This window comes from Ptychodera flava, chromosome 3, assembly GCF_041260155.1.
Source record: "Ptychodera flava strain L36383 chromosome 3, AS_Pfla_20210202, whole genome shotgun sequence".
Taxonomy (NCBI): Eukaryota; Metazoa; Hemichordata; class Enteropneusta; family Ptychoderidae; genus Ptychodera; species Ptychodera flava.
This window is the reverse complement of record NC_091930.1, coordinates 49,091,350-49,163,438: the sequence shown is the minus strand read 5'-3', so window position 1 is coordinate 49,163,438 and position 72,089 is coordinate 49,091,350. Positions and strand designations below refer to the sequence as shown.

Sequence of the window (72,089 nt, the reverse complement as noted above, 5' to 3'; positions counted from 1 at the left end):
GCACTACAAAGAACCATCACTCAATTTTTCATTTTTCATGATTGAATATTTTAACTTCTCAATTTGTCCCGCTTTTTATACTTCTCCGCGACCTTTCTTTTGTTAAAACACTAAATATCAAAGTTGCGGACACAATGCGTGGTACGCATGCTCAATGTTGTTATTGTTTATGTCTGTATTCTTGTCCGAACTGAAATTCAGTTTTCAACAAAACGTAAGACAAATACAACCTCGCTGCTCTATTTTCAAGATAAATACGATGTATTTCGGCATAATTTATTTTCTCATAACAAGAAGCTGTATTGACAGTCTTGGTAGATATTCTAAATACGTAACCGTTTACAGAGTGCAGAAATGAAGGCGTCATCTTTATGGTTTACAACCAAACGGGTTGGTAGGTTATTAGTATTATTGTTACATAAACATGCGTCACCTTTATATCTATTATACAGACTTTTGACTCCAGTAAGGGTCATGCTATTTCTTACTAATCATTGGCCAATAATAAGTGCAAGCCCTATCTTTAGTTTGATAATAGTTGAAATTGGATTTGGCGTCAGTCTTATTTTGCGATTTCTGAATGCTAAGTGTAACGTTCGGTAGAGATGCACAGAGACACGGCAGCTTGAGTCATCAATACCTGGTTCTTTTATATCCAATTCCACATTAATTCAAGACAAATCAGTAGTACATTCCTGCCAGTACATTCAGCACAGAATAGTGAACTCTTTATGCCAAGGTAAAGGAATGACACGGAGAAGAAGAAGACCTGTGTACAAGAAGTACAGAGAATACCCATGTAAATAATTACACTGCTGTTTCAAGTTTCCACTGAGAAATCAAATTCACATACCTCTACATGCAGTACAGTAACAAATTCAATATATTGTTGCATCAGAGAGATTACATGCTGAGCAATGGATAGACGGGGTGGCTATGTCATCACAGCATTACAATAATAAAGACTTGTTGAATACAGTACTACAATTTGGACTGCATATGAATAATACACAAAACTCACCCTGACAGGATGCAACCTGTGTCTGTAGCCTCATACAACCTCTGCAGATATCACACTAAAACACCTGTTTAAGTAATAGGACAGCGGTGTAAGTGTCTTGCAAATTGTACAGAACATTCCATCAGTGTACGCTACGTGTAAACATTACATTACATTACAATATGGCCGCTCTATACCACAAAAGTGTCCTGTATTCAGAATGGCTATGAGTAGGAGTCACATCATAAAGTACTAGACTCGGTTTTGTGTCAACAGTAATGTGAAATATCAAAGCAGAAAAATTACTGTGGCCATGAACGGTAAACACTGGCCGCTGAACACTTGTCTGTGTGTCTGCACATGTGTACGTACGTTCGCATCCAACCAGATACGAACTGAAAACGTGAGGGCGTCCCAGATGTAACCTGTAGTATGTAAACCACCTTAATATGGTGGCAGAGCAAAATATTCATCACTAATCATGTGACAAGCTTTATCAATGTCGCCTATGGTTTGCATTTTTATGCACAAAAATATTGTAGTTCCAATATTTTAGACGAAATGTCTGAAAACAGTTTACGCAATAGTCACTACAACACATGTAGATACAACATTGTTTAGCCTCGTAAAATATTTGAAACATCCCAAAAGTCTTACATAACTGATAGATTTGCGTCATTGCGATCATGCAGAAAATTTTTTGAGCCTGTCACAATAAGCTTCAACCGACCTTTGCAATTCCTGTTTCAAAAGCCAAAATATTGAAAGCAAAATGACATCAAATGTTTTTACAATAAGTGTTACGGTTCTGATGAGAATGCTGACTTCCAATACAACGATCGTTAACAATAAAATCATCGGAGACAGGCCACGACGCGCAAGGGTAAAATCAATGACTCAAAAACTTATATTGGGACAAGATGTTGGTGAGATGATAGTAATTGATTTGTTCCTAAGATTGAGCCCACGATTACATTTACAATGGGGCTGTTGCTGAATTTTATTGCCATGTTAAGAGGCTTACAATGAAAAATATAATAAAATATACATATTGTTCCCTACTTGTAAATTGGTGGTGTATAACAGGACCACTTCCTTATAACATGAAACATTTGAACAAGACTTTCTCAGCATAAATTATTGTTAGCATGAAAAGTATCTTGCTACTGCTTTGGCAGGAAGTTGGCTTTCGCTCGACTTCTGCAGTCATGAAATCAATATTTTCTATCGCACCATGGGACTTTTTAACCTTTTGTACACTTCCATTGGGCACAACTTTTATCAAACACTACTGAGTATCGCCTGAGGGTATAAATAAGGATGGAACGCATACTCGGGATTCCATAGTAGTCTCATTGACAGCGACTGTATACTTAAGGCACGTTACAAATCATTCTTATTTCACAGCTGCTAACTGACGCAACTATGCTTACAGATAATCGTAATTTGTGCAAGCGTTTAGTGTTAGGGTAAGGTTAGTTTAGGTTAGGGTTTCAGTTAATTTCGAAATTACGTACTCGGTCAGAATGTTTATATATGAAAAATAAGACCTTGAATTTTCCAAATGCGCATGAATAATGTTCACAGTGATTAATGACATACTATCGAACAATCGATCTCGCCTACAAGATATACTTGTATGTAGCGCCATCTGATTAATTAAACAGTGCTCACTCACAGTGGTGATTTAACTTTCGAACGAAATGATGATGTCGTCTTAAGATGTGTTGCTTATTTTTTAACTACATAATATGGGACAGGTTTTTATTATCTCCAAGAGCAGAGTGCAACAAAGTATTAAAGCTCTTTAAAAGATGGACCTACGAGAAGCCAGAGTCCGTTGTAGTGTTTGGATCGGGTAGACATCAAAGTGGAATCTCAATAAATTTGTAAATTGAATTAAAAAACGTTGTCCTCTTTTGGGCGATTAAGTATACTTTTGGTGTAGCACGAAACAACCTGTAGTTTACATTTATTTTGTCTCGTGATTTTCTTTCTTTAATTTCGAAGGAATCTGCAGATGTGAAAGATTTGACAAAATGGTTACTTTACAGTAATGTTGAACCACTACCCATCAGATGGAACAATCTAACAACTCGCTCGATTATTGAGATTGGGCTGAAACAAACATCACCTTTTTGGTAGGTGTGTGGTTACTGTTTTTCCGAAAGCGGGGTTTATACGTTGATTGCCTCCGCATCCCGAACTAGATTGTGTTTGATACACATTGGGAATACCTTAAGTGACGAGCGCGGAGGCATGAATCCAAAATTGTCGAAAGTCTTGAGTTCGCCTGACCGTGGGGGCAGACATCCTACTTGATCCACTAACAGTAGCCATGGCAATCAGCCTAAAGTGGACTTGGACCTCAGAGCAATGGCGATTGTGTAACAATACCTAGCTTGCAAAACTAAAAAGGACTCTCGTCCTAAGTATTCTCTTGTAATTGCCAGTTTTGGTTATCGAGAATATTTGACTTTTCTTTGCATTAGTTAATCTTGTCCTCTTCAAGTATTGATTCTTCTGACAAAGGAGAGATGGAATGAGGGAGGGGATGTGGAGATGGAGATGGCGAAAGAAAATGAAAAAGGGATTGAGGGGAGAGGGTAAGAGATAGACACAAAAGTCATGGCATCCCCCTTGAACGTTAACAAAGCATAACTTCTAATGGACTAGCCTATCTCTTTGAAAATGAAACTTTTCTTCCCAAATTTTTCTGCGCCCCTACTAATGTCCAGAGAAACCTGTGATCAATGAAGAAACAAATGGCTGTAACTTCTGGGCGTAACAGATTTTGTGAGGGAGTTGGTTTGTTGGTGTTTTTTGTTTGTTTGTTTTTCGCAACAAATGAAATCAAGATTCTGTAACATAATCTGTTAGCCATATCCCGACATAATAGCATGCAAGAGACTTTAGACTTTATTCGTTCTTAGCTGCCGGGGATCTCCAGTAAGCATAATTACATCATATTTGAAACATAGCTTCGCTTATTTAAATTTTCACACAACGAAATATTATGATGGCCAACGTTTGATTAACCTTCCTACTAGAAACGATCCTTTAATTTGTTTATGTTTTCGGGTGCCTTGCCCATTTACACAGTGATAACGGCAGTCATGTCGATTCTCTTCAAAGGCCGCAATCTTCACGTGTCTAGCAACATAATACTATGCTTTAGTTTCGATAAGACCAAAGGGCAATAGGGCATAGTGAGTAACAACACTAGGCTACCAGAACCATCCGCTATATGTGATTGTAGGTGATTCAGTTTCAACGATGAACACATTTTGATTCTGCTGACCACAAAAACTGCATGATACTGACTGACACAAAGTGAGATACACAGAAACATCAAGAATGTTCAAAGAGCGATTCACGGCGAAGGTCCCTACGTAAGACCTGTCAGCCGTGTTTAAAGGCTTAACAAATCCACACCTCACATAAATCACTTAAAGGCGTTTTGTAGGGCATGCTGCAGATGACCTCTGATCATTGAATATACACAAATTTCCCTACGCGCATGCGTGAGCAGTTGTTGTTGCATACTCTTGGGCTGAATAGTCATTCAGGTGAATGAACTTTGAAGCTGCAGTTGCCAAGGCCATCAATAAAGGCTTCTGCAAAGGGTGGCAAATTTAGTCAATATAAAGTAACAATTATCTCAATTAAAAAGTATACGCAAATTATTATTTGGGCACATCCCCTGGTCTAAGAAAATGTATGTTGTGTTGCCGATTTTTTTTTTTTGTACTTTTTTCAAGGAGCATTCAATATGATCCTAATGATGTAGCTTAAAAGCTAATTAAAGTGAGAGGAACGCTAAATTTCGAATCCAATATTGTTTTGGGTAAAAGCTTTACTTAAAATAACGAAAACACTTAAACGGGGGCTTTTGTTTCTATCATGCAGCCAATTCAAACTGCGGTAAGAGTAAACGAAAGCATAGTTAAAGATGTAAAGCTTGTGGTCCGCTTAAGGAACGAATTCGTTCTTGTTTGACCTGAGTCATGAACTTAGTTTGATATGAAAAATAGGCAAAGGCCATCCCTAGAATAACCATTTTAGCAATACAACAAAACAACCCTATACGGTATCTCCCTTGTCACCACTTTTAATCTCCTTCATTCTGGCTTGAAAAAAAAAGGTTATTTCCTCGCGCTTCAAGACTCTACACAAATCACAGAGATGTAAACAAACGATACAAATATATCTATAATATCATACCACAGTTTCTTGTATACTCTGACGTCGCTAAGTCCACCCCACCCAAACCTGGTTTCGTAAAATGTGAATCAACGAGGGCATGCAGTGGAGGCACATGTTCATCAAATATTACGATTTCGCTAGCACTGCCAATAATACCACCAATGAAATCAGAAACAACATAAGCTGTTATAGTAAGAACCTAATATACGTTGTCTCATGCAAAAGTTGCTCAAAACAATATGTGGGGGAGACTAAGAAATCACTCAGACTTCGTTTCAATAAGCATAGCCACTCATTTCAATACTGCCTGCAACGGCATCAATGATATTACAATTTCTGCAAATTTAAAAATCAATGAGCTAGATGATCAGTTCCGGCAACAAAAATAACCTAAATGGATCCAGAAACTTAATAAAATTCCACCAGTTGGCTTGAACATCTGCATAACATTCAAATAAATTCCTATAGCGTCCCCTTTGTGAGACAGGATAAATAGCGACTCACAGGGTACTGTAAATGAACTTTTATATGCAAAACAGTTGATGGTTACTTTAAAGGACAAAGTGACAAGGAGCAATAAAACAGTACGGTGGACATTGGTACTTTAAGCATTAGCATATCACAATGTAGTTCAACACGAGTCAAGTACCATCACGATGCTAGCGGCTGTTTCGACGTAAAGTTGTTTGAGAAGAAGTAGACTTTGACCATTCTTCCTGAATTCTTCGTTTGCATGTTTGCCTGTTTGTTTTTTTATTTGGTTTCCTTTGGTAAACGTCGTATTGAATGTCGTTTATGTCGACATTCTCTTCAGTGTAGCACTTTAATTCACGTCCATTTTGTATCATAGACGTAGAGTCATTGACCAATCGGAAAGATTGTTTCATGGTTATGTTTTAGCGCCTGTGAAATCATGACATACTCATCGAATTCGTATTGTGGTCAACAAACTCCAAACTAATCCTTTTATTTTGAAGAGTGCTCTGTGTAGGGATCTATTTTCGATTGGCAATAACAAGCTCGACGACAATAACTACAGGTGCCTACACGCGTACCGGTAAGCATAGCTCTTATATTTACGCGTGGGCTGGAGTTTGCAATAAATCAAAGTGGCATTCCATTGTAATGAGCTGAACACCTCACATTATTTGTCTGCAGACGTGAAGGACGTGTGTGGTGCGGAGCAAAAATCTGGAAAACTGACAGGTACGTTTTATTCCTTTTCAAGTCCTGTATCCAAATAGTGGTTCATCACGTGTTAGTCAATTAAACCCTGCCGCTGTACACGTGTAAACGTCAAGCCATGGAACTCAAAGCCGAAGCAAGATAATCGTACAAGATAACAAAGTAACGCCATGTTGTTTTCAATTTGTCAATTATAATACAGTATAATAGCAAACGATCTCTGTTCAAATGCTTTAAAGCTCCTTTTGCATTAAATACTCTCTTCAGTTAAAAATTTATTGTGTATCATAAGATAATCGTTTGTAAAATTAGTAGATACGTAGAAATACTTTACAGAGCACAATCTTCTAAACGCCTACTGCGGTCAAAGTTTTCAACTTTAATGTATGTTGCTATCTGACTTACCTAGCTGAATATAGTTGTTCATCCTGTTTTCTTTATGACTATGAAATTCAAGAAATGGATATCTGACATTATTTTTGATTTAAAACCAAATTTTATGGAACCTCTCTTAATGCTCTTGCATTTTAACAGTATGTATTATGAATGATAAGCTGTGCTTACATGCCAAGTTATTTTCTTGACTAGTTCAATAATTACCGAATTAACTACACATTTTCTAGGGGATTTATTACAATTTTCTTTCTTGTATTATAGACAGGCTCCTTTTTATCACTTGACATCGGCAATGTCGTTTACATATAGTGAGTCATAATTATAGCAAGGTTAATGCAGTAATTATTAACGCCATTGTTCGGCGAAGCTGTCGAAGTAAGCACGGTCCCTGTGGAGGGACCGTGAAGTAACATATGAAACTGAAGCTTCAGGTATCGAAACTAAATTCAAGTCTTGCTGTTTCAATATTTACTCTGCTCAATTTTTAATATGGACGTACATGTCAACAAAGCTGGTGTATATCTACATATTTACGACCATCAAGAAATGTCCATACAATGCATTGTATTGAAGTTGAGTTATAATCACATGAACTGCCGTGAATGGCCACCTGTTTGACGTAGAACAGAACGGGTAAAAAATGGGAATTACCCCTGTCCTACGACATCAACCGAAACTTTTTTTCATGCACTAAATACCGTTCATACATTTCGCCGCGCCGCTTCCGTGGACAGGCGGATCTGTCGTGATCCATAGCGTGCTCTCGTGATATTTTAACGAAATGGTGATGTGAAAAATTCAGAAATGGAAAAAATGAAACGCACGTTCAACAAAATTTTGGGTAGCTGAAGCTTTATTCAAAAAATAGAACGGGACTGCCGTCGATCGATTTAATTGCTTAATAACGTCGCGGCTCCAGTCGTATGGCTCAATGTTGACGTCGTACCTCGGTGAAAAACCGAAAACTACATCTCACCGTAAGTTCAACTGAATAAATAAGAACAGTATGACATTCTAGAGAGTGAAATAGAAGAAACAAAACAAAAAAGTTCATTTGAGGAATAACGATAAATCTCATTCATCAAATATAAGTACAGTAAATTTTCGATCGGAATCGGACCTGCAGCAGATGCGTTTGGCTGTGACGTAGCCTGATTTCTGCACTACTGCGGTTCAGTGTTGTGGATGGATTAAGGAAAGTCGACTCGGACAACAGAAAAGAATTTCCGTCAAGACACAAAATGTAGAGGTGTCTACTGGTTAGATGTGTGTGTCATTGCTAACATCAAAGTCACTGAGTAAGAAGTGAACATTGACGACGGGGATTGAGATGACGAAATGACACCGATGGGGACCGGTAAAGGCCCGTTGTGGTCGGATACGTAGTCTTGATCACAGAGCTTGCCATCGAACGGAACTTTTCGGCCTAGCCAAGATCGTAAGCTTGTGATATTATGAAATCCATAACATCCCTCGAATAATAACTATTATTTCAATCTTTTTGTTACCTTTTCTTTAATATATCTGAATATATTCGTGATGCGCATGCATCCTATTACAATGACCGCATCGTTGGATCTGATACAAAAGGCTTTTTCGGATCATTGATAACATCACAGGCACGAAAGGCGCACTTGCTTCAGTCATACCGGACTTGGACCCCACTACTTTACCAGATATCTTTGCAGATTTCTTTCGCAGTAAGATTGCTAAGATACGTGAGAACTTTTCCTTTGTTCAACCATCTGACCCTGTTTCCATGTCAAGTTTCAGTCTGAGTTCTTTTGATTTGATTTCGGTCGACACTGTCAAAGGTCTTATTAGTAATTTACCTGCAAAATCATCTAAGCAGGGTCCCATACCTACAGTGTTGTTGAAACAGTGTTTGTATCAAGTAGCTCCTGTTATTACACATATAATTAACTGTTCTTTTGTCACAGGTGATTTTCCTCAGTCATGTAAATCTGCAATTGTTCGACCACTGTTAAAAAAACCAGGTCTTGATAAGAATACCTTGAACAAGGTTGTCCTTGGTCCTGTTCTTTTCAGTCTATACACGACACCCCTTCAGGACATTATTACAAGACATGGTTTAGAAACAATGTTCTACGCTGACGACTCCAAGCTTTATATTACTTGTTCTCATGCTTCTGTCCCTATTTCACAAATTGAAAATTGCATCGAGGAGATACGTCAGGGCTCTGTCCTTGGATGTGTAACAACATGTTGGCTCTGAATGACAGTAAGACAGAGGTTATTAGATTTTCCTCAAAGTTCAGCAATCTGGGACGATCACGAACTTGGAGGTTGGTGAAATCAGCATCAATTCCTCTCCTGTAGTTCGTAACCTTGGTGTAATTCTAGATGCATCAGCATCCATGTCAGCCCATGTTAACAATATTTGTAAATCTGCTGCATTTGCTCTATGGAAAATTGGTAAAATACGCAAACTTCTAGATAGTAATTCCACTGAAAAATTAGTTCATGCATTCATAACACCCAGGCTTGATTATTGTAACAGTTTGCTTTTTGGCTTACCACATTATCAACTCAAGAAATTACAATTGGTTCAAAATTCTGCTGCACGTTTGGTCACACTGACTAAGAAAGCAGATCATATTCTGTATAGTTTACACTGGCTTCCGGTTCATAAGCGTATCGAGTTTAAACTTTTTGTTTAACTTACAAAGTTTTACATGACATTGCTCCTCTGTATTTGAAAGAACTTTTAAATATCCGTGTTCCTGGTCGCACTCTTCGGTCGACTGCTGAGGGTGCACTAAGTTTGCATCAGCCAATTGGTAAAACCACTTTTTATGGTTATAGGTCATTTGCTATTTCAGCTCCACAGCTGTGGAATAAGCTTCCATCTGAGTTCCGCTGTTTTAACGACTATGATGTTTTTAAATCTCATGTCAAAACTTACCTTTTTAAAGATTGTTTTTATTAGTATTTTAAATCTGTAATTTTTTTAAACTTTAGCTTGGTATGTTCTGCGCCTTGAGGTGTTGTTTTTACACGGAAGGCGTTTTTAAAGAAATAAATATTATTATTAAAATATTATTATTATATTTAAATAACTCTAGTCATAACAATGTGGATGAAAGCCGCTGGTGCGGTGATGCCCCCTGCCAGCCGATGGCTGACTTCTTTTGGCGCAATTATAGACAAGTTCACGTGACCGAATCCGTATGTTTGATTGGTAAAGATGGCATTCGGTGTATCACAATTTCAACTAGATCGGATTTTAGCTGAGCTGAACAGAGTCGCCCGTCGTGCGCCGGATTCGCACCCACACTTGTCATTGCGCTAGTCCTACCTGGTGATGACGGTAGAAACCTTATGTTCAACGGGATAAATAGTGTCTATATCTGAATTGCACCGTCTGTAGTGAAGTGACATGAAAGCACAAAATACCAGGATATTTGACGAAGGATGATACATATCCTCAATTACATAAAGGTAGTTCGTTCCTCGACAGTGGAAAAACTTCTACTTTTGCTCAATCCTTTTCTTTTCAATTAGGAATAAAACACAGAGGTCACCATGCTCATGTTGATCAAAGAGAAACATATCAAATATTTACTTAGAGTGTAAATTTAAAATGAACCCATCCACGTGTTTTTCTCTTTGGAAAAATAGCATTCCCGACTTTCACAAACCTAAGTCTGTCTAGAGAAACTTAATTTACTCCATAAGCTTGAAATTAGCCCCTAAGAGCGGTAGAAAAGAGTATTGTGAAAGTTCGAGATTATAAATATCTGTGCCGAGGTGCATTCTGCCTTGACAGTAAGTGACGGGGTCGATGTACACGTTTCTATCGGTACAGGTGTTAAATGAACGCTGTGGACAATCGACGACAGAGTTTCCGTCAAGAATTGCTTTGAAATTGAAAGCATTGGTCAATGTGTTGCTCAGTTTGACATTACAAATTAATGGACCCCGATAAGTAAAATACGACGAAATGAGAGTCGTGACGAGGACAGTACTGAACGGCAACAGCGATAGCTGTGGCTAAGGTCAAGGTCAGCAAAATACTTCTCTATTATCGGACATGCTCTGCGTGGCAGGGCTGTTTATTGTTACGGCCTGACCCTGCATCAGTTTTCGGGAGATTTTCCCGAAAAAGAACTGCCGATTTTGAATCCATGACTTGAGTTGTTCTTTGTTTCGAGAACAATGACTCATCTTGGCACACCTCGTGCTGTTAAAAACTCACTAGTAATCTTGTGTCTCAGTGCGAGGGAATCAATCTATGAACCACGTTTCCAATTCAGAAAGGTCCTAAGTGCAGTAACGGAAAAAACAATTGCCAACATCACAGCATATGATTTTGTAATAGACGCATTTCTCGTCGATTTTTTTTTCTAAAAGTCACTTTTCTACACTAAGAATAAATTCCAGGTAATAAAGGTCAACGGTGATTGCTATTGGTATGTTTGACTGTCTAACATGTGAAATTTTAGGAAGATTGCTGATTCTTGCCTGTAATGCAAAAAGGTCAAAAGACATTCTCTCCTAATATGTATCATGACATTAAAGATCATCGTTTGCTTAATTTTAATAGTTTTGCTTCCTCATGGCTACGGTACAATTATCAAGTATATTATCACTTATGTTAGTTGTACTTGTCTGTACCACTAAACCAGGTACGTAGTATTCAAATTTCTTCATTTCAAATACATTATTTCGTCACTAAAACGATACAGGGAAGTGTGTTCAGTGACTAGATACTTAGAAATGCATATCGGACTACAAGACTCCTGAAATAAACACCTAACCATCAGGCTAAAGACGAAATTATCTGCAGGGTTGCCTAAAGCTCTTGATATTCTAAACAATGTTTAGTGCAAGTAGTATTTGATTACTTTCATTTAATGAGCAAAACGCCCATCACCTAGGAGATATGCAAATAATTACGGGTACATTCACTCATAAATCCGATCAAGTTGGAATTTTGATACACAGGAAGTAATCTCAACCGAGGAGACATACGGATTGGGTCACGTGAGCTTGTCAATCATTGCCTCGCGCTGTCCCAATGCTAAAGAAAGCCGGCCAGAGGTAGTCGGTTAAAGGCACATAGCAGCAGTATACAGAGTTTTCTGTAATATTTTCGATATTTATGAAGTAAATAAACTGATACGGTAGAAACAATTCATATTCTAGGAGATGTCGCGGCTTAAAAATATATCATAAGTGTATGATCTTTACGAGCCCGAAAGGTTCCATTCGACGAAATCCGACCCAGATTACTTTATTGCATGCCTGAGGGCACAACGCTGCCGTCACATGTCTTCGCAAGTGTCAACTCATCAATCCCGATCCCGGTCATCAATGTTTTACATTGCTGTTTGCAGCGACACATATCGCTCAAGTACATACCTTCAAACTTTTATCACTTGATGGAAACTCTCTTTTGTTGTCGACTGACGATAACACATCCACAGCGCTGCAGAGTTCAGACTACAGGCTGCTTCGATAGCTCAACACCGCGCTGTAGGTTCCGATTCTGATTGAGATTTTACATATTTTATGTGATAGGAAATTTAATTCTCGTCATTCATCGAATGGCTTAATATTTTAAGCCTTCTCTATCACTTTTCCGTAGATATTATGGTACAAATTTATTCAGTTTAACTTTCGTTAATAAGGTTTAGCTTTCGAGTTTATTGCCCAGTACGGCGTCCACAGTGAGCGGTACAAAATGAGCTGAGCGTTACTAAGCTATACGGCAGCCCTATTCTGCTAAACTTTAGCTACATAACATTTCGTTTGGCATGCCTTCCGTGTTTCCATGTCTGAATTTATCGGATCAACTTTCCGTAAAAAAAATCACGAGAGTATGGCATCGTTAAGCACGCAAGAGTCGGGCGTGCAGGTACCGTAGAGGAAAAATGTCCCGGTCGATTGCGTACAACGGGGTAATATTGATTTATGATCTTTTCTGGTATATATCACACAGGTGGCGATCAAGTTTTTTTAAAAAATGTCCACAAAATGATTTGCATATTTCCGTACAATCTACATTGGATTGGTACCTGGCACACAACCATGGCTTCATCAAAACATAACCCGATTGGTTATGGCTATATATTTTAAAAAATGCGTACATATTTTTTTTTTCAGTGACGAGTTCGATTTCCTGGGCAGTTACACCAAAAGATGCATACGTCAGAGAAGGAGATACATTGACACTGAATTGTTCAGTGAATTACTCTGAGCACACATCAAACTATCTACTTCCTGTATGGTCAAAACGTCCACTGAACGGTAAAGCCTTTGACAATACATGGATAGCCATCAATGGTACTTCAGTCAATGATTGCTGTGACGTAACTGGTGATAAATCAAAGGGAGAAAGTAATCTGGTCATCAAGAGAGTGACTAAAGAGAGTAGTGGACAATGGATTTGTTTTCATCATACACTGATATCTGCTTATGCAACCGTTACCGTGATTGGTAAGTTCATTCTCTACGTCTGATTGACATTACTGGCAATATGGTTAATTTTACACAAGACATGAAAGACTTCAATCATATCTGTCAACAATTTATTTTTAAAAACAAGTCGTGAAATATTATCAATTCAAACCTCCAATTGTTCCTGATGCGGGCAATCTCAATCAATGTAATTCATCAACAATGCCAATTTTTGTTGTAACTCTTTAATGTCACTTAATCTTCCAAAAATTACTTAACAAAATATAGTGATCTACATTTAATGAAAAACTATAAATTCATTCCAGTATTTATGGAGAGTGTCATTTCGACTATGGCGAAATTCTAATACCGGCGATTTTGACGTTGCATAATTTATTTCTGGCAGCGTAAAACATTGTAGCAAGGTAGCTTGACTTGGATTTGACAACATACTCGGGTAAACCTTGACTGGAACGCGGTAGTTGGTGACAATTATCAATATTGTCAAAGAGATACCAGCTCCTTGGCTAATTTTACAAATCCCTCCACTAATTTTGTCGAAAGTCTTCATTATTTTCAGTGTTCAATCCTTGAATTTTCAAAGAGTATCGTCATGATATTGTACAAAATATCTCTGTCTGTCTTTAAGTTGTTGATTTGTTTTCTTTATCTTTGCTCACATCATTTTCTATCGCTCGCATCGTGTCCGGTAGCAGTCTGGTTCAAATACAACAAAGCTCTTTTCAAATCCCGTATTTCGGTACTAAGTTCTCCAGAAACTGTGTCCAGTTTGTCCATTGGTCTGGTAAATACTTCTTCTAGAGATAGTTCCATATTTTCTAAACAAGGAGACTGCTTTAGGCTCTAGGATGTTGAGTTGTCATATTGAATTCACGATAAGATGTTGAGTTGTGTAATTGAAAAACTTGAATTTTAAAGTATTAAAAGAGAAAGTAATAATTTTGGCATGAATTCGACACAATAACGCAACCATTGACACTGAAACGGCTCACGGTTTTGGGAGATTTTCTTTTTCTATGATGATTCGGCAACAGAAACACATGCAGTCAGTGGACTATTTCTAAATCATCTCTGTCTGACTGCATTACGAGTCTCTTGTCAGCAAATATCCCTAGTCGCTATGTCAGAAACCAGACGCCATGCAAATACAAAGATTCCAATTCATACCGCACTTCAGTTGGGTTTTAGACATCATCAATGACGAGTCAAATACTTCTACTAACAGATCCCGACGATCCTGTCTGTACTGCAGTCAATGGTATAGGCCAATATAATGAAGTCATCGAGAACACTGAGGTAACATTACGGTGTAGCCTGAAGACTGAAAATATCACGCCACCAGGCAGACTAGTGTGGTATAGAAACGGAGCTGAAATCCACAGTGGCAACAGTCCCCTCGATATCAGGACAACAATAACAAGAGATGATCATGGTGTTCCTTTCAGCTGCAGATTAGAACACAGTAGCAGTTCCTCGTCCATTTCTTGTTTAAATAGTATTACACCAGATGTTCAGTGTAAGTTCATAATTGTAATCATTTGAAATTATTCGGAAACTAGGAGTAACGTTCCCGAAACACTTTAATGTCGAGACCAAGGTTGGAATTTATACAGCTCCTTGATGGACCTGTTGAAGAGATGACTCACACCGTTTGTGCTATTTTTCTGACCGTACGATTTCTTCCAAGAGTGCGTTTTGCTCATTTCACCCATGTTTACAATGACGGCATCATCATTTTTCAAAGACCACAACATATCTGATACTTTTCCCGTATCACAGCTCTTACCATCATAAGCTGTGGTCTTTCCAAGACAAGAACGCGATACGCTCATCTTTGTTTGTACCGCTAATTTAATTGTTAAGTACACTCAAATATCACTAAGGTGAATCAAACGTCAAATTTTCCTAGTGAGAATTTAAAGCTGATATATTTGTGTATATAATAATTCTATGAATTTGTTCTCTGTTTGACGTCATTGTGTACGAGTGTTTTTCGCCGAGCCGTATAATTTCGAGCCGAAGGGTCGAAATTGTATTGTACGGCTCAGCAGTGATGACGAATGTGACAATGAATACGACTATGGTGATGATGATTGTGACGTAGTGTCATGAGATTATTATTCATGAGCTGTCATTACTATTCATGAGGGCATGTATATCTCTCTTAGCCCACGTGTACTCAAGTCAGTCTCCAGCTTACCATCACACTATGTACGTAGCTTAGAGCTTAGTGTAATAAAGTAGCATCTTATAGTAGCATCTTATACAGTACTCGCTGTTTCCAGTCGTCTTTACATTCCTTCATCATTGGAATACCAGCCTTGCAGGCCCCGACACGCTACCGCATAACCGTCAATACCAACGTAACCTCGTTTATATCACAATGATGATGATGATGATGATGATTGTTGTTGTTGTTGCTGTTTGCTTCAGTTTATGTTGATGATGCTGTTGTCGTCGTTATTATTTGTTTTTTCATTCAAACAGATCCTCCTCTAGCGACAACTCCATCAAATGTATGTGTAAAGGAGGGAACAACAGTGAGGATCAATTGTGAATACGTACCGGGTAACCCGACACTGACAACTATTCAATGGAAAATTCCAGGCAGAGAATCGTTTTCAAGGCACAATCCTCTGATAATCGACAAAGTCAATCCATTGAAACATAGCGGAGTCTATACATGTAAAGTGTACAACACATATTTCAATGGAGAGCAAGGGGAGAGTTTAAGTCACACTGCAGTACGTGTTGAGTGTAAGTACATTTATTGAAACCATTATCCTGTTTGCTAAAATTCGGTTACTGGTTAAGTTGATTGATGTGTTTAATCTAATATTTTCGATGAAATGTGAGAGATAAGGATGGACTAAGTGTTAGGTTTATAATCCTCGCTGAACGAGGCGGGTGCGGAAGGGAGTTGTACCTTTTGTAACTGCATCTTTCCATCAAATTTCGCACATGTATATGAGTACTTCATCCTGTAATTGGATTCGCCTATTGGGCGAAAAATTAAATATAAAAGCAACCAACCTTAGCATACGACCTATTTTACTGAAATTCCTTGTAAACCTTGACCTTTGACATTAAAGTTCTAAATGACCAGTTAATCGAGATATTTGATATGACTTACGCATAGACTTCAAGTCAAAAGTGTAATTTATCTATCTATAGAGTACGTGTCATGCTAAAAGATATATATTTATACGTGAGTTGAGTATTTGTTTAATATGTACCTTGATATCAAATCATTTGTTGGTTTTCACTTCTAGTACCAGTTATCTTAATTTATATAATATGAATAGTCTTTATATTGGTGTCTGTAATGTCTTACAAACTTCGGCAAAATATTTTAGGAACAAAATTTGATACAAACACATGCATGGCATAAACAACTCTGTACTGCAAGCTGGCTTACTCATAATTGAACGGCATGCCTCCATGGAACAGTGCAAAACTATTGAACATATGCTTAGGTTTTGGTAAAAAAGGTATCGAGTGATAAAGTCATTACACGTAGACAACGTAAAGACTATTATCCATGCTTGCATGTAACTGATATCAAATGTCATTCAAAATATTACAGACTCTTATTCTTCGCAGCATACATGAATCTCGGTTTGGTTACATGGTAGCAATTTTTGTCATTGGCAATATTTAACGATGTCAAAAATGCATATGAGAAAAGATGAATTGCAAGCTGTTCTCATACAACACAGCAATCGTCGTTTTCTACTAGTTCTCTATTGCCACCTTTAGTCCAATCAAGGAACACTAAAGGCAACAGGGACTATGTCGTATTTTGATGACTTACTGTTGTTTTATTGCATTTTTTTTTATCACTTCAGATGACCCTAAGGTAGAAACACTTCCAGTTCAACGAGTCAGACAGGGAGATGACACGTCATTGAAGTGCACTGCACGAAGCGTTTCTGGTGTTGACAAGTTTCAGTGGATTACGCCAAGTGGTTCTGTGGTCAATGGACGTACGCTTACACTGCGAAATGTACAAATATCAGATAAGGGGATTTACAATTGCACAGCGAGAAACACATTTTGTGATGAGATCGGTGGTTACGGACACGGGTCGAATTACACATACATTGATGTACTATGTGAGTATATGAGAGAGAGAGAGAGAGAGAGAGAGAGAGAGAGAGAGAGAGAGAGAGAGAGAGAGAGAAAGAGAGGGAGAGAGGGGAGGCTGACAGACAAACACAAACATGCAGGCCGCTGATATATCGAAAAGATATCCATTGAGTACGAAACAGGTAAGACGACATGGCATAGGTGACTAACAACAAATAGACATGTAAGTGACAAATTCAAAAGCGTATTTATAATGATCGCATGGAAATTAAAACTTTTGATGACCACATTTCTATGTACCTTTTATACAAAGTAAATTATCCGCGAGGAAACGTTTCCTACCGACAACATTCAATAATTTAACCCATACGCGCCAACAATATCCGTATTTATAATTATAATATGCTTATTGAGCCGTCTTTATTTACGGCCTGGAGGGGTCGGAGGAATTTCATCGGAACTTCCAAAATTTCGAGTAACCACCCATTGCCAACCATGATTAATTTGAGTAACCCGCTCTCTAACTCAGAAATTTTGACAGACCCCCACAAACAAAGAAGTTTAATACAAATACATGTTTTTGTAACATTCACATAAATGCATCACAAAGTGACAACAAAATACAACCATATAGTATTGTGTAATTTGGATGTGTATCGTGACAGGGTTTTCTGACTGGGCAGAGTTTGCAGGTACAGGGAGGGAGAACACGAGAGGCTAAGGGGGAAGTGTCAGAGGGGACTGTCCCTATCCTAAATGGAATATTTTGAGAAACTGATGTGTGATACGCTGCAGTCTGATGCAATCTGAGATGTGTTTTTATTTTTTTTCTAAGTAAAACTGCTAAAATACTCCAAGGGTGGGGGAGAGCACGAGAGGGGGATCCACTCTTGTGTTGATACTTTAGAAAAATCGATGCGTGTAATGGTTCAATCTGAGAGGAGTTTCAATTTATTGTTTGAAAATTACATCGAACACTGTTATTTTTAAGTATTACATTTTCAGCATGATCAGTGTTTGAGTCATAATATTCAACAATCAAACAATGACAATACATTTTGTGAAAAGCACTTCTTAGTTTGCCAGTGATTGAGGACCAAAGAATATGCTGGGATAGAAAATATATGACCTACTTCAGATATTTCTGCAGCTGCCAGCTTCTAGATAAAAGACTGAATGCGGTACGGTTAGTTTTCAATGTTTGTGTTATAAGAAAGGATGTGTTCAAAACAGTTAAGTTTTGTCCTAGATCCTGTGAAAAATTGAGAAATTGATGTATGTGCAAAAAAATGGCGCAATCTTGTGCAATCTGAGAGGTGTTTTTGTCTTTTACAAGTAAAACTGTTAGAACAGCCCAAAGGGGAGAGCATGAGAGGGGGTGTACCCCCTCTCGTAAGGAATATTTTGAGAAATTGATGTGTGCAACGGTGCAATCTGAGAGGGGTTACATTTCGCACAATTGAGTGACCCCCCTCTTCCTCTCTGTATTTTGAGTAACCCCCCTTGAAGTTGTCAATATTTTTAGTGAGCCCCCTGACATTTCTCCAACCCCCAGCCGTAAATAATGACGGCTCCCTAAGCTGGGATCCGGCAAACTGATTTGCTGGAACAGAAATTTACATTCTCAACAAGAAGACCTGCGCGCTGCGTAACATTTTTGAACGTGCGCAAATTTCGAACTCCAGCTTGAGAGCTCAACACACCGTAATGTCCGAACGAGTGCACGGCTTGAGATTGATTTTGGTTGTTCAATTTTAGTCTAGTGCAGCTCAATTAACCCACAAATGAAGAATTTGTAGAAGCAGAGACGTCGATGTAACAACAACATAATTTTTCAGAATTCTTTCATATACAATTCTTCAACTTCGGTGTGTAATCACGATATCGATGCGTTGCGGTATCGTATTGTATTGTATGGAATTGACTGTGCACACTTTGAAACGTTCTTCTTAGCGTTTGTGTAAAGGCTGGGCGCTCCTGAACCCTCATTCCAATTTCGGTCCTAAATAATGACATTGTCCACTTGTATCTAATTTAGAATATTGTAATGAGGTTATAAACGTCAAGCGAGGGTATTTAGTTGCTGATATAAGACCTCTGGGGTGAAAATTAGCTTCGCTCGGTGATTATTTCCTGCCAAATATGATAATTTTCACCACAGAGGTCTTATATCCGCAACAAATACGCTCGCTTGACTTTTATAACCTCTATTCATTTATTTCATTAAATTACTTAAATTTAATATATTGATCGATAGTATGATATGTTTTCAAGGTATGTTGAGAATGGTTTTCTCGTTGTATTTATAATATCATCATTGTTTTGACGGAATTTAGATTTATAGTATAACTACACCAAAATCGATCTTCTATTTCTTTGATTAAATATGCATATCGCAGTTCTACAACTTTCTATAACCTACTGATTATGATTACTGACTGTATCCTATGGTTTTACAGATCGGCCAAAAGACGTGTCTCTAACAGGAAACACTGCCATGAAGACAGAAGAGTCTTTGACGCTTACATGCACAACAAGCCGAAGTAATCCAGCTTCAACCATCACGTGGTATAAGAACGGTTCACCTTTACAAGGACATCCTGGTGTTATCAACATTACGACAATTACCGAAGAAAGTAGCGGTCACAGTGGATTTATAACGAAAGAACAATTACATATGAAACTCCAACCTTTCGATAATGCAGCAAATATACAATGTTCAGCAAAGAATCCTGACTTCCACGATGCCAATGATGTCTTCTCAAGGGAAGTTACTCTGTCAGTTTTATGTAAGGATACGATTTATTGAGAATGCAGAATGGAACTCTTTGTAAATGTTGATGACGTTTCTTCTTTGTCAGTTTTTAAGCTTTGTATTTAATGCTGGTCACCCATTCGAACGATGATCGAACATTACCAAGTAAAAATGTTTTCGGAAAAATGGTAGACAATTCTTCTCAAAACACATAAAAAATTTTAATTTTATCATCTATCATTAGTTCCGCCAAACCAACCTGAAGACTGTCGTACACAGCTCACGAAAACGACCCCTGGAAATGAATTGGTAGTCAATTCATGGTTAATACTTCAGTGTACTTCCTGTAGTAGTAATCCTCCCGCCGATATATCGTGGTACATGGATGGGTTCGAAGTGAAGTCATCGAATCAAACAGAACACCAACCAGGTCAATTCAATGGGATAATTTCACATAAAGAACTTCAGATAGAATTAACCTATGAACACCACGGCCTTTCGATATACTGTGTAGCCACCAACCGGGATTTTTCAGGACAAACATACCAGTCAAAGAAAATAGACTTGGATGTACAATGTGAGTATAGCAGCGAATAATCTTTGTTGAAATATGCTTTGTCCGTTTTTCTTGACTGGGCAATTAAATACTGCGTATCATCGTTTATTATTTGTTAATTTTTTGAAGACGCGCCTTTTTCCGCTGATGACGTGAATCATAAGAGAGTAGCAGTGGCCGTTGGTGAAAATGCAGCTTTACAATGCCAGGTGAGAGGCAATCCAACCCCATATATACAATGGTATGACCAACATTGGAATCCATTACCGTCCGGTGATAACAGACTGTATGTCAAAGATGACCTTTGGAAAACGATTCATGAAAGTACGGTGTACATTGAAGATGTCAGCAATAGTGATTACGGGAGATATTATTGCAATGGCAACAATAAACATGGCAACGTCGAGATTGTCATAGTCCTCACAAGAAAATGTAAGTTCTCTGAGAATAATTTCCATATAGTTAGTCATGCTTACCTTGTGCAAAGTTCCTTTGTATAGTTGCACTATTGTGCTGGACTCGAAGTAGGTACAGCAATTAATGTATTAATTGTATCAGAATATGGCATGTATGTCAGTCTTTTACTTATTCATTCTAATTTCTCTTTTTAAAACATCGCAGCTGCTCCGGATGCTGTCTTAGATATCGACATCAGTATGGTAAAAAATATCATTACCATGTGTTGGACAGCGGGTTATAACGGTGGCGATGATCAGACATTCTACGTCGAGTATGTGAAACTCCCTGAAGGTATCAAGAAAACGACTGGAGAAATATATGATAGTGGGTTCGGAGACTTCTCTGTCAATATAAGTGGTTTGGCTGAGGGAACTCGTTACAACATAACAGTTGTAAGCAAGAATGATTACGGAGAAAAAAGAAGTCGAACGTTTACACTTAGGACAGAAGGTAAATGCAATAGGCGCACTATAATGACTTACCTAAAACGGTGGCATGACCGTTACATCAAAATTTGTCACCCCCATACACCTATTACACCATAACAGAGGACATGCATTGTGAAAATCCGAACCCATTCCCATTGCAGCGATTTTTGGCATGGCAAAACATCAGGATTTCTACACTGCAAAGTTAACTTTTATTCAGATATTAGATCGTGGTTTTGCCTCTGTCCCCCCAAAATTGAAATTAGTTGTTGGGGAAAACCCTCGGCAGCGGCAGCCGAGGGTTTTCCCCAGTGGCCTCCGACGCTTTGACTTCAAATTCACAGTGACCACAGGAGGGCGCTAGACTTATGAAAAAGGTCTATAGGAGAAAATGTATTTCAAATTTATTTAAATCGAAAAGTATGACGATTGTTACATCGCAAATATTTGTACGCATTCATTGTCTTGTTTCTATGTGATCATTTGCAATTCAAGATGACTAATTGTTTATGTAGGTTATCTTGTAATGATGTCTTCAGGCACTCCATCGATTTTTTTGGTTTTGTATTGCTGTCCATGTTTTTAACGGTGGGTAATATGACAGAACCCCATGGCCGGTGAGTGCAAGCGCGCCGTACTAGCGGTATCTGCACGCTTACTTTGCAAAGATTTTACGGGAAATTTAAAGTAAGATACGGCAAACGTAACTTGTCGAACGATCAAATTTCAGTGTTCACCGTGGCACACAAGCGCTCACTGTTATCAATAGCGTGTCGGACACACAAGCACAGAATAAACTTCATGCAATGGTGACTTTCTATGGTAAACAGGGAATGTCCGGTGAGAAAACTACAGGCAAACACGTCTCTGTGAAAATTTTAACTGTTTTATTGGCTCTGCTGCGACCGCAATTACGTGTGTTTCGATGCATGATGGCCGCCGTGGTACGGCGGCCACCGTGTAGCCATGGCGCTAGAAACGGACGTTGCCCGTTGTCAATGTTTTTGCTTCGCTGACAAACAAACTGCTCTTTCCGATAATAAAAATCATCCTCACACTCTAATAAGTACATCCAATTTTCTTTATCGTAGATTTTATCGGTAATGTCATGCATTTTACTGTAAGTAGCAGCGAACCAAAGTGAAATGAAGTCTTGTAGACGACATTTTTTTTGTGTTTACAAACAAAAATAGTTCCGGGTCAAAATTGGTAAATATTCATTAACATAAAGGAATGGCATAATGTTTTTAGTATTGCACTGCAGTGCAAATACCGGTAGTACGCGCGCGCTTCGATCCGAGTAAACTGTGGTACATATGTAATAATACCCTTAATTATGAAATGATGCGTTATTTTGACAGCTAACATACCTTTGACTGAGAGAATGTGATAACATGCACTGGTGACGTGCATTTGTTAATGATTAGCACGTCGCAAGCAGATCACAATGAACGAGCTGTCCATAGCTTTCACATAAGACTTTTCAAGTTATTCTACCTCATTCCGTATTTCTTTCTAGAACGTATCTACGCATCTTCACCAAAACACAGTGTAACATTGCCAATCATCATAACCTCCAGTGCCATAGCTTTGGCTGGGGTCATCGTTGGACTGGTTTTTGTAATCCGCCGTTGGTCTAAAGCGAATTTTCGTAAGTCAACAACAATTTATCAAATTATGTGTCAAACCACTTTCAATAAGTAAAAAAATATTTATTATCGTATCTATATTTGAATTTGTTTTAGAATAATTTATTTTATTCTCTCTATCTCTTGCAGGACATATGACATCGGGCCATAGTTATGAAAGTATAAACGATGGTACGTTTTATGTTAAATATAACATGTCATTCTCTCTCTCTCTCTCTCTCTCTCTTCTCTCTCTCTCTCTCTCTCTCTCTCAACAATTTGCAGAGTTGCGTTGTTATCATTTTCATTTATTTAGTTGCATCTATAGTTCATTGATATTGGCCTATTCATTTGTATAGGGAACACAATAGTATGTGGATACAATGCTTTTCGTGGACTGCTTCATGAATAGATCTACTCTTCAGTTAATCATTGATGTTTTATTGTTCCTTTCGTTTACCCACAGTCGTTGTTTGTTTTGTATATTATATGTTTATTATTGCTTTTGTTGTGAAGACATGTTCCTGAAAGACGAAAATCTTAGTAATTTTCATTCTGATTATAACTACTAACTTTAAATTGGTAATCTAAAAACCAAGCAAAATGGTAAGGGATAGTAAATCATTTGTTTTTATTTTGTTAATACCGATGTTTGCTTTACACTAATACTTGTATTAATATACTCATATGAATATTTCTTATGAACATATCCACAGAACGCCGGGGTCATAGTACATCAGAAAGTCTTAATGACAGAACCCAGGAACCGGGCAACATTGAGAGTATTCCTCTGAGAAATATTGTGACAAGAGAGGAAGAGAGCGATAGTACATCTGATGATGATCAAGTAAGATATTAGTGAGATATTTTAAAGACTGTTGTTGGCTTCATGTGAGATACAAAAAATATTACTGAATATTAATACTATTTACTGGTAAATCAGGTTTCACTCCAAAATCTTTAAAGTTGTTTCTAATTTGCTGCACAAACATGTAATTAATAAAATCTAGCCAATTTAAATCAACGGAATGCGTTAAAGCAAAAAAAAAAAAAAAAAAACTGGGTCGGAAGATATTCATTATTGTTTATCAAAGATAATGCCTTTCTGTGTATATTTATAGTTACAATTGATTTGATATCTTCAAAAATATATATCTTGAATAATAATCTGCTACATATCCACTAAATATTGCAAAGCATATATATGCATTGCGTAAATAGGTCAGTGTCCCCTCTGCATTACATTTCAGACATCTGATCCTTACACTGACCTCGGCGAAAGGAAAATGTCGCAAACGTACTGAAACCTGGAAAGTTTGTTGTCTGGCAATTTCTTTCCATTACATTTCAGACATCCAATGCTTATACTGACCTCGACGTAAAGAGGAATTCACCAACTTACATGAAACCTGGGAAGCTGGTATTTGAATTTCCTCGCGACCGACTTCATATCACGGAAACCATATGGACTAGTAGATTCTACCGAATTGACAAAGCCATAGCTTGGTTTATAGATGGTAAAGATGGACCAAGTGATGTTGCAATCAAAATTGAGATAGGTAAGAAATGAGTAAAGTTTTAGGTGCAACATGCTTTAGAACGTGATGTTCGAAAATTGATTGTGTTCCTGCACAATATTTTTTTTCAATTAATCACTGTAATTATGGATACATTTTGACAGAGTCAACAGATCCTGAGATTCGGACTGCCATGTTACAAGAAATTAGACTAATAAAAAAAATCAACAACGACGACAATGTGATAAAAATGTTGGGATACTGTACTGAAGACGGTAAGATTATTATCTTACATATTCAAAAACAGACTTTCATTTGGTCAAGACAAGGAAATATTGGAACATGTAGACACAATTTGATAATAGATTACTTAGTTTTACATCATTTACAAATCTCTGATACCTTAATGCGTTTAAATAATAATACATGTATAACAAGATATGGGTCTTAATACTTCATTTGAAACACAGTATAATATTCCATTGAAACACAATATAATATAAGGTTATTCACGAAATACAGGTAATGAGGTTCTATGTGTGAGTACATCGTGCAGCCGAGGTATTGCGTACGATGTACAAGGACATAAATCCCGGTATTGTGTAAATTACTGTACTATCATTTATTATTTTTGTCCAATTTAACCACAAAGTGTCGAAGTTAGAGCATTTTGGTATAAACGTCACGCACAGCATCGAGCGATCGCGAGCAGACTGGGAACGCGTCCGCTAAATAAGTGCACGGAAATAAATTTCAACCCGTACAGTGCAGTTCACGTGGTGGATATCGTTGGTCAGCGGCATGAGTTTTACTCAGAGGTTTCATATTCACAGAGTGAAGAACTAAATTTTTCGAAGTATATTTTTGTACAAAATGTAAAATGTTCTCTTATTTTTCCCGGTGTTGACGTGGAGGTTTTACGAGGTCAAAGCTCAAATAGTGTCCATTAGCACCTAAGGTTATTGTACTCTGCGTCAAAGCTATTGGACTCCGTGTCCTCTGCTATCGAAACTTAATACTGTACGATGGAAGACGCGATCGTATAATGATACAAGGTTATTCACAAATACCGGGATTTACATCCTGGTACGTAGTGCAGCGGAAGTATTGTCAGAGACGCGTAGGGTCCGAGGACAATACCGAAGTCCAATGTACGAAGACACTGGCGCAGCGCGTGCGCTAAGCGCGCGGTACGAAAGTTCAATCAGCGCAGCGCATTGCATGTGGTTGATATTGTAGGTCAGCTGCGTAATTTCACTCAAATTCACAGGTTTTGGACTAGCAATTTCACTTCGTGAAGTACTGAATATTGAGAAGTATAATTTATAAAATTTAAAATCATCCTTCCGTTTTCCCCACGTTGACTTAAAAGGCGTTTTGAGGTCAAAGGTCAAATAGCGTCCAATAACACCTTGAGTTATTGTACTCCACATCAAAGTTATTGGACTCCTCTGATACCAAAACCTACTGTACGATGAAACTTCCTAGGTTACAGACGCAGGTGTATAATAATATTTATTATTTAGGTCCTATGACTCTAATCATGGAGTATGCATCGTATGGTAATTTGAAGACTTACCTGAAAGATAATCGTCAGCATTTTACACCTGGTAAACACGAGTCTGCGAGGAGACAAATGCTGGGATTTGCTACAGACGTCGCTAGTGGGATGAAACATCTACAAAGAAACAAGGTAATGGCATGAGGACATGTTTTGTTTGTGTTATGTGAAGTGTCATGACCGACATGTTATATATTGGAACGCGAATCGACTAATAAAAAGGAAACGCCATGTATACTACACATGGCACAAGTGCTAACCAAATAACCTGAAGAAAGTGAAACGTGCAAACGGCGGATATAATTTTTGGTTTGCAAATCTTGACTTCACCAGTATTGCTTCCAAAAATACCTACCAAAAGATGAAATCCTTGATGAGAACACCTTAATAACTTAATTAAAGGTTCATCATTTTCTGATTGATATTGTTTGACCCGATTTTTGTTTTTTTCCTATGGTAGATTGTACATCGATACCTGGCAGCCAAACATGTGTTGGTGTGTGAGGGAGGTGTCTGCAAGATATCTAACTTTAGTTACACCACCGGTGTAATGAGTGACAAAGCGTTTTTCGATACCAATACAGTAGGCATTTCTTTCTTTCTTCTTTCTTTCTTTTTCCTTTATTTTTCATTCTTTATATTTTTATTATTTATTCACTCATCCATTTATTAGTTACTTATTAACTTCAATGTAGTAGCTGAAATACTTAAATGCACCATATTTAATTCGAAAATGTATGACATTTGTTCATCGCATCTGTCTACTATAATAAATTATAATCATTATTCATATTATCGTTCATCAGCTTATTTGACGTATTCTTTTTTGTGTTTGAGAAACGCCACCTTACGGGCGTTTTATTGACAGAATATTTGCAAATGACCGTTTTGTGACTAAATATGGAATGACTGAGTACTAGACGATGAAGACGCTTAGTGTGATTTGTCTCAATCGACGTAATGGATAAAATATGGTGTCAAGCAGAAGATGTAGTGGATAAAATAATTATTTCGTCAAAGAGGCTAAAAAACGTGTGCGCATATATCTTTATTATTAGACACATAACTTCCCTCTGAAGGGAAGAAAAGCGTTACAAAAACAAATGAGGGAGTTACTCAAAAGAAAACAAAACAGTGTTTCAAAGTAATAATAAGAAAAAAGAAATAAAATATAAGTGATTGTCTGCATCAAGTTTTCTTTCTTTCTTTCTTTCTTTCTTTCTTTGTTTCTTTCTTTCTTTCTTCCTTTCATGTAGACAATCCCATACCAGTGGATGGCACCGGAAACATTAATGAATAAAACGTTCACGCTTGAAACAGATGTGTGGTCGTTTGGCATCGTTGTTTGGGAGATATTTTCTCTTGGTAATAATCAATTACAGAAATGATGTTCTTGCATTCCTAATGTGGATTTTTTTCATACGTCTGATGTGTCGTGAGATTCGGTCGGTAAAAATTAAACACTGCTTGGCATTGCACTGCAAACAATTGTATGGGTAGGATATTCTGCCGACATTGTGTGTAAATATATTCTGATTGGTTGCTACAAAATATTTACACAAAACACTGCATAAAAACCCTATAATACTTACTGTATTAACATGGATTATTGCATGTATTTTAGCTGAAGAGTGCATATACAGATGAATACAGTCAAGAATCCATTTTTTGTATTCAGCAAGCCTGTATTCATGTGGATTCATGTGAATTCACGTGTATTATACTATAATACAGGCAACTCATTAATGTGAATTTATCTGAATTATCGGGTTTTCATGCAGTGAAATTTACTCTAATTTGTTTGCTGAAGCTTAGAGTCATGTACAAATCAACTTTGTAAAACGCTTGGTTTGAAAGGCCATTCATTTGATCAAAAAGAGTAAGAGGTACACTTATTAAGAAAAGTAACATCATTGCGACCTTTCATTGTCTTCGCATAAGTGTTGTTATCCACACGCTCACTTGATCCTCGGAGGAACTTTATGACTGCAAGAATGAGGACTTAAATCTCTCGCAATTTTCGTTTACTGTAGGTCGATTTCCTTACAAAAACACGCCCCAAAGTGAGCTCATATCATTGTTGGAGAAAGGACATCGTATGGTGAGCCCAGACTGCTGTGAAGACAACATGTAAGAAATTAAAATACCAATCATTTTGATTTCATTCGTATGTTTATGCATGACAAATAATGTCTCCATTAAACATTGACATTATGCCCATTATTCAAACAGATATGAAATGATGTTGTCATGTTGGAAATGGCGTCCAAGTTTACGTCCATCCCTGCAATCCATGCACCAGGAGTTGAGGAACTTAAGAGACAATTGCAAGGTGAAGTAGCTGTATTAATTATTGATGTAATGGTAGATTAGATATTAACATATATAATGCATGGGAATATATGTTGGTGAATTATATTAGCATTATAGGAAAAAATCATCACTGCAACGGTTGGGACAATAATGACGATGACGAAACTGTCATATTTCCAAAGTTTTCTCAATGGCCGAAAATTTACCTCCTTAAAAATCCCATGGGCTTGAGATTATGTCCCGCATATCTTTCAAAATTGGCGCGAAGATGCATTTTCACAATTCTTTGTTCTAATTAAATGGTGGCGCCATTCAGAAACCCGTATAGTATGAATTCTTATGATTATTCATAGATGCCCTTGTGTACAAAGTTGGACAATAGAAAGACGCTGGTAGGGTGCTTTTCATACTTTCACGGCTTGGATCTTAAACAATAGTGTTATGTGGGCAAACTGATAACTTGTACATTGTTTCTTTTCAAAAGTCGGTAGAACTCAAAGTTATATTTATTGTACTTTCTAAGACGATTGAGCCGACAAAGAACTGTAAATGTATAAATTGAGGTTACTTTCGTGATTATAGGGGATGCACTCGATATTCTGATTTACACAGAGACACAGCTCTCACGCCGTATTACTACGTAGCCGCACCACTGCCCTTATTTTATAATTATTACAAAACTATAATGGTAATGTTGTCGGTGTTGTTGTTTTTTACTATTTCTTAGTTTTGCCATAATTTTCTTTTTATCCTTTTTAGACAGTAAGGATCATAAACTGTTGAAACTTGTAACAGGAGAGTAACATCAGGAATGTTTTATGTTTCAGGATTACAAAGACGTTATTGGCAAAATAACGGCAAGCAAAACGAAAGAACCTAAAGTGTGAATAGTTTCTTGCAAATTAATTTTAGAAATATCTCATGAGTTTGAACCGTGCTAATTTTGTCCAATCACTGCAAAATGCCTACTCGGTTGATTTTTTCCCGCTTTATACATGTCGCAAGAAGCATTTCCCATGTTCTATGATATTTGTATCGAGTTTGAACTCACACCCTACGTGATCACATATTAAGTAAATAATAGATCAAAACAAACGAAACCAGTACAGCAAATAGTAATAACGCAAAATTTGAACCACGTAATTTCACTACTAGTCGATTGATTTTAAATCAGCTACAGCTTATCATGTATACACACGATGATTCCTAACAAATTGCGGAGATTGTTACACATGTTAATGATTTTGTGAAAGAAAGAGACGTAAAAAGAAAAGAGTTCCATTGGAAACGACAAATAAGGTCATCTAAGAAACCTACCTTGTTTATGTAGATGTGACATTTAGACCTAACACAGCCTTTCAAGAAAGGATAAGCAGATGTATATCTTTTCTCATGATTGTGATTTGCAATGGTCACTCAATTACCATTTGGTTTTGTAATTTTCGGGGATACTGTCATGTGAAGCGTACTACTGGCTACCTGCTACCAAATACCTGGCTGTACTGTACCGTCTATCAACTGTCCAGGATGGTCATCATAGCCTTCTATTTTTGTTATCTCCAGTCTCTAACATTATTAAAGCAATTAAATACATTAAAGTAAACATCGGTAACAAATTCCCTGCCATGGATACTTGGCTAGAGTATAAATACATCGTTCACAGTAGTTACTTTACACCATTCTCAGTACATCTGCTAGCAGAAAACCATATCAAGAAGTACGAGGCAGGATAACTTCGAAGTATTTCATTGATAACGTATTAAATATTCATTCGTCTCCACCGCTCAATCAGACAAACGATCAAGCGTTGACTTTTTATAGAACTTTTAGGTAATACAAAAGACACTATCAGTTGGTTTAGCAATCCTACCATTTCTTTTAAAAAAGAAATATTGAAATTTACTTTGCTAATATGATAAACAATTGTGCGATATTGAAAGAAATTGTTTTCTCAACATTTAAGCAATCAAATTCTACTATATAAATATAAGCTTATATATATTTATATATATAAATATAAGCTTGCTGTGACGGAGTATCTGCTTCATATTAAAAAGAAAATTATTGGTTACTTAATATGTAACTTCCCGTTAGTGGTGTCGCGTTTGCATTTTTGTATTCCTTTTTAGAATAATGATATTTTTTATCGCCCATACAACGACTCTTTCTACTTAAGTCGCATAGCTACTTCATATACGTATGAAATACTGACTCTAATTTCACTGTTCGAATTTAATTGGGTTATTTGGATGCATTTTATGGTATATTTGATCCTCAACACGTATATGGACAAATTCGCTGTTGTACGCTAAAAAATATAGACCTTCAAATTTGTCTGTCATTTCTTTTTTTTATTCTATTATCGTGCTATTGTTTTGACTGTTTTATATTTACTCCAGCCTTTATTTCAAAAGTGTCTCTTCATTGCTTTGTAACTGATCTTGTTTAAGTGATATGCACCATTTTTATGCACCTGATTATCTGTAGACTCTTTTTATTGAGTACAACGGATAAGTTATAATAAATAAATGGAATCAAATGAAGAATGTAATTTTATGTTTATGATAATATCATGTCAGCAAAACATTTAAAAACGTTACATACTATAATATAGAAATAACGGGACGCACTGACCATTAACGTTTGTTTATGGGCAAGGGCGAGAGGAAAGCCAAAAATTAACGGGCGTGGCTTAGCGAGTCCGTTAATTTTGGCTTTCCTCTCGCCAGCGCCCATAAGTAACGTTAATTGTCAGCGCGCCCGTGGAGTCTGATATTTAAATTATATTATCAACAAACCCCCGAAACTAACAAAATTTACGAAAATTTCCCACGCGAACGTCAACAGTTCCCAGATTTTGTTAGAGAGTAGTGCGCGCTTGAAAAATTTTGCAAATCCGAAGATTTTTTGGAAAAAGTGTCTAAACCTGGCCTATAAGTGTTCAAATTCTATTTTATGATTGATTATGATCTTTGTACAAATTACAATTTGCCGTAAATTTACGATGTTTACGATATCATTTATATACATTGGCAAATAAACAAACCATTATTGCGTATTTGTGGTTGGTCACATGGTTCAGCTCGACCAATTAAAATGCAGCGCGCGCACTACTCGCTGACAGGTTCTGGGCCCCGGTTATCGTTCGCACGAGAAATGTTCGTAAATTGTGACGGTTTTTCGGGGTTCCAAGCCTTGTAAATATATAATTGAAATAATGATATGAAATGACGTGATATTGAGGTTATCACCAAGTATCGTCTATTCCTATGTCTTTTAAGCATGGGTGTCATTTGTGCTGTGTCAGAAACGAGACGAAGTCAACTGTCTGAGGCAGCACAAATGACACTCATCATTGCTGACACGACGCGAGGAACAGGCGACATGGGGTAATAACAGATTTATCATCCCCAGAAATTTACTTATGAAACAAAAAACATAAATTTTGAGGTTTTACTTTATTACGCCATCCGCATAAATATTGAATTTATTGTGCGAACGATACGAAGAAGTCAACATCACGATCGACATTGCGATGAATCTTCCAAATTTCAGTGAAATCTGAGAGAAATAACACTGGGATAAAAAATATGGCTGGATGTTCTGTAATATGATATCAAAAGATACACTGTAAGGAATTTTATCTATGCAAACGTCACCCTACAGCGCCATCTGTGGCATTGGTCACAGTTCTTCCAGTTCTGTCCTCTTTTTCACGAGCACGTCAGACAGACAACATTGCCTTTTACCGGCTCTACCCTTGGTCAGTTTTAACATCACCCGCCTCCTCCCCACACCACCTCAGACGGCCTGTAGCCAAATTCCATACTTTGTATGAAATTATATGATATAATGTGGTTATGTGATACGTGGTTTTTACAGAGTGTCTTCGAAAATTAACACCTAGCGATAATCTTGTGATAAACAAGGCATTTATAGAGTGAAAGACTTTTCCGTAATTTCTTTTTAGGATTTTTATTTTTTGCATGATTTTGTAAAAAAAAAAGAATTTTCTTGTGACCGTTTTTAAATCCCGGAGTCATCAATTTGAGAACAGTTCTGGTTCATCCTCAATCAAGTGATAACTATGCGGCCCACAACGTCATCAACAAGTTACCATTCGATCATTGAAGCCAACGATCTTTGATATACGAGGCAGTAAGCAAAATAATATGTATTTGTCATGTTGTGATTTCCGTTGGAAATAAAATCACCCTTCGAGAACACTGCGCTTTGCTGTCGTTGATAATTCTTTTTTTTTTTTGCTTTCGTCGAACTACTAAGGTCGACAGCGATAATCGCGTACCGTAAACTACCCGGGGGCCTGACTTTCGATAAATCAAATTTGCATTCCATTGTACTGAGCTAAAAATATCACATTGCCTTCGTGAAACATTACGGCCACGGTTGCATGTTATAGAGAAAGAATCCGGTATAGCTGACAGGTATGTCTGCAAATTTATTCATTTCTTAGTCTTTTATCAACACGTGAGTTCAACACGTTTGAATGAATCAAACCGATTGGTAACTCTTGTACTTGAAATTGTAAAGACGTCCAGGAAAAATCAAAGCCAAAAGTTAAATAGTGTCCCTGGTAACAAATGAACCATAATTATGCGATTTTCAAATTGTAAATTGTCACACTGTACGACTACTAGCAACAGTTCTCACTTCGAGTATAGTAAAGTATCTACTTTTTGATAATCGTTCGTAAAAGCAACAGATATGTAGAAGTGCTCGTAAGAGAGTTTGATCACGTAAAAGATATATGCAATGCAAAATGCGAGGTACATGACTATGCAAAAATTAATAAAGAATCATTCGTATAAAATCTTAGTATCGAAACAATGCTCATTGATATAATTTGCATAAATAAAAACTAATATATCTAAGATCATTTTAGTGTTAAAGCGATTATGGAGACTACACTTAAGACGATTACGTACAAGATAGCAGGAATGGTAAACTATGCTTACATGCCGGTTTAATGGCTATTTCTGTGACAGGTTTTACAGTTGCGAATAATAACAATAATTGGATCAATGCACCATTCCCTAGGGAATCTGTTAAGGTTATCTTTATAACTTTGACTTGTTTTTATCCCGTTTACAAAAGCTGTTTCATAATTGTGGCAAGTTTTTCCAACAAATATTCTCGTCATTATTCATCATTCATGAAGCTGTCAAAATAACATATGGAACAATGTTTGAGGTTTCGACACTTAAATCTAGTCTTGCTGTTTATATAATTGTAATTTGTTCAATGTTTAATATTGACATACAAAGCCAACAGTGCTGTCTAAATGTTTGGTCATCAAGCATTGCCCATTTAAAAATGCTTTGCCTTGAATTTCAGTTTCATGAAGTGACGCTGGTCGCCACAAATGTGAAACTTAGAACAAGACGTGTAATAAATACGTATTAACCGTGTTTATGTTATTAATGAAAACAATGCTATTTTGACACGAATACATTAATTTTATTCCGATCGAAATTATTATACTGGTCGCATAGTACTGTACTACATAAAATTACGACAACAATGACATGGTACTGCAGTAAAATCAAATAATGCAAGGAATATCCAATGAAATTTATCTTAAAGTTTCCTTATTAATTTTCTTTATGTGCCTAGACCCGGCGTCCGACTCTATTAAACTTGATTGCTGAGGCCATGGTCATGGTCAGCAGAATGCTTCACTTCATGTGCTATCGAACTAGCTCTACGTAGCAGGGCTGTGTGTTGTTAACGCTCGAATAAGCATCAGTTTAGTGGAGGAAGGTTTTCATGGAGTAAACGGAAGTGTTTGAATCCAAAACCCGCGTCGACCTTCGTTTTCGAGCACAGTTACCTCGTCTAGGTACACTACGTGCTATTAATATGTGCTTGTAAACTTATGTGTCTATGCGCGGAAACCGTCCGTGTCCAATGCCGGTTATAAATTCAGTAAATTTACGATGGAACTCTAACTCTCTAGCGAACACATCACAGTCAAAACCATTCGGCTAATCCCCCATCCTCTAAAGTTGTTCACTAACTGTCAGCCCAGCTACGCTGAGCTACTGTTGAATGGTTCTTTTTGGCTCATCATGGATGAAAACTTGATATGAATGCAATACAACCTCTTAAATGAGTCAACAAACTGTTTCAGTGAAGTGAAGTGAAGAGAAGTGTTAACTTTTCAGAATGTCCAAACGAGGATAGATTAAAATGACAGCACGCTTCGTAGTAAAGGATTGGACAGAAAATACTGGGAGTGTTTGGGTTTATTTTTTTGATGGGTGGCGATTTTTTGCGCAAGCAAGTTGAAGAGAAATTCACGTGCATATGTTCTGCTATCGGCCGTTCCACTCATTGAAAAGAAGTTAATCCCGATAAATAATAACGTTGTTTTCATTTAGATTCTAAGGAAATATTGTGTTATTCTTTGTTGTCAGACAAAAAAATCAACTGTATGTTGTTCTACTTTGCCAAATAAAAAAATCCCACAACGTCAAACTCAGAAAACATTCATAAAATCGATATTTATGTTGAATTTGCATAACAGACTTTCGGAATACACGTACACTTTGCCGCTTTTTATGATAACACATAGCAAAACCCTTATTGTGAAGTTTGACTGCTGCAATAATTAAGATATTAATAACAAATACAAACACAAATAAAATGCAGAAATAAAAAACAACTCAAAAAATCAAAAGAAAACAAAGTGCTGCTTATCATTGTCTGTAAAGAAATTAGCAAGGCTCGCGGAGCCTCAGTCTGTAGCGTTAAGGATTGTAATGAATTAAACAATAACTCGATAAACAATCTCTGAACTACATTGCACATTCATAAAGATGAAAACATTGATAACATTTTTAATGAGAAAATAAGCCTTATCTTAAGTTACAGGCATATGCTCAGTACAAGCCGGCCATTGCCATTGAAATTAATTACCAAGGTTTCTCTCAGGAATGAAACAAACATTTACGTTGAAAAATGTTTCAGGCACTGCAGGTCAATGGTACCGTTTTCTATGTACAATTATCTGACAATTATCACTCATATGTGGCATTTCGGAAGAATACAAACATCCCTTTATCAAATAAAATGTGCAAAGACATTCACTGGAAGTGGATGACGTAAGAAAATTCCACCCTTTGCTTAATTTCAACAGATTGTTTCCCAATGAATACTGTACATTTACCAAGCATAATGTCACTGACATTACTCGTACTAGTCTGTACCACCAGACCAGGTAAGCAGTGTATTAATGTCCTCTTTTCCGATACATTTTAGGTTCAGATGACACGGGGAAGCTTGCTCGTAGGCTTGGTTGCTAGACCTGCACATACGGCTATATGGCTCTTGAATCAAACACTGCTATCAAGTTTCTGGGACTTTTATTGTAGCGTTGGCTAGGCCTTTCACATTTTGGAAGAATGTAAATAGTTTAGGAAGGTTAAACGGATTAAGATAATTTTAAATAAACAGCAGTTTCGAGAATTAGAGGATTATAATTAGATCAAATTAAATTAATAATAATATTATTAGACAAGTCAGTAATTTTTCGATCGTATTCGAACTCACAAAGTATGGTACCAAGTCACCTGGCGAAGACATCACAGTCAAAACCGCTCGGCTGTTACATTTTCGACCACGACCCCTCCACACGCTGTAGAGTTCATGAAGCACTCGCAGCTCACCCACTCGCTATTACACATCACACATACCACCTTATCAGAGCAAAATAAATCAGAAAAGGAAATGATTATTTTGCAATATTACGAAAAAGGGAATTACAAACCTGCACGGTTACTACGCAATATACCCTATATTATATTTGCATTTAGTTGCTCTCTTTAGGTAGTCTGGCAGAGACCCTGCGATTCGCGTTCTCCCTGTTGGAACACGCGCGCCCTTCAGAGACGCGACGCGAATCCCAGGGTCTGGACGTTCTTGCAAGCGACCGGTCGGATTTCTGCCTGATCCGGGTACTTTATAGAACTCCACACACCCGTTAATCAAAACAAAAATGACAAGTACCATAGCCAAATAAAATTAAAAATGAAAAATAAAAACATACTGCGTATATAAGTCTACCAGCTACTAGTAAAACTTTTCTCCGCCCAGTTAGATAGGTGTTTCTCCTGACGACACTACCCTTATGAATATTCATACCCTTGCAAAAACGGACAGTCGCTGTGTCTGGCAGCGCGTGCTCACAGCTGCACAGCGTAGTCTTCGAATGCAGGCCCATCGTGGGCGCGCACAAAACAAGGCACAGCGACTGTGGAGAGTCTATCTTTAAGGGTGCATGTATGAGGAGCAAATGTATTGTCATAGTGATATATGCTGTGGCACATCGTTTTCAGAATAGGTCAAGAAGGTAATGCTCTTATCAACAGTGTTTGGGGGAAGAAAAATATATAATTGAAAAAAACTAGTAACATTTAATCAAAATTAAAACAATTTTAATGTCTAACATGCTGTTTCTCACTCACTACGTTTTGAAAAGGCCGAATCCAAGGCTCTCAAGCAGATGAGAATAAATCAATATGATGATATCTCTATTCCTATAGTCTCTACTTTCGATTTGCATCAAGCATATGAGTATTGATTCGAGGGGAAAAGAAAAACCAAATGGAATTTTTTTTAATTCTTTTCATCTCATTATATTTATTAACGAATTTTATAACAGTGACGAGTTCGATTTCCTGGGCAGTTACACCAAAAGATGCATACGTCAGAGAAGGAGATACATTGACACTGAATTGTTCAGTGAATTACTCTGAGCACACATCACAATTTCTACTTCCTGGATGGACAAAACGTCCACTGAATGGTAAATCCATTGACGATATATGGATAGCCATCAATGGTACTTCAGTCAATGATTGCTGTGACGTAACTGGTGATAAATCAAAGGGAGAAAGTAATCTGGTCATCAAGAGAGTGACTGAAGAGAACAGTGCCCAATGGCATTGTGTACATAATGCACTGAGATCTGCTAAGGCAACCATTACCGTGATTGGTAAGTTCATCCTCTTCGTCTAATGGAAATTACTGGCAATATTGTAAACTTCCAGTGGGAATAACATATTGTTTTCAAATATATGTCAGCGAAATACTTGATAAAAACTACAAACACTGGCAATGAAAACTTCCTTTCGCTGCAAGTGCTGGCTATCTCAATCAATGGACTTCATCAACTTTTATAATTTCATACCGCACTTTTGACGTCAATAATGACGAGTCACATATTTCCATTAACAGATCCCGACGACCCTGTCTGTACTGCAGTCAGTGGTATAGGCCAATATAATGAAGTCATCGAGAACACTGAGGTAACATTACGGTGTCGCCTACATACTGAAAGTATCATCCCAGTTGGCAGACTAGTGTGGTATAGAAACGGAGCTGAAATCAAAAGTGGTAACAGTCCCCTCCATATCAGGACAACAATAACAAGAGATGATCATGGTGTTCCTTTCAGCTGCAGATTAGAACACAGTAGCAGTTCCTCGTCCATTTCATGTTTAAATACGATTACACCAGATGTTCAGTGTAAGTTCATTCCGAAAAGTTTATTCTTGTAATACAATGTCTTAAGATTCACCGGAAACTGGTATTATTTTCTTCTAAATCACAATATAATGTCAATGCAAAGGCAGGAGCACAGCTCCTCAAAAGAAGTACGGTGTGTTTTTTTTTACTTTTCTGACCATGGTAAATATTGCACGACAGCGCTTTCCTTATTTCTGCCGTGGACGAAAAAAAGAAAACAAAAAAAAACAAAACAATTCTTCGCGGTCATTGTTGGAAATTTTCCGCGCTGTTGGAAATTTATCTCCACGCTGTTGGCGATTCTCCGCGCCGTTATAAATTTTCCTCTACTGTTTAAAATTCTTCGCGCCGTTGGAAATTTATCTCTACTGTTCAAAATTCTTCAACCTGTCGGAAATTTTTCTTTATTGTTTATAATTCTCCGAGCTGTTGGAAATTTCTCTGTACTCTTTGAAATCTTTTCACTGTTTGAAATCTTTCTACTGTTTGAAATGCTTCTCTGACCTTTGAAGACCACATGAGATTTTGTCGATAGAGTGTTCTTATATATTATCCATTTAATTTTTTCTGTTTGACGTCACCGTCTCTTCGTACAATTCTCGCTTTCGACTCGGAGTTGTAACGCTCCGCCAAAAACACGAGCGTACGATACCACACAAAGAGACAAATTACATGGGAATATAGTTTATTACATGAACAGTTTTCTTTTCTTTTGGTTGATGCGGAGTGATCAAAATTATAGTCGAGGATTGCAAAATATTGTCGCGATCTGGGTTTTATTTCCTGGATTACTTTCATTCAATGAGTGAAACGGTCAATCGCCCTGTAGATATGCTAATGCTTACTGGGTTTTTTCATTCATAAATCCTATCAAGTTAAAATTTTGAAACAGTAAACCACCTATAGCTGCAGCCTGAACTCTGAAGTGCAGCGCTATTGACTGGTGGTGATAGCCTGCTGTAATTGTGACCACGTACATATACCTCATCTGGGTCACAATGGATGCCATCGAACTTAACTTTTCGGGCTCGCAAAGATCGTAAGCTCGTGATATTCAGAAAGCTACGACACCTCCTAGATTAAGAACTTCTGTTTCGATCTTGTTGTTGCCTTCCCTACGTATATTTATTTGAAAATATTCTGAATATATCTGCCATCCTAACCAATCAGATATACGGATTCGGTCTCTTTATCTTGTCAGTCATTGTCTCGCGCTGTCCCGACGCCAAAAGAATCTGCCATCGGCTGACAAAAGGTGTTTCACAGCTAGCGCCCGACAGCCATAGTACTATAACAAGATATATTCAGAATATTTTCAAATAAATATACGTAGGGAAGGCAACAACAAGATCGAAACAGAAGTAGTTCTTAATCTAGGAGGTGTCGTAGCTTTCTGAATATCACGAGCTTACGATCTTTGCGAGCCCGAAAAGTTAAGTTCGATGGCATCCATTGTGACCCAGATGAGGTATATGTACGTGGTCACAATTACAGCAGGCTATCACCACAAGTCAATAGCGCTGCACTGCAGAGTTCAGGCTGCAGCTATAGCTGACAGCTGATGGCCTCGGCGCAGAGCAAAGCTGCAGGTTTGATTCCGATCGAGAATTAACGAAAATTATGTGTTGAAGGAAATTGACAGTTTTTCGTCTAATGATTTGATGTTTTTGCCTATGTAGCATTCTAAAGATCATATGGTACTTATTTATTGAGTCGAACGTACGATGAGGTGTAGCTTTCGGGTTATCACCGGGTTCAACGTCCACATTAAGCGTCCGAGAGCTTACGCTTAGACTGGAGTACGTATAAGCCGCGACGACACCCCTATTCTTTGGAAGAGCTAAGAAAGGTTTAGCGCGACTCAAAATTCCGTTGGACACGCCTTTTATGTTTCCATGTCTGAATTTATCGCATTTAATAATTCTTCGTAAAATGTCATGAGAGCACGACATCGATGGCGATAGATCGGACAGATCGTGACAGGTCGAGGAGTGCAACATGCTGCATCATCACCCAAACGGAACTTTCAAAGGCTTCATTAAAGGTTAACTCCTCCGATATGCTCGCACATGCAACGACAACAGAGAATTCACGAAAATGGTCATCTTTTCACACGAAACCTCAACAATGATATTATCAAACAGAAAAATCACGTATCAGACAAGCAATTTAAGCTAACAAAGCGTCAGCTGTACCTCACAGATAAAGATAAGGGGAATGACGTCACAACGAGAGTCAGTCCTATCATCCTAACTAGCCTGATCAAACAATTTTAAAAATAACTGGAAAATAATGGAGGCCGATCAAACACTGGCCAACGTTTTGCCAGAAAAAACTATTATAGCATATAAAAGGAATAAAACATAAGAGACATCCTCGTTCAAGCAAAAATCAACACGGGCATACAAATGAACGAACACGAACAGTCTGACCAACAAACAACTCAAAGTTCAGACCCTAATATAGCCATACTAGCATCTCTCTCTGATGAACAATCGCTACCATCAAATTAACACGTGGGGGAAACAGAAAAAAGAGGGACTGGTGAAGGAACCGCACTGTAGTTCCGAAACACCGTTAAGACGAATCACTCTAACATATAACCGGTTTTTCCGAGGACCCAGATCACATGACAAGGGACAAAGCAATATCGATTCACCAGTGTCTCCCCATGTTGCTCCATATCAGAACACAAATTGATCGATTCAATATACCGCAGCACTTACAAAGGTAGAAAACGATGTATGAAGCTGCCCTCACTTTCCTGTATATTCAAACGGCATTTCTGCTGTATCTTAGAGCGAAATTTCAAATTGTAGAGAGAAATTTCCAACAGCACGGTGATTTTTTAAATAGTACAGAGAAAATTTCTAGCAGGGCGGATAATTTTAAACAGTAGAGAGAAATTCCCAACATCACGAAGATTTTCCAACAGCGCGGAGAATTGTCGTTTTCGTCCGCGGTACGTTTCACTTGTGTTTATGACGGTATCATCACTTGCAACGACCACACCATTTGGGACTGATATACTAATATTATGGTTATCCCATGTAACAACGGGGTTAGTTAAACATATGGTCCTTCCAGGAACAAAATACTTATCGCGTATAAGCTTATTTCTTGCACCTTACATCCGTGTGTGCAGTGCGCACTGAAATATAAATTAAGGTAATCGAACATTACATTTGCCCGCAACAAGATGAATAGGACATCAAGTGAATCGAATCGTGGAAAAATAATCTTTACACGAAAGCATCGCTGTTTACTACACCTAGGACATGATATGTTTGTACGAAGATTATGCATTTCGGTTGATTCAACCGAAAATACAATTTATTTCATCAATAATTATGGTTCTAAAAAGTAGCAAGTCGTTATTTATTTAAATATCTTTTCGTATTCTTATTGATCTTTTGTTACAAAAACAGACCATCCTCAGGTGACAACTCCGTTAAACTTATGTGTAAAGGAGGGAACAACACTTAGGATCAATTGTGAATATGTACCGGGTAACCCAACACTGACTGCTATTCAATGGAAAATTCCAGGCAGAGAATCGTTTACAAGGCACAACCCTATTATAATCGACAAAGTTAATTCATTGAAACATAGCGGAGTCTATACATGTAAAGTGAACAACACATATTTCAATGGAGAGCAAGGGGAGAGTTTAAGTCACACTGAAGTACGTGTTGAGTGTAAGTACAAACCCATAATATTGTTTGCAAACATTCAGCAACTTCAATCGCTAAAGATACGAGGTGTGTTTAATCTTATACTTGGGATATTAGTGAGTTATAAGAAAGGACTTAATGTTACGTGTTGTGTTTGAGTCACCCTAAAGAGATTGCTTTTACTTTTGTACCGTTATCCTAGGGCATACAATTTGACAATAATTTACTTTGTTATCTAATAAAACAATTGATTGACGGTCGTTTTATTGCCGCAATAAAGTGTATGATTAGAGCTATCATTCAGACACACCTTGGCCATTATGACTCAAAGCATGAAAACAGTCAATAAATTATCACGCTCATATATTCGTACTTACGCTGCTTCTTTTCATGTTGAAAGTGATTATGGTATCACGACTTATTCATCTAATAGTAGTTACGGTGTTGTCAAAGCGGTTGATTGACCCGATAAAACAAACAAACAACATCGTCCCTCCAAAATATGTCTCCAATGCACGTTAAATTCAACGGTTTTGCCCACGACCCGCGCTGAACACGTTGACATACAACCGTGCTCTCCTGACTTTTCCTCATTAACATTGATCTTAGACATTCAATGAGTTCAAATTGACTTGTGTCTCCAGACGTTGAACAAGATTAGAGCATAGACATATCAGCCAAATGCGTACCTAATTTACCAAAGGCAAGGTTGCGACATGCGGAAATATATTAATAGCATTTCAATCTCAGCTGTACTTCTATTATCAATTATTTTTACTTATTGAACCAGCATAATGTTTATTTTAGATCGCAACATCGGAAAAACCCAGGACACAAAATTTCAACAAGAGAGAGATGCGGTGGCAAATTAGTAAATGTTTGTAATGTCTAGCGCATGGTTGGAATATACTTAGGAACATAATTTTGTACAAGTACATGAATGGCTTAAATAATCTTGTAGTGCTTGCCTTTACCCATATGCTTGAAATGTATCGTTGAACAGTACAGCTATTGAACATGTCATTGGCTTTGGAAACGTATTGAATGAGAGAGTTTGTGCAAGTAGGCAGAGTAAAAATTCTTCGTTCTTGTAAGCAACAAATCTAAAATTTCATTTCAACTGTTACAGACTCATTTCTTCTGTTAGGTCACATTGATAACAATTTTGTTATTGACAATGATATTCAAAAGTTGTGGAAAATGCACTTGAGACTAGCTGGATGTCTGCACAAGGTATCCTCATACAACGCAGCAATTTAATAACCGATGTTAGACCAATTAAAGCACCCAAGAATAGATGGGCACTGTGTAATCTTCAGATAACCACTTGTTTCTTTTTTTTATTTTATTTCTCATCAGATGAACCGAAAGTTGAAACACTTCCGGTTCAACGAGTGAAACAAGGAGATGACACGTCATTGACATGCAATGCAAAGGCCATTCCTAACGTTGATAAGTTTCAGTGGATTACGCCAAGTGGTTCTGTGATGAATGGACGCACGCTTACACTGCAGAATGTACAAATATCAGATAGCGGAATTTACAATTGCACAGCGAGAAACACTTTTTGTCATGAAATTGGTGGTTACGGGCAGGGTTGGAACTATACATACCTTGATGTACTATGTGAGTATGAGAGAGAGGGGGAAGGAAGGGAGTGGAATATATAAAAATTAAGAGAGGAGGAGGGAGGGGTAAGCCAGCAAGATTGACAGAGGCAGGGACACACAGAGAGACAGACAAGCGAATACACTGGGTAAAATACTTAATATACGTCCCAGTATATTAACGTATATTTCTAACTAGTGTTAACTACAGTTAGTGAGAAACATATTAAGATGACAGAAAGGACACAAACACTTAAACAGATAGGCATAAAAAGACAAATTCAAAAACGTATTATTGTAATTTCCTTGAAATTATAACTAATCCAGACAATGTATAAACTTACAGCACCTTCCCTCTAGAAGGCTAGATTTGTCTCCTTTTCAATCTTATTTATTTCGTTTAGTTTTATCGTCATGCAGTTATAACATACGGGACGATGGTATGTGTTTCAAAAAGTATTTCGAGTGCGTTTTTCACGTTATTATTTAATAATCATTATTATTTGCAGAAATTTTGATTTCGAACCACCGTTGTTTTGAAATGCCCTTTTAAAGTATATGTTGTACGAATTTAAGATTTTACAGATTTTAAAATACTGAAAATAAGTCATTATTTACTTCATCTCATTGCTTTTTAAAGATGTGCCAAAGGAAGTCTTTCTTACTGGTAACACGACTAAAAAGACAGACGAGTCTTTGACGCTTACATGCACAACAAGCCGGAGTAATCCAGATTCGACCGTCACGTGGTATAAGAACGGTTCACCTTTAAAAGGACATTCTAATGTTATCAACATTACGACGATTACCGAGGAAAGTAGCGGACACAATGGATTTATAACGAAAGAACAATTGCAATATAAAGTTACACCTAGCGACAATGCAGCAAAGATACAATGTTCAGCAAGCCTTGAGGATTTCCCTAATACAACGATTGTATTCTCAAAGGAAATTACTATGTCTATTTTCTGTAAGGATACTTTTAATTATAATTTACCTTGAAAGGTTTTGTAAACGTGGTTGACAAAACATGTTTCTTGATCACCTTTTTTGCCTAAAAATCATTTGTGATCATCTTTTCGAAATGGTGATTTTAAGTTACTAAGTAAGCAAATCGAGTGGTTTTGAGAAAAAAGATTATTTGTGTCAAATTACATTACCCGTTTTGATTTTCTATTTCACTTCTTTACAGTTCCGCCGAACCATACTGAAAACTGTCTTACTCAGCTAACAAAAACAACCCCAGGAACAGAATTGATAGTAGATCAATTGTTGACGCTTCAGTGTACTTCCTGTAGCAGTAATCCGCCCGCCGATATATTGTGGTACATGGACGATCGTGAAATGAAGTCATCGAATCAAGCAGAACACAGTGATGGTTACTTCAACGGTACAATATCAGAAGAAAAACTTCATATCAATTTAACCTATAAGCACAACGGCCGTTCGATACACTGTGTAGCAACCAGCCGGATTTTTTCAGGACAGACATATGAGTCAAAGAAGATAAACTTGGATGTACATTGTGAGTAATGAACAGTACTAGTATTATTTAAATGTATGTTTGTTCCTTTTCAGAGCAAGAAAATTTGCGTATGTGGTAAATGATTTCTTAAAAAATCAATAAACTTTATGTTTGAAGATGCGCCGTTTCCCGCCGATGAAAGATTTACCAGAAGAGTAGCAGTGAGCGTCGGTAAAACTGCTACTCTACAATGTCAGATGAAAGGCAATCCAACCTTATCTATGCAATGGTATGACCAAGACAGAAGTGAATTACAACCTGACGATAACAGACGCTATGTCGAAGAAGACCTAAAGGAATTAATGCAAGAAAGCACGCTGTACATTCAAGATGTCAGCAATAGCGATTATGGGAGATATTATTGCAGAGGTGAAAATAAACACGGAGATGTCGAGATTGTCATAATTCTCTCAAGAATATGTAAGTTGACTGTAAAAACGTATTCACATTGACGCATTAGGTCATGAATATCATGCACAATCATTTTTCATGTGCTTGTGTGTTTGTTTGCGTCTAATCAGCTATCGCTGTTCATATTTTAGCATATTGCATATATGACAGTCCTATACTAGTTCATGCTATTTTTTTCTTGTGTTTGTTAATATCGCAGCAGCTGCTCCGGATGCAGTCTCAAATATCAAGATCAGTGTAATGGCGGACATCACAACTGTGCATTGGACACCGGGTTTTAACGGTGGCAATGATCAAAAATTCTACGTAGAGTATGTACAATTGCCTGAAGGTGTCAAGAAAACGACTGAAGAAATCAATGACAATGAGTTGGGAGACATCTCTGTCAATATAAGTGGCTTGGTTGAAGGGTCACGTTACAACATAACAGTTGTCAGCAAAAACGATATCGGAGAAAACAGAAGTTCAGCGCTGACGCTATTGGTAGAAGGTAAGCACAACAGAAGTTGAACGTCAACAGCAAGGGCAGAATGTAATCTTTGTAAAGCTGTTACAAGTATTTTCTATTAATATCTGTCAACGTTATGTCTCAATTTTACTTTTGAGACAGTTTCCAGACCCGAACATTATACCAATGAAATTGCATTGATAAATGCCAAATACGCTCATCAGAACGTCTAAAACTAGAAATATTTCTGTGTTAAGATGAAAAATTCTATGTGATTTCCTAAGATTTCATTTCAGAAACAAAACCAGCCCAACGAATCAACTTGTATAATAAATCAACTACTGGCTAATGAATTTTTAATAAGTTGAGTAGATATTTCGGTAGGAAATAAGGACTGAAAAATTGAGCGTTTTACCGCCCAGAGGCGAACGAAAGAAATGGTCATCTTAAATTTGGAATTCAAGAAGGTGGGACTCGTTTTTGTCTATTTATTTGTTTGTTATGAAACAGCAAGGAGACGATTTTGAAAAACTACTGCCCCGTTGAAAAACTTGCTATTGTGTTCAGAAGTATCCAACACGATTGGAACTAAAATGGGAAAATTTGATGAGAGTAATTATTAGGAAAGTGTAAAGAAATCGAAATTTTTACAGCTGCAATTTTTAAAAAAATGATAGAAAAGTAAATTTTCAAACATTGTTGTCATCGAACAAAACAACGGAATCACAACGATTTTTGCAAACCTCTTTCATCGGATTCATTTTTATGAAAAAAAAAATTTGTGTAATTGTTATTAGGAAACATGATAAATTGTATAAATTTTCTCTAATTGACGACTCTTGTGTCATGGCATTTTGAAATGTCCCTGTCCTTTTCGTGAATGTATTTCTTCATAAACAGTGCACATTTGAATGACCAGAAAAGCTCAAACATTTTCATTCAAATATAAATATTGTTCATATGTTTCGAACAATATTGCATGAGATACTATAATGCATTAATCTTTAAGGCCCTGATACGGGTTTGCGGACCGAGGTTGTACGGCGGAAGGGCCCGAGCGTGCGAGGGCCCGTACGCCGTACGACCGAGGTCCGCAAAACCCGTATCTGGGCCGTAAAGGTTTTATCATTTACCTTATTGAACGGTTGAGATATGTTTCACTATTTATCAATAAAATTTGTTAAAGTTATGGGCGTAAATTAAAAAAAACATGAGCCACGCAACTTTGCGGATTAATATGTACGATGTTGTCATTTGTTCTGTTGTGGAACGCGTCACGAGCTTGTTCTATGCGAACGCCAATGTCACTACAGAATGAGCACAGATGAGTAGTTGATCCTGCTCGTTAAAATACACTTTCTCAGCAAAACATTGAGAGGAGACCATCAAGCACTTGTTTTAAACCAATTTTGATCGGAATAAGATTCGAACTGTCTACAATTTGCTTCAAAACTACAAGCGAAGCGCATAGAAACGGGTTCGAATCTCGCGCTGACGTGCTTTCGAATGGAATGTACGTGGATAGCAACGCGCGTAGCAACGACAACGAAAAAGTTCGAAAAAGCGCGCACACTACCTTATTTGGGCAAAGTGTGCCTGGGCGTGATACGGCAACTTATTACACACCTGTAAGAGCGCCTTTTCCCATAGGTTTACATGGGTACGTGAATCTAGGTATATGATAATGATATTTACTAACCGATATGTACGTTTGCTATTTCTACTATAACGGTCAGCCTCTCTCTCTCTCTCTCTCTCTCTCTCTCTCTCTCTCTCTCTCTCTCTCTCTCTCTCTCTCTCATTCATCAGTTTATTATGTAATTGTTTCTACTTTTAATTGCAGTAACAACTATCCCTGCTGCACAGCAGTTTGAATCACGTGTTTATCCAATAATCGGTGCAATCTGTATCGTGTTTGCTGTACTGGCAGTTCTGACAGTGCTCGTCATAAAGAATCAGAGGAGAAAGAGGAAAGGTAATCCAATGGGTTTAGTTAGTCATAACTATTTGAGGCTATTTAGACACATGTACCTATCAGTCAGTAGCTTAGATTAAATCACAAGGAAATGTCATCATATTTTTTTTTCAATTCATAGTGAATTCTTTTCTCTTCTGATCCAAAGCACTGTCATTAATGATGACTGGGAAACCTTTTATATCAACCTGAAAGATTTTTCTTCGGCTCAAATATGCAAAAGAATAATGCATTACAAATCCAACAACTCACTGTCTCTTGTGACCCACATGTTATCACTTTGCCAGGTACCCTTCCCCATAGTTTATCCAAAATGCTATAATCTGGAGAAAACTCAGTCGATTTGCCACATTTCACGTCTGTTGATACCAAATGCTGGGGAACCAAAAAATGTAAAGATTCATAAAAGCAGCTGAAAGGAAATATTATTTGTGGTTTGTTGAGCAATTAAATACTTTATAACATGCACGTCTACTGTTACAGTTTTTTAATTCTCTTTTATATGCAATCTGTTTCTTCCTTATTCTCAGAACCGAGAGAAAGGGGAAGGTATGTATATTATGATCGTAAGAGTAACGTCTTGTGCCCTCAGTCATACAAAGGAAACCATATATTGTAGCGAATGTACAATCCCCAATGATGAGCGAATTGAAAGTATGATAAGCAAGCAATGTTGATGATGAGTAGTTGAGAATGATAAGGTTTACGTTGTAAGCATGTTATCAAGCGACAAAGGAATGAAATGTTAAGATATGCAGTTTAATTGAAGCCCTTAAAATCCATCTAATATTCATGATTTCAGTTTAATGTTGGTCCCATTTCCGTAATATGACAGTTTTTTCCTTCATTAACTTTTCAGGGAATCTCATCACAAGGATCCGCTAGAATTAACTCCACTGCATGGTGTGTATCACGGTTTGTAACGTTATCAGAAAAATATTGCTGTTTCTTTAAACATCACTTTATATTTTCTGTAATATGTTATTCTTAGCATTTTACAGAGAGAAAGGTTATCACAAAATGAAATTAAATATTATGCAGTCTTTCATTGAATGATGCAAGTGCACGGTGTGCCTGTGCACGATATCTTTCATTGAATGATGCAAGTGCACGGTGTGCCTGTGCACGATATCTTTGTTTCGACACAACTGACAATGTTCATTTGCTTATATCCTGGTTATGCCGACACGTATGAATATCCTAAAAGAGAGACAGTCAGTATTTGAAGTCATAGTGTTGTCTTAGAAACATTTGACAGTATTGTAGGGCATCAAAATCAAATGCGTTTTCATGATCGTTTACCGTTTGTTATCATGTTCGCTATCTACGAGTTTTATGAAATCAGCATCAAGACTACCGACCTAAGTTTTTGACGATTTTATCAACAAATTATCAGCCTTGCTGAGTTCAATATAAGAGGAAATATTATAGATAATAAATAATTGCCGAAAGCTTTTTAAACAGTAAAACTAATTATAAATCTGATAACTGTCTCTCCTGCTTTAACTCATTTACAGAAAACGTTGAGCAGAGAACCGGACAAATGCATCGAAATCAAGGCGTACGACAGCAAGGTCCTTTCGACGATGGTAAAGTCAATTTAATATTATGGTGTACACCCTGAACGTACTTTTTCACTGATATTGTCTTCATTATATTTTCATGGTTTCTCTATATGAATGCGATGATTACCCTTTCCCGATACTCTTGTATTCTACAAAGATCAACATAACAGTGGCGTAATGATTTTGCCAAAGCCAGTATTCTTATCATGGTGACTAGTCATATACTTGAAATAGCGTATGTTGACGCACATGACTCGGCATATAAAAATCCGCGGATAGAAAATGAAAATAACACTATTCTTTAACAAAATATAATTTCCTTGTCAAATTTCAATTCATATAGTTTTTGCAAAGTAAATCTTTGAAAAATAGCCCTACTTGCCACCATTGTTTTTCAGCTTTATTCTGCGTGACCCTCATAGCAAATATCATAAGACACTACCAAATTTTAGACACGGGCGTGCGATTCGACTTATAAAAAGTGGAATTTCTATAGCAAGAAGCCAAATACACATTACGTTTATCATTGGAAAATTATTGTTCGAAATGTAAATATTCTGCTTATGACTGATTAGAGTAAGTGTCCATTTAAAGGTAAGGTACACATCTATGCCATTACATGAACATTAATTTGTTAACACTTGTCTTCTTTCTTCGTGCCTGTAGATTTAACATGTGATGTTATCCAGCCTTACAAGAATTTACCAAACGTCCCTGAGCAGAGAAACGCACCACCCTTTTTTACAAATGTAGAAGGTACGTCCGTAGTACAAATGTCATGATGTTGAAATCTCTGAATGTAGATGGCTACCGTTTAAATGTAGAAGATACATTAAAAAACGACTAACCCTTTTTGAAATGTTTTAAAATGTGAATTTTTCTAAATTCTAGAACACTCTGCTGTGAAACGGAATGAAGAAATATCTGCAAAATCACCTAAACTTCAAATTCAATCTGAAACCATTACTTCGAGACCAGCATCCCCTGAGTCACGAAGAAAAAGCTTGACAGAGGACGAAGATGCTTCCTGCTATGCGCTATTGGAAAACCCCGTTCCTCTTAAGGAAAATACGTCGACAAACAGCAACAATCTCGAAAAATCAAAGACCAATGCAAACATTGAAAATGCGAACAGAACACCGACAAAGTGTAAACTTGACCATGTTGAAACTGCGCGAGGTCTGTTCGAAAATTTGCCATCGCGTAGCAATGTTGGAAGCAGCCTGGAACTACCAGAAGGTGATCACGCAGCAACAGCACTAACAGCTGAGCAACATTCATATTTCCCAAACGACGGATCAGCAACAGAAGACTCCGACGGCAATACGTATGATAATTTGCAAGGGATATCACGCAGCAGCACATCAACAGCGTCAGACCCGAGGCCAGAGCTGCCAAGGAAAAAGGTGTAACTCATTTCATTTCTTGGCAATTTCACGCTTGAAAGTAAAGTGCACATAATTTTAGTTGTTACTTACAAAAAGAAATAAGACTTCAGAACGGTTTGTCTCCCTTTTATCATTTGATGTTGCATATTGTAAACTTTGTTTAATTTCAGAGCATGATACTTTTGACAAGTAGGAATCAAAGTGGAACTGATAATAGAGTGTTTTCTGAAAACATTATATCTTGCCAAAAAGAAAATTAATGCAATAATGTTTGGTGTGTGCATGTATTTATCAACATGCTTGTACCAAACAAGGTGCATTTAATAGAAGTCTATATCTCCAGCGCGTCTTGTCACTTGACGTCTCCACAATATGTCCCATACTTCCCTTTTGTGGATCAGCCTCCCCCGTTCTTCTTATTGTGTGTCTATTATTCCTAGAATTACATTTTTCTGTCCTCGTAGTTTAACTCCTACATTTATATACCTTTAAACCAAACAGCTGAAGGCAAACGTGGAAGGACTCATTTATGCTGAATTGGAGCACTTTGGTAGAAAACAGCCTCACACTGGAAGAATACGTGAACGCCAGTCAGATCCAGTACTGTATGCCACCATAGACCATGCCAAGACCTCAAAAATACGCCGGGAGCAACAGGAGAGAGCTGAGCATTTACATGATGACAATGCGCCGGGTTCATCCAATAACACCTTATAGGTCGTCTTTGCATCAGTTGTATTTAATGCAGTTGCATTGCATCCATTATCATATACCCACGCCCATATCGCTTCATCCTTGTGACGTTTACAGTAAAATGTCAGCCGTGATATTTCACGGTTAACGGCGAGACATGCTCGATAAACGTCATCGGTTTTAGAGTATTCTCGAACTACATTTGCAATTTGATGGTAAACAACTTAAACAAACAAAATGATTGCCGATCACTGCCTACGAAGAGATTTCGCCTACATAAAACTTTAATTTAAGGGGCTTTGAGGAACATGGGTATTTCGGGGTTGCTAAAATACGGAAATAACATGTTAAGGCTCATAATAGTTCGCCATGGTTTTTTGTTCAAAATTCAAAAGCTATTTCAAACATTCTGCCGTTCGCACGGCGCGGTACGGTCCTACTCCAAACAGGTAGCGAGCGCGTTGCAAGATAGCGTGCGACGCCTGTTGACATAGCAAGGCATAATAAAGTAAACCTCAAAATTTAAGATTGTTTTTACTATGAGCGATATTACGGGCATGGGTATATGATAAATCGGATATTACCCAATATCGCCTGTTCCTTGCGTCGTATCAGTATTCGTGTCATTTGTGCCGTGTCAGACACACGACTTGGTCTCGTGTCTGACGGAGCACAAATGAAACTCTTGCTGTCACAACAGAGGAATAGGCGATATTTAAGCAATAAAGCACGCCCAGCGATGGTATACCACGGGATTTTGACAGTTCACGACATATATGCTCGAGCGATAGCGAATGCATATATGAAGTTAACTGGTCAAAATCGAGTGGTATACCGTCGCTGGGTGTGATTATTGCTGTTATATCATAACAGTATATTGAAATTCTGACTTGGAACGTCAAAAACGGATTTTTACTCAAGCTGAGAGCTCATGCGCATGCCTGCCATGGTATATCGCCAATATACCATGGTTGTTATCGCGTCTCGACTAATCAGATCGCAGCATTTCAATATACTGGTATGATATAATAAGTAATAACCTCTAATTAGAAGGGCGCTATTTCTAAGCATATTTGTTACTTATCCTTTTCACAGAATTGTTCATAAGGTTTCGACATAGGGTGGTCATTGACCCCCAAAGGAAGAGGTGGTTTTTCGGGGTGGGTCGCCTTTTTTCGCGCAAGGATTTTTGGAGGGTCATAACATTTTGTGCAAGCCTATGCAGGAAATGTCATCTTTTTTCGTGCATCAAAGCTGACTTTGCATGTGAACGTATTGAAGAATGTGGAATACTGAAAAAAATACCTTCTGGCACTTTTATTTTCTGTGATTTCCATTCTCGGCGCGTCCTTCGGGCGCAGGTTTTAGGGAATATTAAACACTTTACTGATGATCCAAGCAGCCACATTGAGGCAAAAGATTTAGGTTGTTATGATTCTACCTAACCAACTCTTCTGTTGTGCATAACTGTCCCCTACAATTATTTGATATCATTCTCCCATTGACAATACATGGGGTATAAGGTCGGTGTCAAAGTTCATGTCGCTCTGTTTTGTTTGGACTTTGACAGAATACAAACTGTTTAGAATGGTGCATAGTGTCATCAATAACAACTGGAGGCTTCAATTCAAACAACTTTTGAATATCAATTTGGGAGCAGATAACCTATGTGTTATCTGTGGTTTCCTCATAGCCTACAATGTATAGTGGATCAACATTTCGGTGTAATTCCAAAATAATATTTCTTGCATACACATGAACTTTTAACCATCCTAGTATAATCAAGAATATTAACATCAATAATCAAGCATGCATAATTTAACATATTTAGCTAGTTTGTATTAAAAAATATTCATAATTTCTTCATACACTTCAATGTATAGTGGATCAACATTTTCGGTGAAATTCCAAAATCAAATTTCTTGTTCACAAATACACATGTAACCACCCTCTTCTAATCAAGTACAATTATGTCAATTATTCAGGGTCCATAAATGCACAAATAGTGCATGTTTTTAATTGGAAATAAAATTATTTTCAGTTTTGTCATAGACTCCCTTGTGCAGTGGATCAACATTTTTCGGTGAAATTCCAAAATCAAATTTCTCGTACACAAATTCACATGTAACCACCCTCTTCTAATCAAGTACAATTATGTCAATTATTCAGGGTCCATATATGCACAAATAGTGCATATTTTAATTGGAATAAAAATATTTTCAGTTTTGTCATAGACCCCATGTTTAGTGTGGCGGAGTCCAGTTACTTTTGTATCCGCTAAGTGCCAACCACTCCAAGAAATAACCACCCTCAGTTGCTTTAGTTTAGGATAGGTTTATTCAAGAAGCGGTGAAAACTGGGTAAATAAAGAGATTAAAATACAAGGTCATTCATTGTCTACATCGGAGAGTCGAGGCAAATCAAGTTCAAAGTAAATGGAATAAAAGAACTAAATTCTATTAAAATATCTAAGCACTGCATTCAAAAAGGTCCTCTAAATAATTGGAAAGTCATAAAAGGAAATCAACTTACATCGTTGCGCCTACAGTCCTACTTTGGCTGGAGTGTTTGTGAGACCCACGTGGCATGTCTACTTGGTTTAAGACAGTGGAAGAAAAAACGTGTCTGCCTGGGTGTAATTTAATCTTTAACCTTTTAATTGTTTTACCAAGAAGTTGCTTGACCTTTGTGTCAGAGGGCCTTGAGAAAGATAGAGGGCGATCTTCAGAAAATCTAGTAAGGGTCATGAAGGGTCAATTCAACACATTCCCGTGTATAGTGGATCAACATTGTCGATGAAATTCCAAAATCAAATTTCTTGTTCACATATGGACTGTAAACTACCCTGCTAATCAAGTACATTTATATCAGTTATTGAACGTCTATAGATGAAAAGATATGCTAGTTTTATATTGGATAATATATGTTCATGGTTTTCTCATAGACTACCGTGTAAAGTAATCAACATTATCGATGAAATCTAAAAATTACATTTTTTGTACATGAATGCACTTTTTACCTGTCATTTCAAGCAAAATTATAATACACAAACATGATTTATCACACACACATAATTTTATATATTTTTTGGATAAAACATTGTATCAGCCACATTTTGTCTTTTTTTTGAGAGGGGACATCAGACATATAGTCAGAAGGGGGGACTTGAACAAAATGCGGTTTTTTGGGGAGGTTGCTAATTTTTGTGCAAGAACTTTTGAAGGGTCACTATTTTCGATGCAGCGGTGTTTCGAAAAACACCGGCCCACCTCCATGTAATTTCTGTCCAGTCCCTAAAGAATTTGATTCTATGATGTACCATGGCAATACAATAAATGTAGACATTCAGGAAAAAAATAAAACAAACATTTGCTTTGCTTATCGGCAGTCGCTGTCGACAACAGATAATTGAAATATATGTTAACAACAACAACAACAAACAACAACAACTAAAGATCACGGATTACATCGATAGGCTCTGACAAATATTTATTAAGCCTATTTCAAAATGTAAAAACATTTATCAAGTTTTGACACTTCTTTCTGGTTTCCGTTTCTTGTAAATGATAAAATTTGTCATTTATGTTCTAAAGACTTGATTTGAATGACGAATGCTCCGATTCCATTCATCATTGTAGTTGTTGATAAAAACCTTTCAGTGGTTTGTTGTCATTAATAACTTGTGAAAATACAAGACAGTGTGATTGATGATGCTGAAAAATAAATACTTTAAATGGTTTTGCATGTTTTAATCTCAAATTTTTTAATGATGTATTTTGTAAATTGCAGGAACTTCATATCAATAAAACAACGGTTTTGTTTTTGTTTTTTTTTCATTTTGCATATGTCTTGAAAGTAATTTGTTGTTCAGTATATAGGTGAACAATAACATCGCCGGACAATCTTTTGCATTATATGAAGAAGTATGCACAATTTTGCAATTCTTATTTGAAATCGTAAGATTTCTGAACGCTTTTCGTATTCCACATGCAGTGTCCCGTACACCGTGGAAGGAGATACTTCACCCTTTAGTAATTATTTTGAATTAGGTTGACTAATGACCCGGGAAAATATCTCAAAAGTACTCTAGATTATTTTAAATTGAATAATTTTGAGTCACTATTTGGAAATGTTATGAAAATCGGTTTTGTCATTTGTATGTCATTGGGAATAGGTGTTTTTTCAGTTGGACGGGAGTCAGAGTCATTCGTTTTGTGGTGATACATGCCTTGCATGTTTTATAAATACAATGTTTTTATCCTTTAAAAATTTAAAATCGATTTGCTATTGATACCGTATACACATATATAGGTGAACAATAGTATCGCCTGACAATCTGTTGCATTACATGAAGAAGTATGCACAATTTTGCAATTCTTATTTTAAATCGTAAGGATTTCTGAATGCTTTTCGTATTCCACATGCAGTGTCCCGTATACCGTGGACGGAGATACTTCACCCTTTAGTAATTATTTTGAATTAGGTTGACTAATGACCCGGGAAAATATCTCAAAAGTACTCTAGATTATTTTAAATTGAATAATTTTTGAGTCACTATTTTTGAAAAGATTATAGAAAATTAGTATTGTCATTTGTATATTATCGGGCATGGGTGTTTTTTCAGTTGGACGGGAGTCAGAGTCATTCGTTTTGTGGTGATACATGCCTTGCATGTTTTATAAATACAATGTTTGTATCCTTTAAAAGTTTAAGATCGATTTGCTATTGATACCGTATACATATGTATACAGGGCTAGGGGTTATTGTTAGTTTAAGAATCAAAACAGACGCCATTTTAATCACTGCCGTTTTCCTTTTGCCAGTGATTTTAAAGTTTCCCGCGATAGATGAACTTTTTCGTGAAATGTATTCAGTTGTATGTATAAGTATTAAGCTGGTAACGATCATTTCATTGATCTGGCACATTGTTTGGTACGAGCAGCTGCTTGAGACACTTACTACAGATGATATCCTTCATTGTCTGCGCTAATCGGACAATGGCACTCGTATATAGGGAATTACGATTTGTGTAACAAGTCTTCATCGTAATGCTTTCAGTAACTGAGGCTGACACACCACCACATACATACATACATGCATGCATGCATGCATGTATGCATGCATGGACACATACCTACCTACCTACCTACCTACCTACATACATACATACATACATACATACATACATACATACATACATACATACATACATACATACATACATACATACATACATACATACATACATACATACATACATACATACATACATACATACATACATACATACATACATACATACATACATACATACATACATACATACATACATACATACATACATACACACACACACACACACACACACACATACATACATACATACATACATACATACATACATACATGCATACATACATACATACATACATACATACATACACATTAAACCTCGACTTCGAAAAAGGTCAAAAATGTACATTTAGCCTCGCTTTCGAGACATATAGCTGAACACATTTACATGCAGCCTCGATTTAAAAAAAAAGTGAAAAACAGGAAAACCTGATAAATGTTGAATATATATTATATATATATATATATATATATATATATATATATAATATTACAATGAGAGGTGGATAGGGTCAAGTATCTTTAAAAATACCACGTTATTGTAGAATTGTAAAATATTGGCTTAGAATTTTGAAAATTGACAAAAATACATACAAATGTTATTAACACCAGGTCAACAGCATTACTGTAAGTAAGTATGATTTTTAGCTAAAAGCGTTAGATACTGATTGCGATGTTATGGTTTTGGTTTAGAGTGGGAACATAAAGGGGTTTGACATGAAGCAGTATTTTTAAAATATTTAAACAACAATGTATTGATATTGATATGCAGTTATGGTCAGGCGATATTAGTTAATCACGGTAGTTGGATACTTATGCAACTTATATAGAGCCATATTTACTTTGTATTGAAATCTGACTTTAGATTAGCTATATGTAAACCTACAACTCCTGCACATACTTTAAAGGTTGAAACCGGCCGTTTTGAATAATGTTCCAAGAGCTGAGAGACTATGCGAAATATGCGGTTTGAATGTTGTGGAAGGTGGATATTATTTTATCCTTGTTTGACCAATGTGTAGGGACCTGCGATGTCAACGTATTGCTCCCTATTATTATAATCAACCACTTTCATACAAATTTAAGTTACTTCTATCTTCCATAAATGCCACAACTTTAACAAAACTAGGAAACTACAGTTTTTCTGCCATTCAGCTCCGTGATGATATTTTGAATAACCAAAGATACAACTTGTTAATCATGTTTGCTTGTAATGTATGGACTGTAAAACTACTTTGTCGATTACTAGATATCCGTATCTGATGTACTGCTCTTGGTTTTGTACTTTTTGGCCGGAGGCCAGCAGTACTGCAAACCTGTATACAGAGAGTCGTTTTTGGACTGCTGGGACACGGACATTGTTATATATGTACATCCTCGTTTTCGAAACAAAATAGTGACTTCCAAGTGTTCATATAATGTTGGTCGCAACTTGATTTACATTCAAAAGTTGCTTTCACAATGCTGTACACAGCAGGGCTTTTGTGTTTCACAAGATCGTATAGAAGGACCCTAGAAAGACTAATGCTAATACACGCGTAGTGCTGGTTGTTGTGCTTTATAGAGCATTTGAATTCGTAGTAGCTGATACTCTGAAAGTTTCCCCAAGGATACAGCTTTCTGCGAGAACTCCCACTAACCTGTCACTGTTACCTTAGAGAAATTTTGTTCGTTGTTTAGTGCTTTTTAAGGCCTGATATTGTGTGGGTGGATTGCACTTTTTTTATTCTTCGAATCATTTTTAAACTCCTTTCTAGTATAAATAAATGAAATAACAAGAGACAGACAGACACACAGACAGACACACAGACAGACAGACAGAAAAGAGACGGACAGAGACACAGAAGGACGGACAGAGACACAGACAGAGACAGACACACAGACAGACACACAGACAGACAGACAGTATAGGGACATACAGACAGGCCGCACACATAAGCAGGGTCAACAAGTTTCGATAATCTCACTCTACGGTAAAACTTCATGTTCATAAAGACCACTTTCTGAACATTTGTCATACATCCGTTGAGGTTCAGTAATTCTGTGTGTTGTGTTTACGAACACATGCAAAAAGGCTATTTTCGTATTTGCAATCACTAATTCGGCATACACAGTGAAAAAGTTGCATTCCTAATCATTACTTCAGTGATGAAACAGCAATCGGTGTAGTTATTAGTGACAGGAAATGTTTACTTCTGCTTCGACGGGTATAACAATGATATACTCGTCTGTTTTGACAGCGAAGTTTAGTGTTATTATCCGAAGGCATACTTCATTAATTGTTCTGATTTTGTGTAGGCTTTTATGATTCGAAAGTGTACTTTGTTATATTTAAAGATAAACAAAAACAACGTATGTACTGATTAGATAAAGGATCGAGACGGGTCATGCTATTTTAATTTACATTATACACACGTATTTCATATTCGCCTAACAAAAAGTGGTACACTTTCGTAAAGCACATGTTACCTCAATGTGATGACGACAACTCGATTCTTTGACTGTGATTAACTATCGACAGTTTTTTGGCTCGGACCTATCTGCGACAGCTAAGCTCCAACGCATGAGTTTGCAGATCAAGACATCTTATTGGTCAATTCGTCCATATTTATGTTTCCAGGGATCAGTGAAATAAGGTAGCAAAGGATAACATTAAAAATTAACATATTTATTGTTGGCATTTTAGAGCATTCTCAAGAGAGGCTTTTGATATGTTGCCTAGCAAAACTGTAGATTGAGGACATTGGAGTATCGTCCACTCTTCGTAAATGGATCGATGCGGGTTTGCTTCATCAAGTCCCAAGTCGCTTTTTTTCTTGGCAGTCGAGAGCTTACAATAACCGTACTTTTTCTTTCAACATAATTGGTTTTCTACAGCTGTCACATTACCCCTTCTAGAAGACGTCCCTTAGTAAACTAACTATTCCTTTTAAGGACAATCATACGTTTCATGTTGCAAGTATGTGGCTACAAAAATTGACCAGCCTTGAGGCTCAGAACTCGATTTAAAATGTAATGATGTCAGCGGTGTGACATCTTTTAAGTACACAATATGGGACAGTTTTATATTATGTCAAAGAGCAGAGTGCAACAAATAACTACAGCTATTGAAGAGATGGACACCGTCTTAGGCTTTGGATCGGTTACAAACCAAAGTTGAGTCTCAATTTATTTGTAAATTGAATGAAAAACGTTTTCCTCTTTTTGACGATTTAGTATAATTTTGGTGAATCACGAAACATGCTGTAGTTTAGATTATTTTTGTCTTGAGTCTTCTTTGTTTGATTTAAAGGTCTTTCAGCAGATTTGTAACATTTTGAAAAATGGTTGCTTTACAGTTATGTTTAATTACGACCCATCAGACGGGGCTATCAAACAGACATAAAATTTACCCTTTTGGCAGGAGTGTGGTTTACTGTTTCTCATAAACCAGGTTTTTACGTCGATTACCGCATCCTGAACTAGATTGTGCTTGAGACACATTGGCAATAGCCTCCAGTTACGAGCCCGGAGGCATAAATTAAAAACTGTCGCAAGTCTGTAGTTTCCTGACTGTGGTGGCAGCCATCATACTTGGTCCACTGAAGTAGCCATGACAATCAGCCTAATCTGGACTCTGACCTCAGTAGATTACAGAATGAAAACGGACTCTCTCCATGATGTATTCTCTTGTAATTGCCGGTTTTGGTTATCAAGATCATTTGACTTTTCTGTGTATTATTGAATCTGGTTCTTGTCAAATGTTGATTCTTCGGATAACAGAGAAATGGAATGAGGGAGGGAGATGGAGGAAAAAATAGAAAGGGATTGAAGGGAGAAGGAAGGCAAAGCAACAAAAATTCATGGTTTATAATGTCGTTTAACAATATCGGGTCACCAGTCACACTCGAATTCTCCCTTTAACGATGACAAAGCATAACTTCCAATTGACTAGCCTAACGATCTTTCGAAATGAAATCCTTTCCCTAACAATTTTCTGCGCCCCTGAAAATGTTTAGAGCAACCAGATTTTCTTGGTTTTTATGTTCGTTTGTTTGCTTTTGCCACAAACTTAACTCAAGGTTCTGTAATATAAACTGTTGACGATATCCCGACAAAACAACATGCAAGAGACTTTAGGCTTTATCGGTTCCTAATTTCCGTGGATCCCCAGTAAGCAAAATTATTTCATATTTCGAACGTACAGTTTCCGTCATTTAAATCTTTCACGCAACGAGATATTCTGATGGCCAACATTTGATCAACCTTCCTTCTAGAAACAGCCCTTTGATTTGTTTTTGTTTTTCGGGTGCCTTGCCCATTAACACAGTGATAGCGGCAGTCATGTCGATTTTCTTCAAAGGTTGCAATCATCTCGTGTCTAGTAACAGATTACTATGCTTTAGTTTCGATACGACCAAAGGGGCAACAGGGCAAAATGAGTTATATGACTAGGCTACCAGAACAGTCCGCTATGATTAACCGTATATGTGATTGTAGGAGATTCAGCTTCAACGAGGAGCAAATTTTGATTCTGGTAACCAGACACACTGCATGATACTGAATGACACAAAATAAGATACACAGAAACTCCGTAAAGAATGTTCAAACAGTGATTCAGGGCAAAGCTCCCTATGTAAGACCTATCAGCCGTATGTCAATGCTTAACAGGTCCTGAACTCACGTAAAATTACTCAAAGGCCTTTAGGAGGGCAAGCTGCAGATGACCTCTGATCATTGAATAAACATAAAATGAGTGGCAAATTTAGTATATATGAAGTGATATTACCTCGATGAAAAAGTATACGCAATAGAACATCCCTTGAAAACATGAACAATTTGAACCGAATATCTACACTTGAATGAACGCCATATTGTATATGTGAAGCTTGCTAGGGAGGCTCACACGCATACACCTTTTTTATTTAATCACATCCCTGGAACTAAGAAAATATATGCTGTGATGTCGTTTTTTTGCATTTTTTGAAGGAGCATTCAGTCTTATCCTAATAACTGTGGGTAAAGTCAATCTTATTGTAAACAAGACATTTATAATGAGTCGATTAATTTTCCGTTATTTCATTTTCAGGCTTTATTTGTTGCATAATTTTATGAAAACAGTATTTCCTATATAAAACATGTAAATTGATCAAGTTGAAAACAGTTCTGGTTCTGGTGACGACAATGCGGCGCGCTACGTCATCAACAAGATATCATTGGACCATATGAGGTGATCGACCTTTGATATACAAAGCATGTAATAATACTGTCATAGTGTGATTTCCGAGTAAAATTAACTTCAAAATAGTCACTCTTCGAGAACACTGTGCTTTGTTGTCGAAGATAATTCTTTCGTTTTTCGTCTAAGTAATAAGCTCGATGGCCATTATTACGTACATTATACCACGGCTCTTAAACCATCGCGTGGGTCGGACTAACGATAAATCAAATTGCTATATTCCATTATACTGAGCTTAAAGCAGCACAGTGCTCCATTGAAATGTTACGGCAACGGTCGCTTGTATAACAGAAAGCATTCGGTATAACTGGCAGGTATGTCTGTTGATTTATTCATTTCTAAGTCTTTTATCAATACATGAGCTCAACACGTTTGAATGAATCTAACCAAACTCTTGTACTTATAAAGCAGTACAGCTAAAATCGAAGCTAATAAGTAAAATAGTGTCCTTGATAACAAATGAGCCACATGCTATTTTCAGATTATCAATTGTTAAAGGGCACTACCAATAGCAATAGTTCTCTCTTCAAGTTTAGTCAATTTTTCGCTGCATTTTTATGCATTAAACACTTTTGGGCTAAAGTGTAAGTTTGAGTCATGTTATAATCCTTCCATTTACCGGTAGATACATGGAAATGCTCTACAGAAAGTTTGGATATTTCAAACTTTAGCTGGACACACCGAGCTGTCTACTTAAAGCCCGCTTCGTTTAAGGTAGTATGCGCCTCGAAAGTTAATGAAGAACGTTTGCTTAAATTTTCCTCAAGGAATATATCTACCATGGAGTTCTAAAATCAGGAATAAAATCGGGGATCTCCATTCTAATTTTGCTACCAGAGAAACTAATTACTATTTACCGATTTTGAAATTCAAAATGGCCGCCATCACTGTGTTTACTCTATCGCGAAAAATAAAATTTCCGATCTTCGAAAAACTAAGACGGTCGAAATTTATCTTACACCAAGAGCGTTAAGTTAGCCCTAGCATGTGGTAGATCAGAGAAGAATCATAAAATTTTGAGACTCCGAATATCTCTCCCCGAGGCGCATTCTACGATACTTCAATACATGTTGCTTCCTACCATATATTCTTGTTTTAGTCGTTCATCCATTTTTGTGCGGAACTTAATAAGTGTAAATCTTAATCATTTTACTGACAATTGGATTATAGAGCCCACTCTTGAAATCATTGCGTAGGTAACATGAATGGTAAGCTATACTTATATGTCCGTTTTCTTTCTCACTTGGACCTTTACATTGACAATCTCATTTGCAAATAGTGATTCATTGTAGCAAGCTTTATGCAACAGATATTTGCGTCCTTATTCATTATTAATGAATCTGTCAGAATAATATATGAAACCACGCTTGAGGTTTCGACACTTAAATTTAGTCATGCTGTTTCTATAATGTTACTCTGTTCAATGTTTAATGTTAAGATACAAAGCCAACAGTCCTGTCTAAATGTTTGGTCATCTAAAAAATCCCATTTAAAAAGTTTTGAATTGAATTTGAGTTGTTTCGCCATCAGTATGAAACATAGAACAGGACGTGTAATAAATTTTAATTAACCGTTATTTCTACGTTATTAACCAAAACAATGTTATTTATACGAATACATTAATTTTGTTGCGATCGAAACCATGCATATCATACCGGTTCCAAAGTAATCATGCATAAAATTACGAAACCAGTGACGTTGTACGGCTGTAAAATAAAACGCTGTAAGGCATGTCTAATGAAATTTCGACTGACGAACCCTACATCTTTCCTAACAATTTATTCTACATGCCAAGACCCGTCTACGGCCATGGTCATGGTCAGCAAAATGATTCGCTTCATGCGCTATCGAACTAGCTCTGCTTGGCAGGGCTGTGTGTTGTTAAGACCTGAATCCGCATCAGTTTAGTGGAGGAACGTTTTCAGTCAGAAAACGGACGAGTTTGAATCCAAAACCCGCCTTGACCTTTGTTTTCGAGCACAGTAACTTCGTCTAGGTACACAATGTGCTATTAAAATGTACTTGTTAACATGTGTGTCTATGCGAGGAAACCATCCGTATCCACTGCCGGTTATAAATTCAGTAAATTCACGGTGGGACTCAAACTCACTATCTGCGGCACCCAGTCACCTAGCGAAGACATCAATCATATCCACTCGGCTAATTCCGCCATCTCAAAAAGTGGTTCACTAACTGTCAGCCCAGCTACGCTGAGCTACTGTTGAACGGTTCTTTTCTGGCTCATCATGGTCGACAACTTGACATATTTTACAACAGGCAATTGATTGATTGATTGATTGATTGATTGATTGATTGATTGATTTAGCACTTCAAAAATAACCATACAGTACAAACAAGAAAAAAGACAAAGACAGAAGTGCTGGGATAACACAGAAAAGTTAAGTTTCAATGAAATGTTAGAATTTTGTAGTCGATTACTTTTCTAAATGCCCACAAAATTATTGATTTATTATTATATTATTATTATTATTATTATTATTATTATTATTATTATTATTATTATTATTATGTTTATTTCGGTACTTTGGCCTCCGGCCTATAATACAATACATTATACAATAATTATAAAGTTACTTGGACACATATGAGGACTACAATTATGACAAAAGCAATTGACAAAAGAAATTCCAAATGGACTACATCTCTAGGTCACGTTTACGTCGCTCTGCGTAGTAAGGAACTGGACAGATAATACTGAGGGTGTTTTGGTTTATTTTGGTATAGGTGGCCATTTTTCGCGCAAGCAATTTGATGAGAAATTAACGTGCATATGTTCTGGTTGATTAGCCGTTTCACTCATTGAAAAGAAGTTCAGCTTCTGGTGAAATATTTTTATTCTTCGTTGTCAGACTAAAACTTCAACTTTAAGTTATTCTACTCTGCGAAATATAAAAAAGTATCCCATAACGTCAAACAAAGAAAACATTCATAGGATCAATATTCATATTGCATAATCGACTTTCAAATTACACGTACACTTTGCTCATTTTTATTATAACACACAGTAAAAACTCTAATTGCAAAAGTTGACTGCTGCAATATGAGATATTAATATAAACACAACATAAAATGCAGAAAAAAGCAAACACTAAAATCAAATGAAAACAAACTGCTGCGTATCGTTGTGTCCTGTTCAATCATTAAAGTTGACAAACTTATCAGTGAGACATTTGAAAAGAAATTGGCAAGGCTCGGAGAGCCTCAGTCTGTAGCATTAGAGATTGCAATGACTCATACAATAACTCGATAAAAAATCTCTGAACTAAGGTGCACATTAAAAAAGGTCGAATATCAAGAAGCGAAAAAAAAAAGAATTACCAACCCGAAATGTTGGTAAAATATTTAAATACGAAAATAGGCCGTATCTTATGTTACTAGCATACGCTCAGTAAAAGCCGGCAATTCTTATCGAACGTCATTAACAAAGGTTCCCTCAGAAACTAACTAAACACATACTTTGAAACATATTTCAGACACTGCAGGTCAATGGTACCTTTCTATATACAATTATCGGACACTTATCACTCTTAACTGACATTTAGGCAAAATACAAGCAACTCCCCTTATCCAAAAATGTGTAAAGACATTCACTGGAAGTGCATGATGTCATAAATTCCACCGTTGCTTAATTTCACCAGACTGCGTCCCGATGGATACTGTACAGTTATCAAGCATACTATCACTGACATTACTTGTACTAGTCTGTATCACCGGACCAGGTAAGCAGTGTGTAAATTTCCTCGTTTTCAATACATTTTAGGTGATTGGGAAGTATGCTTGTTTGTATGGTTGCTAGACATATACATACGGCTATAGAGCTCTTGATTAAACACTGGTAATAAGTGTCTGGGAAATTGACTGTAGAGTTGGCTATAGGCCTTCTACTATTTTGAAGAATGTAAATATTTTAGGAATCTTAAACGGATTAAGATAATTTTAGATAAACAAATACAGTTTCGAGAATTATAGGATTATAATTAAATCTAATTAAATTAGTAATAATATTATTAGACAATTCAGTAGTTTCACGATCGGATTCGAACTCACAAAGTATGGTACCAAGTAACCTGGCGAAGACATCATAGTCAAAACCACTCGGCCGTTACATTTTTAACCATGACCCGTCCACACGCTGTAAAGTTCATGAAGCACTCGCACTCACATACTCGCTATCACACATCGCACATAAAAACAATTTTAATGTCTAACATGCTGTTTCTCACTCGTTACGTTTTGAAAAGGCCGAATCCCTGGCTCTCCAGCAGATGTGAACAAATCACTATCAGCATGGTGGTGATATGCCTATTCCCATAGTCTCTATTTTCAATTTGCATCAAGCATATGAGTATTGTTTCGAGGGAAAAAGAAAAACCAAATGGAATTCTTGTAAATCTTTTCATCGCAAACATTTGTCAACGAATTTTATTACAGTGGCAAGTTCGATTTCCTGGGCAGTTACACCAAAAGATGCATACGTCAGAGAAGGAGATACATTGACACTGAATTGTTCAGTGAATTACTCTGAGCACACATCACAATTTCTACTTCCTGGATGGACAAAACGTCCACTGAATGGTAAATCCATTGACGATATATGGATAGCCATCAATGGTACTTCAGTCAATGATTGCTGTGACGTAACTGGTGATAAGTCAAAGGGAGAAAGTAATCTGGTCATCAAGAGAGTGACTAAAGAGAGTAGCGGTCTATGGTATTGTTTACATAGTGATCTGAGGGCGTCTATTGCAACTATTACTGTGATAGGTAAGTTCATTTTCTTTATCGCATGACAAAGACTAAAAGAAATGACTGCCAATGTGGTAAACCTTCAACAAGGAAAAACATACTTCTGCAAAAGTATGTCAGCTACATATTTAATGAAACATGTCGTCACACATTGTCAATACAAACTTCCCTTGGCTTCCTGTGTCAGTAATCCCAAACGAGATACGTTATCATTAGTTTTCATTTGATACTGCATTAACGAGTCATATATTTCTATCCACAGATCCCAACGACCCTGTCTGTACTGCAGTCAGTGGTATAGGCCGATATGATGAAGTCATCGAGAACACTGAGGTAACATTACGGTGTAGCCTTAAGACTGAAAATATCACGCCACCAGGCAGACTAGTGTGGTATAGAAACGGAGTTGAAATCCACAGTGGCAACAGTCCCCTCGATATCAAGACAACAATAACAAGAGATGATCATGGTGTTCCTTTCAGCTGCAGATTAGAACATAGTAGCAGTTCCTCGTCCATTTCATGTTTAAAGAGTGTCCAACCAAATGTTCAGTGTAAGTTCATTCCTTAGGTTTATTTTTCATAGTATCTATTATTTTTCGGAAAAATAGTTGCTTTTACAGACGTACAATTTCGAGGTAAATCTATCACACGTGCGCTTTTCCGTTGTTGTTGTTTTCTTGTTTTTTGTTGTTGTTGTTATTTTTGTTATTGTTTTTTTTGTGTGGTTTTGTTATCCAAACAGATCCTGCCCTGGCTACAACTCCGTCAAATGTATGTGTAAAGGAGGGAACAGCACTTAGGATCAACTGTGAATATGTACCCGGTAACCCAAATGTGGCTGCTATTTTATGGAAAATTCCTGGCAGTGAATCGTTTACAAGGCAAAACCCTCTGATAATCGACAACGTTGATTCCATGAAACATAGCGTGAAACATAGAGTCTATGCATGTAAAGTGTACAACACGTATTACAATGGAAGGCAAGGAGAGAGTTTAAGTCACACTACTGTACGTGTTGAGTGTAAGTACATTTATTGAACCATTAACTTCTTTGGAAACATTTTTAAATTAATTGTTATGATTAAAAAGCTGATATTTGCGATAAAAAGATAACGTGCAAGAAAGGATTTAGTATTCAGTGTTTTCTTTAGTTTTAGAAGTCAACAAATGTCTTGTACTTTGTGTACAGTCCGCCTGAGTGTAAATGCGTCTGTGCATCTGTGCGTCCGTCCAGAGCCGTTTCTCAGACATGCCTATAGTGCTATACCGATCCCATTCAAACTTCTCATAACTATAATATTTTATAGCATACAAACGGATATGTATTTATTTTGCGATTTAATCAAAACAGTCGGCTTATATCCTTTCATTGCAAATAAGTATATAATTAGATTAGTCATTCAAACCCACCTTAATCAGTATATGAAAAGCCATACGTTTGTTTTATTTCTTTCGACGTGATTACATTTCATTTGAATGTGATTAGGGCATCCTGTCTTATTCCTTTGAGCGCAAAAGTCAATTTCTGCCACCTGTAAAAATATAACCAATTCTATTTTTCAGATTTTGTCATAATTTTGATGAAAAACTTTAGCCAATGAAATGCGATGACCATTCGGTCCAAAATTATCAAAAACATTTCAGAAAGATTCATAAAAATAGTATGTTGCACTAACGTTTTTGTTGGAAAACGTTGCAGCTTTCAATGGATAAAATAGTACAACATAGTGTCACCATAATGCTTTATTGACTTAAAGCAACAAAAATGGCGAAATAAATATCTTCCAAAGCAAAATATTTCCCTTGAACTTCAACGGTTTCGACCACTAACCATACCAAGAACAGAAAACGCAAATCCATTTCAGCATACAATGTTACTATTCCTGATATTCCGTATAAACCCTGGCATTTTGATTTTCAATAAGTGCTTAGTGACCTGCGACTCCAGACTTTAAACACGATTAGACCGTAAACATTAAATCAAACGTTTACTTAATCTGTTACCAATTTTAAAAAGTCACGCTAAAAATATATATTTAAACTTGAGTTTAGTCGCATACATGCCTTTAGCTTAAAACATTTCACTTGTAGTTTTACTACTGTTGCTAATTAATTTAATGCATCAAATGAGTACATGCTGGTTTTTAATGGTGACATTAAAGCAAGGACATATAACTTCAGTCAGAACGAGATGTTGTAGCAAAGTAGAAGATGTTATTAATTTTCATCAAAGGTTGGTAAAATATAAGCAAAACATTTTGACAAAAGTACATGCACGCTGGCCTATTTGCATTTACTTAGCGTGACTTATTGGAAGAGCATTGTTCTTTTGTATGTCCTTTTGTTTGGAATATTATTGAATGATAGAGTACATTCAAGTATAAATTTGAAGATTCCTGCCCTTGCGTGTAACTTATCCGAAATGTCATTCGAACTATCACAGCATAATATTCTTTGCAGTCCACAGGAATCTTTTTTCGTTACCTTGATAGCATGTTTGGTGAAAATAATATGGCTTACAGAATAATAAATGAACTCGAGACCAGTCAGATTTCTATGCCGCAAAGGGTCTTCTCATATAAAACACCCATCGCCATTTTCTACTTTAGACTAAGTATTATTCTCTGTTACCATACTTAATTTTCCTTTATTTTGTGGCTGGTTAGATGACCCAAAAGTTGAAACAGTTCCGGTTCAACAAGTAAAACAAGGATATGACGCGTCATTGCAATGCGATGCAAAGGCCATTCCTACCTATGACATGATTCAGTGGATTACGCCGAGTGGTTCTGTGGTGAATTCACGTACACTCAGAGTGCAGAATGTACAAATATTTGACAACGGAATTTACAATTGCACGGCGAGAAACACTTTTTGTGATGATATTGGTGGTTATGGACTCGGTTGGAATTATACATACCTTGATGTACTTTGTAAGTAGGAGAGAGAGAGAGAGAGAGAGAGAGAGCGAGAGAGAGAGAGAGAGAGAGAGAGAGAGAGAGAGAGAGAGAGAGAGAGAGAGAGACAGACAGACAGACAGACAGACAGACAGACAGACAGACAGACAACATACAGATGTACAAACGATGGATGAATAGCAACAATGGCATCAAAGGGAACACAGGCACGAGCCTGAATGACAGATTGGAAAACTCTGTTAATAACATTGACTTATAATAAATTATAACTTTCCATAATGATCAATTTTCTGTTAACCTGTGATAAAAGTTAAATTGTTTTAAGGAATTTTATTTTACACCCTTTAACACTTAGTATTTTACCTAAAGCATGGCTAAATTTGCTCCATTGCTAAGAATCTACCATTAGGCTCGGTGGTATAGTTTTCAGTTTGAAAATTCGAGGTCTTATCTGTACTAAATTTATGAAATCACAATTGTTTTGACTAAATTTTCATGTAGTATTATACTGAACAAAATTTCTTTGAATTGCCTATTCTAGAATGTGCATAACACGGTTCTTCTACTTTCCGCTGATGTATATTTTGATTTATTAACGATGGTTATTTACTGCATTCTATTTTACAGATAACCCGAAGGAGGTATATCTAACTGGTAACACAGCTCAGAAGACAGACGAGTCTTTGACCCTCACGTGCACAACAAGTTGTAGTAATCCAGCAACAACCATCACATGGTATAGGAATGGTTTAACTTTACAAGGACAGTCTGATGGAGTCAACATTACGGCAATTGACGGAGAAAGCAGTGGTCCAAGTAGCTTCATAACCAAAGAACAAATACGTATTAAACTTCAACCTGAAGATAATGAAGCAAAAATTCAATGTTCGGCAAAGCATCCTTACTTCCCTCAAGAAAACAATGTATTCTCAAGCGAAATTATTCTGTCAATTTTCTGTAAGACTACGATTTATTTTCTATTGAACATTTTTTAGAATGTTTAACAAACAATTGTTGGTTCCTCTCTTGTTTGTTTTCGAAATAAATTGTGATAATCTATTCGAACGAGCGATGTTTAATAAATACAATGAGTAATTTTTGGAAAAGAAATGAAATAATTATTTTTTCTCAAACTGCATTAAAATTTCTACTGTTCCATTATTGTCTATCATTTACAGTTCCACCAAACCAACCTGAAAACTGCATCACAAAGCTTACAACAACGACCCAGGAAAACGAATTGGTGACCAATTCCTTGTTGACACTTCAGTGTACTTCCTGTAGCAGTAATCCGCCCGCCGATATATCTTGGTACATGGATGGGATTGAAATGAAGTTATCGACTCAAGGAGAACACCGGCAAGGACAATTCAATGGGACAGTTTCAGAAGAAGAACTTCAGATCAATTTAACATCTAAACACCATGGCCTTTCAATATACTGTGTCGCAGCCAACATTGATTTTTCAGAACAAACATATGAGTCACAGAAAATCGAAATGGATGTACAATGTGAGTATAATAATGTAAGCAACTTGTAGAAGTATCTCATTGTTTGTGTGAATCGGTGGTTAGTGGTGTTTTGTTTTCTCAAAAATAAGTTTCGTGTATCATGATCTATCATTCATCTGTATTGAAGATGGACCGTTTGCCGTAAATGACAAGTTTAAGAAAAGAGTCGCCGTGAACATCGGAGAAACTGCTATTTTAAAATGTCAGATGAATGGTAATCCATCCCCATCTACACAATGGTATGACCGACACGGAAATCAACTACCACTTGATGGTAACAGACTGTTTATTAAAGAAAACCGTAAGGAAACAATTAAAGAGAGCAAGTTGTACATTGAAGATGTTGACAACAGTGATTATGGGAGATATTACTGCAGAGGTAAAAATAAACACGGAGATGTCGAGATTGTCATAATTGTCTCAAGAAAATGTAAGTTTACTGTGACTAATTCTCCCCGCAGACGTAAGTGACACTGCATGAAAACGCAATAACCTAGATAAATTCACACTAATAAGTTTACTGTATTATAGAATAATACACGTGAATTCACATGAATTCACATGAATATAGGCTTGCTGAATACAAGCAATTGATTCTTGACTGTATAAATCTGTATATGCACTCTTCAGCTAAAATACAGGCAATAATCCTTGCAAATACAGTAAGTATTCTTGGGTTTTCATGCAGTGTGACATTCTATTCCATGCCCGATTTTTGTTTATTCTTGTATTTTTATACTGGCGCTTGCTTCACTATATACGACTGTTCTCGTTTCCAACAGCATTTAGCATATATTCAGTCTCATACCCGTGAACAGTATTTCCTTTATGTTTGATACACCATACAGCTATTCCTGATGCTGCGACTAACATTGAAATCAATATGCAAGCGGGCGTCGCCAACGTAAATTGGATAGCGGGCTACAACGGTGGCGACGATCAGAAATTCTACGTGGAGTATGTAAAATTACCAGAAGGGGTAAAGAAAACGACGGAACTGATCAATGATAATGAACTTGGAGAAATATCTGTTAATATAAGTAGTTTGGTAGATGGATCACGTTACAATATGACAGTTGTAAGCAAAAACGATATCGGAGAAAACAGAAGTTCAACGCTGACGCTAATGGTAGAGGGTAAGCACGAGAGTTGCATTATGATATTGTTG

At 36.9% G+C, this 72,089-nt stretch overlaps 3 protein-coding genes and 1 long non-coding RNA gene across 5 annotated transcripts in view; all 4 read left to right on the top strand.

The window, feature by feature from the left end:
- The first annotated feature begins 17,085 nt into the window (after window positions 1–17,085).
- Window positions 17,086–27,612, top strand: LOC139129369 (fibroblast growth factor receptor 2-like). Its single transcript, XM_070695002.1, has 13 exons — window positions 17,086–17,346; window positions 19,780–20,109; window positions 20,320–20,652; window positions 20,761–21,063; window positions 21,253–21,540; window positions 23,038–23,169; window positions 23,297–23,338; window positions 23,863–23,993; window positions 24,498–24,705; window positions 24,828–24,938; window positions 26,190–26,356; window positions 26,685–26,807; window positions 27,481–27,612. Exons 2-13 carry the CDS (start codon window positions 19,818–19,820, stop codon window positions 27,610–27,612), a joined length of 2,262 nt encoding a protein of 753 aa, XP_070551103.1. The 5' UTR covers window positions 17,086–17,346; window positions 19,780–19,817.
- A 651-nt stretch (window positions 27,613–28,263) lies between these two features.
- Window positions 28,264–30,496, top strand: LOC139127061 (uncharacterized). Its single transcript, XR_011550916.1, has 3 exons — window positions 28,264–28,354; window positions 28,457–28,556; window positions 29,365–30,496. It is a non-coding gene; the product is annotated as an uncharacterized lncRNA (long non-coding RNA).
- Window positions 30,497–44,013: 13,517 nt separating this feature from the next.
- LOC139130206 (synaptogenesis protein syg-2-like) lies at window positions 44,014–52,097 on the top strand. Of its 2 annotated transcripts, none has more exons than XM_070695953.1 (11): window positions 44,014–44,337; window positions 44,560–44,892; window positions 45,010–45,312; window positions 45,506–45,793; window positions 47,595–47,726; window positions 48,257–48,275; window positions 48,586–48,629; window positions 49,244–49,315; window positions 49,958–50,047; window positions 50,183–50,697; window positions 51,181–52,097. In XM_070695953.1, the coding sequence occupies exons 1-11, from the start codon at window positions 44,325–44,327 to the stop codon at window positions 51,394–51,396; spliced, it is 2,025 nt and encodes a 674-aa protein (XP_070552054.1). In that variant the 5' UTR covers window positions 44,014–44,324; the 3' UTR covers window positions 51,397–52,097. The 2 variants fall into 2 exon arrangements, with proteins under 2 accessions (XP_070552054.1, XP_070552052.1); XM_070695951.1 differs by having other exon boundaries at window positions 45,503–45,793.
- Window positions 52,098–65,393: 13,296 nt separating this feature from the next.
- Window positions 65,394–72,089, top strand: part of LOC139129368 (fibroblast growth factor receptor 1-like) — a 19,717-nt gene continuing 13,021 nt past the window's right edge. Inside the window, exons 1-9 of the mRNA XM_070695001.1 lie at window positions 65,394–65,463; window positions 66,176–66,508; window positions 66,753–67,043; window positions 67,235–67,513; window positions 69,159–69,425; window positions 70,038–70,367; window positions 70,589–70,921; window positions 71,049–71,351; window positions 71,770–72,057. Coding sequence (XP_070551102.1) covers window positions 65,394–65,463; window positions 66,176–66,508; window positions 66,753–67,043; window positions 67,235–67,513; window positions 69,159–69,425; window positions 70,038–70,367; window positions 70,589–70,921; window positions 71,049–71,351; window positions 71,770–72,057 — 2,494 coding nt within the window. The remainder of the gene's footprint in view (window positions 65,464–66,175; window positions 66,509–66,752; window positions 67,044–67,234; window positions 67,514–69,158; window positions 69,426–70,037; window positions 70,368–70,588; window positions 70,922–71,048; window positions 71,352–71,769; window positions 72,058–72,089) is intronic.

Excerpts from the sequence above, each read along its gene's own strand:
- LOC139129369 (XM_070695002.1), top strand. The coding sequence starts at position 19,818 with ATGAAGACAGAAGAGTCTTTGACGCTTACATGCACAACAAGCCGAAGT. Across the intron at positions 21,064-21,252 it reads CATAGTCCTCACAAGAAAAT|CTGCTCCGGATGCTGTCTTA; the intron begins GTAAGTTCTCTG and ends AAAACATCGCAG. Across the intron at positions 26,808-27,480 it reads CGTTTTTCGATACCAATACA|ACAATCCCATACCAGTGGAT; the intron begins GTAGGCATTTCT and ends CCTTTCATGTAG.
- LOC139130206 (XM_070695951.1), top strand. Across the intron at positions 45,313-45,502 it reads CATAATTCTCTCAAGAATAT|CAGCTGCTCCGGATGCAGTC; the intron begins GTAAGTTGACTG and ends TTAATATCGCAG. Across the intron at positions 45,794-47,594 it reads GCTGACGCTATTGGTAGAAG|TAACAACTATCCCTGCTGCA; the intron begins GTAAGCACAACA and ends TTTTAATTGCAG.